Below are 72,089 nucleotides of genomic sequence, written 5' to 3'. Positions count from 1 at the left end.
GAGATCTAATCAAGAAGAAAATGCGGCGATTAGTGTACAACCTCTTTGGTGGCGCCGATTAGGCCGCAGCTTCATCCGAGGAAACGGTGATGATGATGCTCTTCCGGTGGTGCAGGTGAAGACGGTGGTGTGGGAATGGAGGTGGCGTGAATGACGAGGGGAACATCGGGGCAGCTCCTTGGAGGTGGAGGACGGGGTGGCTAACCGGCGGGACGATGAGATCAACGACGGATCCTCATCCGGTACGATGGATGAGGGACGTCGAGGTGTTGCTGTGGACGACGTCGTCGGGGAAGAGGCTCCGGCTGGGTGGCGGACGGAGCAGGGTGTGGGGTTTTGTCGCGGGTTTTCGCGACCTCGGTGTATGAATGGGTGGGCGGATGGGATGGCAGTGGGGAACCATGGCTTAGAGACGCGCTTGTCCGAAATGTGGGGTAAGTTACGAAAGTACCCCCACCAATTTGAGGCGGTTCTTTCGGTTCAGGGGTACCACGGGCATTTCGCGTGTCGGGATTTCACAGGAGATGGGAGTTTTCGCGCGCGTTGTAATTTCGGAATAGCAAGGCGCGGGTTGAGATGGAGGGAGTTGTTGGAGCACAACGAGACAAAGATATATCTTAAATATTTCGGGCTAACAAGGCGCGGGTTGAAATTTCCGGACAAGCCTAATGTGTACTGTACCAAATCAATGCGCACTACAAATGTCATTCAAAACTTTGAATTCATGTTATGTTCAATTAAAATATTTCGCTACGTCTATAATGCATGCACCCTACTACTCAAATGAACGTTTTAGTGCATTCCAAACGTATATACTACCGCTTCAATATGAACTAAATTTGAATTCGTTTCTCTATTTGAATAAGATCTACAGTAATGATTGTTGTGAAGTCAAAGCATTTGAATTCGTTTCTCTGTTTTAATAAGATCTACAATCATCATTATTGTCAAGTTAAACCATCGTTTGTGTATTATCTTCACAGCACACCACATGATTAGTCTCGAGTTACATATGAACTATGTGTACTATATGAACTCGAACTAGATTTTTTGAATCCACTTTATTTTGATTTCAAATCACATTACATTTCTAGCTCTAGCTAGATCTTCATAATCTAAACCATGTCTCATATGTATAATGTGTTTATCACATTATGTATGGTGCCCCGCCCCCTACGCCTACAAGTATTTAGATGTGAGTTGCAAACACCACACATTACCACAAATTCAAATAAAATGTGAGAATGTTCGATATATAGTATTGTTTAGATTGTTCGATATTTAGTTGTAAGCTGCAAACGCCACACATTATCACAAATTCAAATAAAATGTGAGATTGTTTGATGTATAGTATGGTTTAGATTGTTCGGCATTTAGCTGTGAGTTGCAAACGCCATGCATTATCACATTATGGTATAACATGTGCACAACACGTGTATCACCGCTATATTCATGCATGCAATGTTTAAAACACTATGATCTCCTATTCAAATATATGAATCCGCTTTCATATCAAATTATGATCTTTGTTAGTCTCTTACACCCACACAATCCTCTAACCTTTGTAGCTACCACTAACTTTCTCTCGTGCATGCACACGCCCTCCTCGCCCTCCCCCTCCCTCGGCATTCTATCCACCGGGCACATTCATTTTTTCTTTAGGTCGTTCTCCCAGAGTCTCCACAACTCCTTTCCGACACACACCGATCGATAAACCTCTCCAGCGATGCCTGCCTACAACATACACACACACCTTCAATCTCCTCCTTTATGTGTCCTTGCCTCGTGTCTCTCATACGGTCAGACACACGTGTAAACTCTCGCCCCTCTTTTCATCGATCTCACAACCGCACACTCCTCCCCCTATCTAGCTAGTAGTTGGGCCTCTCGCACCACCTCCTAGCTCCATTCTCTCTGTCTATCCGTCTCGCTGGGCCTTATTTGCCTCTAACAAATGGACGTACACCGACCGATCTCTTGCTATACATATAGCTAGCTAGGTCCTTATAACTCGTTTTTACCCACACGTCAATCGATCTACCTCATTAGTTGTGTCTCTCCCTTCCTCCGACAAACAACAATTGATCTACCGATCTAGTTAGGTTTGCTTACCAAACACATGGTTCCCCTTCATCATCCATGGATGCGTCCCGGCAGATCTATCATGCACAGGCACACACAGAAACACATCCCCACTCTTATTGATAACATTGCATTTCCACCCTCAGTTTGTCTAGTAGGCCTCTCCCACCATCTTCGAGAAGCAACTCCATCACCCATCTAGCACTCTACCCCTCTCCCTCCCTCTCTCTCCTCTCTCTCTCTGTCCCATCATATTTCCTGTCCTTCAGTTATGTATGGGTGTCGACCGATCTCCCTCAAGACATAGCTAGGTTTCTCCTTCTCAACACATATACGAGTCGTTCTACCTCTATAGTTAGGCCTCTGCCTACCCCTCCCCCCACCCCCTCCCCCCACACACCGATACATCGAGCGCTCTAGTCATGTCTCCCTGCCACAGACAAACTTGACATGTGCCCTCTAACGTTCCGGTAGGCCAGTCGCCCTATATCTTTGACTTGCACACACACACACACACACAATTTCGATGGCTCTCTTCATCGATCTCGCACCCACCCACTTGATCCTCTCTTCAACTCTATCAATAGCTATGACCCTCCCTCTCTTCTCGTGGATTGCCCGACCCTCTATGTATGATATGGATAGGCCTCCATTTCACACACATTGCATGCAAAATTTTGTTTGAGATGTCATCGACACATATTCCCACAAATAATTCACGAAATCAACCCCCACCCCACCCCCATCCCAAAACAAAAAACACTCATGAACGCGGTTTGTATCTCTCACACACACCCACGTAGGTGGGGGACGTGCACGAAGAGAAGAGGTGCATGCACGGCGCACGTACTCCCGTCTCTTTCCCAACCACACCCGCGCGGGTACACGGTGGAGCTCATTTCTGTACGAAAAAGGCAGCCCACGTGGTAATTTGGCACGTGTACTGGTTGTCCACTTGGTGGAGGGAGGATCGTCTACCACGGGTGAACAAACAAATTGCGACTTGACGTGTTATGTTAAAAAAAGAGGCAAACCATGTGGGGCCTACCTTAGAGGCAAGGCTCTATACACTGGAGTACTTTTGATGTGTCCTGTCAACTCGCAGAACGAGGAGAAGCTTGCTTAGTACGCCGTCTCCCCCGCCCACGGGCGCGGTGGCTCGCAGGATGAGGTGAAGCTTGCTCCGCCTTACGCCCGCTCCCTCGCCCATGCGCGCGGTGGCTCGCAGGACGAGGAGAAAAATTTACTACTCCCTCCGTTTACTCCTCGTCCCTACTACCTTGGTTATAGAGATTATATCATATTGTTTGGAATATATATGTCCTTTAGTAGATTTCAATATGAACTACTAGTACATACTCCAAACACTGATGTATATAGACGTATTTTAGAGTGTAGATTCACTCATTTTGCTCCGTATGTAGCACTCTCCCTCGCCCCTCGACCCTCGCCCACGTGGTGGACGTGCAGCAATTCATTCGGTCTCATATAGCCAGAACGATATATACTGCACTACCATTATTGCTCGACTTCCCGAAGAGGCGAAGAGCCAATCGCAAGGTTAATATTTTGGAGATGCCAAGCGCAAGGTTATAGGAGAACGAGTAGTAGGTGCCGCGTCATTTATAAATAAAGTTTTTTTCTTCAGTGGCACGTACGCAATATGATAGGTTCATATGGAGAGAAAAGGAAACCGCTCCACTATATACATAGTCAGGACGGGCCAGCCTACACGGTTGCTTGCTGGGGTTGCTCTCTTCACACTCTCTCGCACAAAACGACTGTGGCCACATCTCTAACATCCTAGCGGATCACGTCCGCTTGGGGAAGGGGTGGATGCTTAGTGTAGATGCGGTGGCCGTCGCCAACGGCGAAAACCCACTGTCGGCACGTCCCGATCAGGGGTCCCCGCCGTTCTCTCTCACAAAGCCGGTGAGGTTGCCTTCGTCCCTTGCTCACTGCCGCGACGTGGGCAGTTGCCGCCTCCCGCCGCCCTCCTCAAGGTTGAGCTACGTCCCTCAGGTACAACTCCCTTTACAGCCGGCTTGCACCACTGCTCCAGCTGCCCACATCACTCCCTGTGGATATTTCTCTACTTCTTTGCCCCGCACATACCTCTACTGGCTTCTACGTACTGTATTTGTGATGAGTTTATGTCTCATCAACTAGTCCCAGTAATCTTATTCTAATCACGCTTCTTCAATTTCTTTGCCACAGGGATGCTCATCTCGATTTTGGTTAAACTGCACAAAATGATCCGATGGTCAAATGATTGCAAACTTCATTTATTAGGAAGCTCGAACGTTGCCAGAAAATTGAAGCCTGATCAGGGTTCACGGTTCAAGGGCTAGGGACTGCATGGATCGTTTTTTCTTTAGCTGCCTCTGTTCCAAAATAAGTGTCAACTTTAGTAGTAGTACAACTTTGTACTAAAGTTTGCACAAAGTTGAGACACTTATTTTGGAACGGAGGGAGTACATATTTGCTATGATCTGTCAATCATTGAGATGCAATAGCATGCATGTTAGTCTCCTTTGTATTTGATGAAATGTTGCAACGGGCAACCTTGGACGCAAGATACATGTAACAGAAGCTGGAAGCTTCATAGCATTGTACAAATTTATCTCGCTGATAAATTACAGTACGTACTATACTAGTACTTCCTCCGTTCCTAAATATAAGTCTTTGTAGAGATTTCACCATGAACCACATGCGGATGTATATAGATGCATTTTAAGTGTAGATTCATTCATTTTGTTCCGTATGTAGTGGAATCTCTACAAAGACTTATCTACTAGTAATAGCTAGCCCCACTACTAGGAATTCTCTATCCTCTCCTTGAGCCACATCGTCAAAATTGATGTAGCCGTTAGATGAAGTAAATCAGTCCATAATAGTCGTCTAATCTAGACGTTGAGAGGCTCCGCACTAAGCCACATGCAAGCATGCAGAAATACCGTGGCACATGCATGTGAGTGGGTTTTAAATCACATCAACATGTCTGCATGCAAGCATGCACCGGTAGCATGCATGTAAGTGAGCTTTTAAGTCCCATTAACATGTCAAAAAGAAAAATATAATCCCATTATGCAGTAGGAGTTGGCTGATCTTTTTTCCTTACGTGGGATGATCTAAATGATGATGGGAGTTTATTTAGTTTGGCTACCACATTTGTCATGCGGTTATAGAGTTTTTTTAGTTCTATGAAATCGATAATTTTGCGCAGAGAGATATACCGCTGTTCCGCGGCAACGCACTGGGACTCATCTAGTAATATTTAGGAACGGAGGGAGTACTATGTAAAGAGTTAGGTGTCGCACGGTGATAGTGTGAGGTGGGCCATGTAATCACTGAGCCTGCGTGTTTTCACTGCTCTTGCACGGCTCTGCTGTAAGAATGGAGAAAATTGTAATCTAGTAGTAGTACCTCCTTTCGCCGAAAGCGTGGGACATCCAGCAGTCCTACCACCTCAGTAATAAAGACCAATGAGCCGTCAAATCACATAGACCCAGCAGTAAGTTGGCCGGACGAAGCAACCATCACTCTTGCGCCAGTGAGAGGTCGCGTCCGCTCTGCCCGGGCATGAATGCGGCACCGATTCTTTGGAGCGGCGCTGACCGTTTCGGGCGGGAAGCGCGCGCGGGCGATGGAGGGGCTTTGGGTGGGCCAGGCTGGTCAGGAGCGGGCATGGCAGCTGTCCGCATGTCCCTACCAGACACGCCCGGAAACGAGAGGATGCACCGACTCTCGCGGCTAAAATCGTACACTACACAACATCTCTCTGTAGGAGTAGGTCGATCTGTCGCTCTCTCTAACACACACATGCTGTTAAACACACACACACACACACGCACACGCACGCACCTTGGTACCGTTGCACCTTCTAACGTGACTTATTACACCTAGACGGAGGGAGTAGTAAGTATACGAGATACAGTGGCACACTGACTTAAGTCGAATACAAGTGCCCAAAATTTGTGTGCATGTTATAATAAGGATTCACTTAAAATAGTACGTGAGCGAACAGAGGGATCAATTGGACAGTGTTCCCGAGCAGTAGCGAGATGTGTGAGGTAAGATACACCGCTAACGCTTTTAATTTTTCTTATTAATTTGTTTGTTTCACCCTCTGACTAGTGGGACCCAACGTATTACGTGGAGAGAGGTAAGGTGACTAAGGCTGCATTATTTCTGCACCACTGTGGATAGTCTTACCACCAAAGCCACATGACACGATTATGATTGAAATCCCAATGACTCCCACACACAAAAAAAACACGGCATGCTTGTCACACGAATGCAGGAATGTATAAAAGGTTATTTCCCTCTCGTTGAACATAACGGGAGGGTTGTGTAGCTGGTTAGCCTGTTCGCTCATCAAACTTGAGGTCTCGGGTTCGATAACTACACTTGAGCATAATTTGTGCCAGGAGGATTCTTTGACTGGTCAAAATGTTTTCTAGGGTTTGCACGCTTCACACTCTCTCTCTCTCCAGTATATATATACACGCTGGAGCCTCAGCGCTTGTAGTTGCTCTCTTCACACTCTCTCGCCCTATCCCGCTGGAGCCTCAGCGCTTGTAGTTGCTCTCTCCACACTCTCTCGCCCTCTCCAGATCTAAACAAGACTTCGTTGGCCTCTCTCTCCCCTCACTGCTGCTCAAAGAGCCGGCACGATCCGTTCGCCGGGAAGGGAAGGAGGCTTAACGCTGTCGCCGTCGGCGAGGGACTACCGGCGCAGCTGTTCACTTTCCACCCAGCGGCGGCGCGGGAGGGCCTCCGACCCCTTCTTCTTCGCCGCCGTCCCGTCGCCCACCGGACCACGCCCCAAGAACCTTAAGGTATAATTTACTTACTCCACATGCATTGCTCTAGCTGCATGTATACCATGAATCTAGGACGTGGTTCAAAGAGGAAAGGAGTGGGGGAAAGTAGTGGGAAAAGTTGTATATAGCAAGAATCTAGGACGTGGTTCAAAGAGGAAATGAAGGGGGAAAGTTGTATAGCATGAATCTAGGACGTGGTTCAAAGAGGAAAGGAATGGGGGAAAGTAGTGGGGAAAGTTGTATCGCATAAATCTAGGACGTGGTTCAAAGAGGAAAGGAAGGGGCGAAAGTACTAGTTCAAAAAGGAAAGGAATGGACAAGGCTGTAGAGTTTGAGCAGGACTAGATTTGCTGCGCTCACATAGGGAAAGGTGTCTAAAGATAACAAAACTGGGACCAACACAAATATGCTCCTTGGTTGTTTGTTCTTTGTTGCTTCTTTTTGTTGGCTTCTATGTCATCCACCGTTATTGACCACTAATTGTTTCCTTTGCACCTCTGTGTAAACAGGGTTATCTACTTCACCTCGTTGCAATTGTGACCTTTTGTTGCACTTCACAAAACACTTTTGTTTTAAGAGTGTTTTGTGCAGTTCAACCAAAATGTCACACCAACAACGTTGCTTGATTGCTTGATCTTAGTGGAACTGCACAAGAGGAGATCTTACTTCCTATCCGTTAAGGCGAATTTGGTTCAGATCTTCTTCTTGTGAGTTGTTTGAATTCCGCATCATGAGAGGTCAGTACTAGCCTTCTTTCACATGATTCTGCAGTGTGCTTTCATATGTTGTGCTACTTGTACGATAATGTTGCTTGATTTTAGTGAACTGCACAAATGGAGACAAGACTTCCAATCTGTATGTGCACCGTAATATCCCATTGAGGTCAGATAAGGATATTTCAAAACTGTTGGCCTGTATTTTGCCACTTTCATCAGAAAATTAAGTTTAGTACTATACTTGTGCTCCCTAATTGACATGCCAAATCTTACATTGAAGGCGAAGCTTGTCTGTTATTGAACCAAGTGATGAAGGGGAAGAACAAGCGGAAGAAAAAAAATCAACTCCCGGTGCTGTAATGAAGCACTGGAACTGTGATGACACACGTAATGATATAGTTTTGCATCTTAATTTATTGCTATGGCTGGAACGAGCAATTGTTTTGCCACTGATTTGATGCCACTCTTAATGTAATATGTAATTATCTCTACTTGTGCAAACAGGGATCTTCTTTGAAGATACCATATATTTTAGTGGAACTGCACAAGAAGATGTTGGAAACATTAAACTAATCGAGGAGTATATAGTAAGCTTGGCCACCACCGTAGATAGCAACAGATGGTTCCGGATAAGTGCTTCATCTGTATGCTCTACACAATAAGCCTCCTGACAAAGGTTGGTACTCGCCCACTGATTTCATCCATATGATTGAGCTTTGTCATCTCTATTGGTGTTGTGCTACTGTTTAGATACTGTCATGAAAAAGTGGTATTGTCCTTGAGAAGTGCTTCATCTGTGCTGTTTTAAATATTTACTTTCCTTTTTTTTCGAGCAAACAGGGATGCTAGCATTTAGTAGTCCTCTTGTCTTTGCACAACAGGATCATCTTCCTCTGAAGAAGAATATGGAGTACGTGAAGTGACTAGTTCCGATTATGCCAGGATGAAGAAGCCCTGTCTATCTTCTCATCAGAAGGAGCAGTTGAAGGATGGTTACATTACTCCCCACAAGACCAAACTAACTTCAGCTCGGAAGGACTGACAAATCTCCATTTTTTTGCTGTGATGCGCGAGTACAATGTTGTTCTAGGATTCTTTCTGGTGAGTTCCATTTTTCTAAAAGTGTGCTCTACATGGACCATGTATGTGCCTGTTGAAACTGTCAATTCATAGTATAGTTTGCTTTATACTAATCACTTTTTTGTATTTGTGCAAACAGGGGTGCTCAGCTTGATTTCAATGGGAACTGCACAAAATGTTCATGAATACATCGAATCATTCATTTCCACCACAAGAAAGGAGGTGTCGATAAGTTCAAGGCGTTGCAACATATAAGGGCGAAATCATACAAGCTATGCGCGAATTTGGTTGATTTTGGTGGAACTACACAAAAAGAACAGTTGGTTTATTTAGCACGAGGTGCCATGTCAATGTCCGAACTGATGGCAAACCCTGCCCATTCCACAATCGTAGGCATTTGATATTTTGGAATGGGACAACCTTGTCAAATTTTGCTCATTGATTTTAGCAAGACATGCGTTTGATATTTTCGAATGGGACGCCCTTTGCTGTCAGCAGCGTCGATCAATTTTTTCTTTATTCTTTAGTTGTGAAGTAAATATTGCCTCTGACATGTGAGTAGCTGAGATGCATAATCATCGATTGTTTTGAATGTTCTCTATGAATTGCCAGGCCTGTGTGTTTGATTGCAATGTACAGAAACGTTAAAAAGCTGCTCAAACTCTTTGTACTCCTTTTGTTCCTTTTTACTTCGCACATTGTGAAAGTGCATACTTTTTTGTATAAGATTGGTCAAAGTAGAGATACTTTGACTGCAGACAAAACTTGTATGCAGACTAGAAAGGACCGGAGGGAGTACATGTGAAACTGCTGCAAACGAGGTGATCACCCTGGGAATAATGCTAGTACGTATTGTTTTGCATGTTCATCCAATGCCAGTGATACAGGAATTCAAACTACACGGTCGGATTTCATATAAACATGCTGGATTTCATTACATTTCATACATTCTTCAACTAAAAAGGGGTGTGCTGGAGGTATAATTAATTAACCGAAGCTACCCACCTATGTCCCGCTGAGTCGAACAGAAGCTTCAGTGACTTAACTGCAGGTGCAGTTGCGTAACTGACATGTGGCCTGTTGGGCCCACGTGTCAGTCAGCCAACTACACTAGCAGTTAAGTAGAAGCAGCGTTCTTCTCCAGCGCAGCTCTCCGACTCCACGTCGCCGCCAAGAAGCTAACCGGCCGTCAATGGTCAACCCGCCTAGCTTGGCTTCAACCGGAGGGTAGCAGCGGTGGCCTTACTTGGACCCGAGCGGCGGCGACCTACTGTGTTCTACTCTTCCTCGTTTTCTGTGTGGCGTTGCCTCGTTGGCAGCGGGGCGGGGCCTCGGCGGAGCCGGCGATGTCCTCTGTCTCGTTGCCGGCGGGCGGCGCCTCAGCGGAGCGGTGGAAATCCTCCCCCACGTTGCCGGTAGGGTGGGGCCTCGGCTGAGCCGGCGATGTCCTCTGCCTCGTTGTTGGCGGGGCGGGGCCTCGGCGGAGCCGGCGGTGTCCTCTGCCTCGTTGTTGGTGCCGCGGGGCCTCGGCGGAGCAGGGCCTCGTCGACGCCAGCGAAGCGGGGACTCGTCGGAGCCGGCATTGTCCTCTGCCTCGTCCTCGGTCTCGCCAAACAGCGCCTCGCCCGCTTCATCGCCGTCTTTGCTAGCCTCTTTGTAGGCGGCCGCAGCCTCCGCCACCCGCATGCGGTACCGCCAGCGCTCGAGGCGGCCCTTGCGGGCGGAGCGGTACGAGTCGAGCAGCGCCTCCTACTCCGCCCGCTCCGCGGCGATCTGCTCCTCCGCCTGCAGGTGCTCCTGGAGGAGATGGTGGTTGTAGGCGGCGTCGGCCTGCGCCTCTCAGAACTGCTCCTCACGCATCTGCCTCACCCTGTCCATATATTGGGCACGGGCCTCGCCGATGGTCATGGTGCAATGCACCGGCGAGGATGGCGCGGAGGAGGGGGTTGGCGCCGGATCGTCGACTACCATGTTCTCCATTGGGATGTCGTTGTCCTCCGGCTGCCTGCCGGCCAGCCGGTCGGCAGCAATGGCTGCCATCTCCTTGTGGTCCGTCGTCCGCCCGTCCCGAAGAGCGCTGGAGCGCGAGGAAGCCATGGTGGGCAGTAGTGGTGTGGACAGGAGAAAGGGAACTGATGCGGATGACTGTGGCTATGGCCGGCGCAGCAGTTTATATAGCAATGGTGGGCGGGCGGAGGGACGGACGTGTGGCACCGGAGTAGCCGCCTCGGCAACCGCGTATCATTAATGTGGGCAGCAGATGGACGGACGGACGGCACTTGTGTCCTTTGAAGGCGGAGCAATCGCCTGCATCGGGAAGCGGGGCGGGCGGCGCTGACTGTTTCAGGCGGTAAGCGCGCGCGGGCGAGGAGATGACTTTACTTGGAGAGGATGACAATGGGGACCCACCAGGTCCATAGCCTCATGTACGCAAGTGCCTCCTTATTTTTCTTCCTCCTGGTTTCCTGACATCACGGTCCCACACCATTGTCAACCTATGTAGTAGTCAATAAACGAGAGAATTGCACAAGAAGCGGCCGACAGCTGGGACCAAGCAGCTCGAGCAGTATTTGTGTTTTTGAGGTGTGAGCACTGCAGAGTTTTTCGATGTTTAGCCCAGATATTAATTTTTCTCCTCTGAACAACAACGAAAACATCGCTGCAGGTATTAACTGGGCGAGCTGTGGCCCGTCTAGCCCAGGCCAGATATCCAGCCTAGATATTAATTTTTCTCAAGCTGAAAATGGCTAGCCCAGCTATACTTTTTTTTAGGAATACCCAGGCAAGGTCAAGTTGTTATTCTCCGCCCCGCTGGGCTGCAAATCTTTCCTAGGAGGGATGCATTAGGCTTAACAAGAAAATGGGCTTTAAGAAATAATAAATGGGATGTAATTATAAAAACTGGGCAGTAACTATGAAAAATGCACCAAACACGTGATTACTTTATAAAATATTATTTTTGGATATTGACAATTTTAATTTCATTAATTGTTGCGAGCGCAATGTTTCGTTGGATTTTTACGTAATATAAATTTATATTGAAATTGTATTTAATCTGACTAGAAATTTCGGGATAAAAATATTTCGGATCCCATCAAAATGTGGGAAATTTTATTGAATTCTGTTTTGAACGGTTGGTTGAAATGGGCTGTACTTTTAACAAACTGTAAATGGGCTATAGTAAATTCCATTAGAATTCAAAAATGGGCTACACATTCTTACAAATCTCAAATGGGCTATAAGTTCTCTGCCACACACTTCTGGCCTTACTAAGTTGACGCGTCCCTAAAAAAACCAGAGTTGACGCGTATGCAAGGCTTTGTCAACTTATAGTCAACACACGGTTCTAGCAGCAGTGGCCGTTGGATGTCCATCCAACGGATGCCGTGCTTCTTCTTCAATCTTGGATATTCTAGCTTCACCCGCCCAAAAAATGATTCCTCCCCCTGACATCTGGGGCGCACCATTTCGGAAGCTGACCTGTGGGCCTACTAAGCTGGTCTGCATGCATTCAAAAAAAAGTTGACGTACCAAGGGCTTTGTCAACTTAGTCAATATAAATGATTCTAGCTGCAGTGACCGTACGATGTCCATCCAACGGCCGTCGTGCTTCTTCAACCTCTAGTCTTCTTGCTCCAGCCGCCCAAAGCAGCGCCAGTCGTGCAGCCTGCTCCTGCCTCCCGTGGCCGGTTGTGCTGCTGCGGAGGCCTCACCGCCCCCTACTACTCCCACCGTTGGCCAGGCCATCCCTCCACTCACCCACACCCCTGTTATTCTGCGGCGACGACAGCCTCACACCGCAGCCGAACCAGTGAATGCTCGTACTCCTCTCCGCGTGGGCATCCACTGCCGCGTCTTGCCCGGCTCCGCGTCGCCCCCTTCCTAGGCCTCGCCGTCGTCCACCGCCGTGGTGGTCTCGGCGCGGCGTGGTCAATGTAGTCAACGACCGACTTCCATCAGAAGAGTACTGTACGTGAAGAGGCGGACAGCTGGGTCCACGGCAGCCGCAAGGAAGTGCCTCCTTATTACGCGGAAAATAATTATTCCTCCACCTGACAGCGGGGACCCACCGGACGGGCCACCAGTATTTTGCGAAAAAAATCGTTTCCCCCTGACTGCTGGGACCCACCGGACGGGCCACCGTATTTCGTGAAAAAAACATTCCCCCCGCCGTCAGCTCGGACCCACCGGAAGTGCCTCCTTATTACGCACAAAAAAATGAATACTCCCCCGGCTAGCTGGGACCCACCTTGGTGGGAGGCTGACTTGTGGGCCTACTAAGTTGACGGGGACGAAGGGCTTTATCAACTTAGTCAATATGAACGATTCTAGCTCCAGTGACCGTACGATGTCCATCCAACGGCCGTAGTGCTACTTCAACCTCTGGTCTTCTTGCTCCAGCCGCCCAAAGCAGCGCCGGTCGTGCCGCATGCTCCTGCCTCCCGTGGCCGGCTGTGCTGCCGTAGAGGCCTCACCGCCCCCTACTATTCCCACCGCTGGCCAGGCCCTGCGGCGACGGCAGCCTCACACCGCAGCCGAACCAGTGAACCCTCGTACTCCTCTCCGCGCGGGCTTCCACTACCGCGTCTTCCCCGGCTCCGCGTCGTCCCCTTCCTAGGCCTCGCCGTCGTCCACCGCCGTGGTGCTCTCCGCGCGGCGTGGTCAACGTGGTCAAGGAACGACTTCCATCGGAAGAGTACTGTACGTGGAGAGGCTGACAGCTGGGTCCACGGCCACAACCCAGTTTTTTTGTGATTTGCCAAGTAAGTCGCTTTGTCAGGCTTGTTGGGCTGCAAATCTTTCAAGACGAGGAGAGCTTTCATTCGGCTGGCCAAGAAAATGGCCCATCAGTAATGAGAAATGGGCTGTACATTTTTAAAACACATCAAACCGGCAATTAGTTTCAAATATCTTTTTATTCATTTCAAGATTTTAAATTACATTAATTTTTATGCGTGGAGAATTTGCTGGATTTTATATTGACATACATTTATTTTTTAAATCAGTTTGAATGCGAGTCAAAATTTCGGGACTAAAAACAATTCGGACCGCACCGAAATATGCAAAATTTTGTATAATTTTTTAACCGTGGCCACAATATGGGCTGTAATGCTAACAAAAAGAATATGGGCTCCAAAAAAACCTTAAGAATTAACAAATGGGCTGTAAATTATTAGAAATAATGGCAGATGGGCTGTATGCTGTTTTCCACAGATTTGAGGCTTTCCTAAAAAAGGTTGACGCACAAGCACTGACTGTTGGATGTCCATCCAACGGCCGTCGTGCTTCTTCAATCTCTGCTCTTCCTGCTCCAGCCGCTCAAACAAGCACCGGCGGGACTGCCTGCTCCCTCCTCCCCGCGGTCGGCTGTGTTGCCGCGCAGGCCTCACCGCCCCACCGTACTCCCATCGCTGGCCTAGCCATCCCTCTACTCACCCACACCTGCTATTATTCTCCAGGGACGGCAGACGAACCAGTAAACCCTCGTACAGTCGTACTCCCCTCCGCGTGCGAAACAACTGCCGAGTCTTCCCTGCCTCCGTGTCATCCCCTTCCTAGGCCTCGCCGTCGTCCACCGCCGTGGTGCTCTCGGCGCGGCGTGGTCAATGTGGTCAACGACCGACTTCCATCGGAAGAGTACTGTGCGTGGAGATACTGACAGCTGGGTCCACGGCCGCAGCAAGGAAGTGCCTCCTTATTACGCGCAAAATAATTATTCCTCCACCTGACAGTGGGGACCCACCGGACGAGCCACCGTATTTCGTGAAAAAAAAACGTTTCCCCCCTGACAGCTGGGACCCACCAGCTACACCTTCGCACGCAAGGAAGCGCGTCCGGGCAAAAAAAAACAAAACGATTCGCCCCCCTGACTGCTGGGACCCACCAGCTACATCTTCGCAAGCAAGGAAGTGCCTGACAGTCGGGACCCACCTGGTCGAAGCGTACGTAGCGTTGTCATTCTGGTCGCGAACGTGTACGTACATATATACTGGTGGATGTAGAGGCGCGCACGTGTCGTAGTAGAGGCGCGCACGTAGCATGTACACGTACGTACAGCGGCCAGGGTGCAAGAAAGAAAATACGGCCACGTATGTGTACATACGGACGGGGTCTCGAACGCCTACTCGCGCATACGTACGGCGAGGGCTCATTGACATGGCTGGGTCGGAAAGTTGAAACAACGTCGTGTTCATGGGGAGGCAACGGAATGCGTCGTGTTCATGGGGAGGCAACGGAATGTGTCGTGTTCATCGGGAGGCAACAGAACGCGTGGGAGCCAACCGGCTGGGTCGGAACGGAATGCTTGGTCGTGTTCATCGGGAGGGCTTGGACGGAACAGGCGATGGAAACGAGGCCCGGCGTACCGCGAAACGGAGGAAACGGCCTTGTGTTCGACCGGCCACGTTCGAAACGGGATCCTGTTCATCGGGAGGGGTCTGGCGTACCGCAAAATGGACGAAACGGACCTCCTACGGTCGAAACGGGGGTCCTGTTGATCGGGAGGGGTGTGACGTACCGCAAAACGGACGAAACAGACCTCCTACGGTCGAAACGGGGGTCCTGTTGATCGGGAGGGGTGTGGCGTACCGCAAAACGGACGAAACGGACCTCCTACGGTCTAAACGGGGGTCCTGTTCATCGGGAGGGGTGTGGCGTACCGCAAAACGGGACTCCACGGGACACTGTTCATCTCCACCATCGACCTCCTCCAGCCTTCACGGGCTCCTGTTCATCCAGCCTCCACCGCGCGCTACTCCATCGGCTACTGTTCAACCACCCCTCCACGGGCACCCCTCCACCATTTACTGTTCATCCAGCCCTCCACACCACGGGGTCCTATTCAACCACCCCTCCACGGGCACCCCTCCACCGTTTACTGTTCATCCAGCCCTCCACACCACAGGGTCCTATTCATCCAGAGGCAACACCACCGCTCACTGTTCATCCAAACCCCCCCCCCCCCCCCCCCCCGCAAAGCTCATTGTTCATCCCAGAGGCAGCATCGATCGGCTTCAGTTAGCGCAGTAGCGAAGGATCGCTCGATCGGCTTCAGTTAACAGCCATCGATCGATCGCTCGGGTTCAGTAACGCGTAGCGTGCAGTGCAATCGCTCAGGTTCAGTTAGAGCCCAACGCCTCGCTCGGGTTCAGTTAGAGTCAACGCCTCGCACACACGCGCGTACGTGTACGAGAGAAACACGCATCGCTCGGCCCCCGACCTCCCACCTTAACCGGGAACTCCCCAAAATTTTCCTCGCCCTCGCTTCTACCACGGTTTTTTCCGTCATGGACGGCCCAAAGAATGTCATGCAGCTGCGTCTCCGGCCCGCCCAAGACGAAAAGCCCATTTTCTGTCATGATTTTTTGTCATAGAAGTAGGAGCCCACCATATCTATGATGATACCGGGTTTTGTCACAATTATCGTCATAGAAGTGTCATATGTATGACAGAATTTTTTTTCGTTCGGCCCAAAATGTCACGGATGTGTCTTTTTTTGTAGTGCCCTCTCGTTGCTATGCATCTCCTAGACAGATCTTGCATGATTGTAGGAATTTTTTTAAAATTGCATGCTACGTTCCCCAATAGAAACTTCCTCTCCTCTTTGTTTCTCCAAAAATAGGAATTTATAGTGCTGGAATTAGGGTCCACGGAGCCCCGAGGGCCCCACAACCCACCAAGGCGCGCCTGGAGGGGGTGGCGCGCCCTGGTGTCTTGTGGGCACCCAGGCCCCCTGCGGTGGTTCTTGGCTCCAGTATTTTTTATCTATTGTAATATAATTCTACAAAAAGTCCGGGTAGTTTCTTCCGAGAACTTCTATTTCTGCACAAAAACAACACCATGGTAGTTCTGCTGAAAACAACATCAGTCCGGGTAGTTTCATTCAAATCATGCAACTTAGAGTCCAAAACAAGAGCAAAAGCGTTAGGAAAAGTAGATACGACGGAGACATATCAATCCAATACCCGCCGGCGCCGTCCTTTGCAGGCCCCTCTTATGGGCGTATTTTTACCCCATAAGAAGGTTTTCTCCTATGCGTCCGGTGCAAGGGGAGGGGAGCTCCAGGACATTGGCGTCATCTTCGAGCCGGCGTAGGCCGAGGTGCACGGCCATGGCCCCGGGAATGGCCGGGTCCTCTTCATCAGCGCGGCGGCACCCCTCTTCCCGCCGGGGTTTTCACCACGGCCGGTGTACACTACACCGGCAACCCCCACTATAAGCTCTCAAATCCCCCTCTGCATCTTAGTTAGGGTTCTTAGGGTAGTTCATAGTGTGTTAGATTAGATTGTGGCCCGTACATTTGACCCGATTCGATCCGATTCTACTGGATTCTACTAGATTCGACCGAATTCGATGAGAATCCATTGTTTTGGGGATGAACAAGAGTGCATGCTTACTTTGTTCATCCCACATGCCTAGATTGTTCATAATGTAGTGGTAGTTTGCATTGTTTTAGTGCCACATTGTTACTTTCTACTGCCAAATTGTCAGTTTGTAGTGCCACATTGTTCGTTCTTGGTGCTATTACAAGTGTATACTAGATCATTGATGGCGCGCGTTGCCGCGCACATTCATTTTGGCAATTGAATGATAGGAAATTGTATAAAAGTAGACACAAAACATGCATGTTAGATGGATATATGCTTGCGAGATTACCAATTTTAACATGTGATAGAATAATACCCATAAGAATTTCATAAAACATGGATGCATAAGAAGCACCAGTTTTGGTTCTGCTCATCTTGAGGAAATAAGACAATAATGGAGATCACTATTAGCGGTAGCAACATCAGTTGAATTCAAATGGTCGATTTACATATAATTAAATTACTTTGTCATAGAGTGGAAAATCAGACAATACACAACAGAACACAAAACCTAAATCATACTCCACAAAAGGATGGAACAATGCCACAATAATGTCTCACTGCCCAGTTTACACATCTTCAACCATAACCTTACTAAAACTCCAAACAGGTTCTATGACCACATTGTGCTATTCATACTCTTTAAACCTAGAGTTGACGACCACCCACTCTTCTTTATGGCAACAATGTTTTAGAATACAACATCATCACTTTGGGAATCGCAAAAAAAATTTAAAACCTATATATCCGGATAATGTCACACCTAGTCAATTTCTACCATTTGTAGTGTTTGGTCGTTTTGGTAAGAGCGTCTTCTACTGTTGTGAGATTCTCCATCGTTGGATGTCAAAGAAGAGAAATTGGTTTCTTTGTTGGTTTTAATTCAGATATCAAAAAGCCTCCAACCAAGCAATAGAACAAAAGATGAGATAAAAGTGATTTAGTGCAACCAAAATAACACAAATATGTTACGTGCCAATGTACTAAACGTGTAACACCAACGCACAACTTACTCTTATTAATCATTGTAGCATTTATGAGCTTATCAAAAATCATGTGCATAATGGTAGATGATGATTGCACTTAGGTAAGCCTGCACACACAAAAACAATTTATAATTAAATACTTTTGGCATTTAAATCATGATGCTAACAAATAAGATCTTAATACATTTTCCATTTTTTCAATGAATATTTTATTAGAGGTAAGCTTCAAAGAAACAGATAGCATGCTATTATGTATTGAGAAAACATATTTGTTTTCACTGCATAGTCTTCCTACTTTGCATCGTAAGTACAAAATCTCCTAAGTAAGGGTATTTTAGTGTATATAAAATATTACCATGCATTGGTTGGTGATACATGGAACGCAACGGCATCCAAGTACCTGTCAGAGATAGCCGGAAATTGAATGAATGTAAGATGAGTAAATTGTGAAGCACTTTAATGGAGAAAAAAAATCTGGATATAGACGAAATCATTTATTAACCCCTCAGTTTTTGTCAAAAAGAAGTTTAAACAACCAACTCCTCCTGTACCATCAGCATCCCGCTTTTTTCCAACAGTTAGCTACAAGCAATATGAATGATGTATATATCACCTCCTGGATTGGCTCCCGTCAAGATCAATCTAACTATATAAATAAAGAAGAAATAATAAATATTAGATAGACTGGAGCCACACAAACAAAGAAACATCATGTATCCATCGAGAATGTAAACTCCATCCAATATAGCTACAATCGACTGGTGGAAACCACAAAAAAGTGTAATTAACTAAGAATTAGCTGTTAGGATCCACACGATTCAAACCAAGGACAAGGGTAGGGAGGAGGCGCACCATCACGGTCATGTAGAAATGAACGGAGCAGAAGAGATCAAGCGCATCATCCTCCCACGTATCCTCCTCGCATCTGAGTTCTTGCCTTGTTGAAGCTGGCTTTTATGCTATTACAGCTCACACGAAAAAATAAGAATCAAGTAGGGGGTGGAGAACATGTGGGCAGTTAGGATTCTTGCTGCGAGATAGAGGGAGATGCGGGCGAAGGAAGAAATAAATGGTGTGAACTCCTAATTTTGAAACTACATTAACGAAGGTCTAACAACATTTACATAACCAAACAAAGTATGTCATTCATGGGCTGCACAATTGTATAGAATTTAACAAAATGTCATACAACCTTGTCATACCAATGGCGAGAAAGTCCAACTTCTTCAAATCATCTGACCTATGCATGAGAAAATAACACATGGCAAAGGTATGCATACGTGAAGGCACATAAGCAAAAAGCCAAATTCAGAGTTGAACTTGCAAAATATCTGCATTTTTGCCTAATTTACTGTTGAGTTCATCATCAGTTTGACTTCAATATATTTCCAGAGAAATCACTGGTAAATTGATTAAGGGAGCTCCAGAAGAGAGGGCTTGAATCAGGTAGTGGTTGCCCCCATACATGCCAAGAAACTCGAGGGTGTAGCAAGTCTCATTGACTCAAAGCATCCTCATGCAGCTGCAAGGTTCCTCCCTCCCTCCTCAAACCTACAGACTTTCGCCCCACTTTAATATCTCTATAAGAATAGTATGCCCAAAGAAGAATTAGACAGTAAGTTCTATTTTTCTCCCTTTTTTATCCCATGATGGGAAGATTCAAAATCTTCAGCACATGCACAATCATGTTACTGGAAATTCCTTTGTAGATCGCCCATTGAGCATCGCTCATGCAGCAGCCCAAATGAAACAAGAATCCACATTAACATCCAAAGAGGACACTGACGGTAAACAAATGAATCAATCAATCAATAATAAACTTGAGTTGGGGTGTGGGAAAAGAAGACCAATAAGTCATTGTTGTTGTTGGGGTAGCCTGTGAAGCTAAGCATAAACAAATGAATCAATCAATCAATAATAAACTTGAGTTGGGGTGTGGGAAAAGAAGACCAATAAGTCATTGTTGTTGTTGGGGTAGCCTGTGAAGCTAAAGCACCTTGTCTCGGCGCAGCCATGTCGGTCGCGAACGCAGGCGAGACGATCGTCACGTCGTTGCCCGGGAGCTATAGGATTTGGCTGTCAAACAACAGAAGGTCGAAGGCGATACGAATGTGAGACGGATGATGGTGGGCATCATATATAAGGAAACGGCTGAAGATTAAGAGGCAAGTAACGCATCTGCACTTACCACCTACGGTTACGAGAAGAAGACCGTCGAACTTCATCGCCGTCATTACGGCGCCGCCGTCGGTTTCAAGTCGGACGGTACACAGCGACTGAAACGGAAGGGGCGCTTTGGCGCTGGGCTAGTAGCGGCCGTCGAGGAAGAAGGCCGAATCGCCTGGGAAAAGGTAAACATGACAGGCCTCTCATAGCGCTTTCTCCGATGTGGTCACGCGGCCGCGGCGGCGCATCTGGCAATTCGCCGTACGTCGCCACAGGAGAGTGATCGGGATCCGCCGCCACGAGAGGGACGTGACCTACTAATGTCCTATTCTTTTTTCTGGCTGCAGGGATCGCGATTGATACAAGCCCATTAGGCCCGAGTTAATATCAGACGTCCAAAAATGTCACTGGAGCAGCGGCCCAGCAAGGTTAGCGCTAGTTAGTAACGTATGCGTGATTCAGAGCTAATCTGACGGCCGAAAATGCTTAAAAATAAGGATCGAACGGCCGAGAATGCTGATGGCCTGAGAGGGCTGAAAAAGTGGTCGGTTATAATGTATCTAATGCTACTGTTGTTACACTAGTGGAAAAAGTGCTAGTCACAACTTACGTTGGTGGCGCGCCATTTACAACCAATGCTACCACTATTTTTTCCATAGTGGTGGCGTTGGCTTATTTGGTACGACATTAGTAGGAGCATAGTGGTCGTGTTGCTAAACAGGGTAGCGTCACAAGTATATATGGGATCAACAATTTGTACCAAGCGTAATATAGTGCTGTCGTGGAGGAGCATGGAACGCCAGTACTATTATATTTAGTTGTGGCGTGCTGTTGGTTTTGACACCAGTATTGTTATTTTGTCACATTCTTATATTATTTGTTTTGGCGTATTATTTTTTATAGTATATTATAGTTTACTTTTATTAAATTTCTATTATTTTAAACGGAAATAATGACATTTTTAAAAATATGTATTTTGGACTTTAATTTTTTTTCCTTTTTAGTTTAAGACTTGAAATATATAGTTTTGAGTCTTCAAATATGTAGTTTGACACTCCCAAATTTTTTATTTTTAGATTTTTATATGGTGATCGTCTTTATAGTATATTATAGTTTACTTTTATTAAATTTCTATTATTTTAAATATAAATAATGACATTTTTTATATATGTACTTTGAGACTTTAATTTTTTTCTTTTTAGTTTAAGACTTGAAATATATAGTTTTGAGTCTTCAAATATGTAGTTTGACACTTCCAAATTTTTTATTTTTAGTTTTTTATGTGGTGATATTTTTTATAGTATATTATAATTTACTTTTATTAATTTTCTATTATTTTAAATATAAATAATGACATTTTTTAATATTTGTACTTTGAGACTTTAAATTACTTTTTTCTTTTTAGTTTAAGCCCTGAAATATATAGTTTGAGTCTTCAAATATGTAGTTTGACACTTCCAAATTTTTTATTTTTAGTTTTTCATGTGGTGATCTTTTTTATAATACATTATAGTTTACTTTTATTAAATTTCTATTATTTTAAATATAAATAATGACATTTTTTAATATATGTACTTTGAGACTTTAAGTTACTTTTTTGTTTTTAGTTTAAGACTTGAAATATATAGTTTAGAGTCTTCAAATATGTAGTTTAGCACTTCCAATTTTTTTATTTTTAGTTTTTTATGTGGTGATTTTTTATAGTATATTATAGTTTACTTTTATTACATTTCTATTATTTTAAATATAAATAATGACATTTTTAATATATGTACGTTGAGTCTTTATTTTTTTCTTTTTAGATTAAGATTTGAAATATATAGTTTTGAGCCTTCAAATATGTAGTTTTTTATGTGGTGATCTATTTTTTAGTATATTATAGTTTACTTTTATTAAATTTCTATTATTTTGATTATAAATAATGACCTTTCTTTCTTATTGGGCTAGCCCAAATAGGCTTAGGATGTCGTGGGGGTCAAAACCAACGGGGGCAACGGCCCCCTCGACCCACGTACTCCCTCTCTCTGCCCCACTCTGTTTCCGTTCCCCTTTCTCTCCCTCTCTCTCGCCGCCCGTCGCCGCCGCTTCGATTAAGGCCGATTCCAGCGATTGCCGTTGTTCTCCGGTCCTGAGGTACACATCTGAGCCTGTACACATCTGAGCCTCCCACTCTCATCTGGTCCATTTGGATTTTTGTTAATGAGAGGTGTGTTTCGCATTCCCTATGCTAGGGTTTTGGCGACAGCAGCAGGCGACGACGACCGCAGCAGGCGACGACGAAGGAGTAGACTGTAGGCCACTGCCACTGTGAATCACATTAAGGTGTTTGAGTTGCTAGTTGTAGAAATTGGAAGTGCAATCTGTCAATCAAATTAAGGTGTTCGAGTTGCTGTCGCTGTTGTCAATTGGAAATTGGAAAGTGCAATCTGTCATTTTTTAAGTCATCATCTTTGGAAGCATCTAAATTCTGAAACAAAGTGTTTGAGTTGCTGTTGTAATCCATAACAAAGTGTTTGAGTTGCTGCTGTGTACTACTTTTGCACCATCTCACATATATCACTAGGCAAATATAGGGTCTGTTTGGTTGGAGCTAGTGTGGCCAAGCCAAAGTGTGGCCAGCCACACAAGTATGGCAAGCCACACAAGTGTGGCTGAGAAATTGGATGCCAAACTTTGGCAAAAGTTGGCAAAAAAATTGTCTCTATGACAAGTGGACCATAGGGGCAATAAAGTGTGGCAAGCCAAAGTGTGGCAAAAACAAAACACATACCAACTAAACTGTGGCTGCCAAATTTTGGCTTAGCAAACTGTGGCTGGGAACCAAACAACCCCATAGTGTCCAAAGAAAATTTCCACTTAATGCTCCTAGTTAGGTGTGGCAAAATAGTTGAGTGTCCAAAGAAAATTTCCACTTCAGAGTAATGCTCCAAGTTAGGTGTGGAAAATGTAGTCACAATCCAAACAAGGCCTTAGGGGTTGTTTGGTTGCAAGCCACAACTTGCCACACTTTGCCACACTTTGTCACAACTCAACTTAGGCAAGTTTGACCAAGTTAGGTGTGTGTTTGGTTCTTGCCCACATGTTATAGATACAAACTGGCATATATATACTACACTTCATCCATATAATTATGTGAAGATATCGATAGTGCTATATTGTTGTTGTCCAAAGCTAGTTATGCGTGTTGGGGAATGTTGCATGGAAAATAAAAAATATCTACGCACACACAAGATCTATCCATGGAGATGCATAGAAATGAGAGGGGGAGAGTGTGTCTACGCACCCTCGTAGATCGTAAGCGGAAGCGTTTAGTAACACAGTTGATGTAGTCGAACTTCTTCGCGCTCCAACCGATCAAGTACCGAACGTACGACACCTCCGCGTTCAGCACACGTTCAGCTCGGTGACGTCCTCTGCCTTCTTGATCCAGCAAGACGGCGAGGTAGTGGATGAGTTCCGGTAGCACGACGGCGTGGTGATGGTGACGGTGATGCTATTTCCGCAGGGCTTCGTCTAAGCACTACGAAAATATGACCGGGGGTGTATACGGTGGAGGGGGGCGCAGCACACGGCTAAGACAATGTTGTAGTTGTGCTAGGCGCCCCCTCCCACATATATATAGGTGGGGGTGGAGGGAGCAGCCAGGAGGCGCCCCCAAGTAGGCTGAATCCTACTTGGGGTCCTCCCCCAAGTGGCGCCCCTTCCTTATTTGGAGTGCGGGAGGAAGGAAGGAGGAGGTGGCACCGCCTTCCTTTCTCTCCTGAGGAGGGAAAGGCAGGAGGGGCCACCCTCCCCTTTCCTTCCCTTAGGACAGGCCAGCCAAGGGAAGGGGCGCACTAGCCACCTTGTGGGCTGGTCTGTCCCCCCTTTGGCCCATAAGGCCCATACACTTGCCGGGGGTGCCCAGAACCCCTTCCAGTGACCCGATGAGTACCCGGTGCACTCCGAAACTATTCCGGTGTCCGAATACCATCGTCCTATATATCAATCTTTACCTCTCGGCCATTTCGAGACTCCTCATCATGTCCATGATCTTATCATGGACTCCGAACAACATTCAGTCACCAAATCATATAACTCATATAATACTATATCGTTAACGAACGTTAAGCGCGCGGACCCTACGGGTTCGATAAATATGTAGACATGACCGAGACACCTCTCCGGTCAATAACCAATAGCGGAACCTGGATGCCCATATTGGCTCCTACATATTCTACGAAGATCTTTATCGGTCGAACCGTTATGACAACACACGTAATTCCCTTTGTCTGTTGGTATGTTACTTGCCCGAGATTCGATCGTCGGTATCTTCATACCTAGTTCAATCTCATTACCGGCAAGTCTCTTTACTCGTTCCGTGATACATCATCTCGTAACTAACTCATTAGTCATTTGCTTGCAAGGCTTCTTATGATGTCTATTACTAAGAGGGCCCAGAGATACCTCTCCTATACTCGGAGTGACAAATCCTAATCTCGATCTATGCCAACTCAACAAACACCTTCGGAGATACCTGTAGAGCATCTTTATGATCACCCAGTTATGTTGTGATGTTTGATAGCACACAAGGTATTCCTCCGGTATTCAGGAGTTGCATAATCTCATAGTCGAAGGAATATGTATTTGACATTAAGAAAGCAATAGCAATAAACTGAACGATCATTATGCTAAGCTAACAGATGGGTCTTGTCCATCACATTGTTCTCCTAATGATGTGCTCCCATTTATCAAATGACAACACATGTCTATGGTTAGGAAACCTTAACCATCTTTGATCAACGAGCTAGTCTAGTAGAGGCTTACTAGGGACACATTATTTGTTTAAGTATTCACACATGTATTTAAGTTTCCGATCAATACAATTCTAGCATGAATAATAAACCTTTATCATGAATAAGGAAATATAAAATAACAACTTTATTATTGCCTCTAGGACATATTTCCTTCAGTCTCCCACTTACACTAGAGTCAATAATCTAGTTCACATCACCATGTGATTTAACACCCATAGTTCACATCGCCATGTGACCAACACCCAAAGAGTTTACTAGAGTCAATAATCTAGTTCACATAGCCATGTGATTAACACCCAAAGAGTACTAAGGTGTGATCTTGCTTTGCTTGTGAGAGAAGTTTATTCAACGGGTCTGTCACATTCAGATCCGTATGTAGTTTGCAAATTTCTATATCTACATGCTCTACATGGTGCTACTCTAACTAATTGCTCCAACTTTCAATACGTATTCAGATTGAGACTCAGAGTCATCCGAATTGGTGTCAAAGCTTGTAACCTTTTACGACGAACTCTTTATCACCTCCATAACCGAGAAACATTTCCTTAGTCTTCTTAGGTAACTAAGGATTATTTTGACCGCTATCCAGTGATCCACTCCTGGATCACTATTGTACCCCCTTGCCAAACTCATGGCAAAGCACACAATAGGTCTGGTACACAGCATGCCATACTTTATAGAACCTATGGCTGAGTTATACGTCTCCAACATATCTACTTTTTCTCACGTTTTCCCTCTTGTTTTGGACTCTAATTTGCATGATTTGAATGAAACTAACCCCGGACTGACGCTGTTTTCAGTAGAACTACCTTGGTGTTGTTTTTGTGCAGAAATAAAAGTTCTCGGAATGGAACGAAACTTTGCGAGGATTTTTTATATCAATAATAAGAATTTCTAGAGCCAAGACCTGCCGGAGAGGGGCACCTGGGCGAGCACAACCCACCAGGGCGCGCCCAGGTGGGTTGTACCCACCTGATGGCCCCGCAGACGACCCCCTGATACTATAAAATCACATATTTCCAGAAAAAAATCAGGTAAAAAGAATTATCATGATCCACGAGACGGAGCCACCGCCAAGCCGTGTTCTTCCTCGGGAGGGCAGATCTGGAGTCCGTTTGGGGCTCCGGAGAGGGGGGGATCTTCGTTCTTCGTCGTCACCAACCCATCTCCATCGCCAATTCCATGATGCTCCCATCGGGAGTGAGTAATTCCTTCGTAGGCTCGCTGGTCGGTGAGGAGTTGGATGAGATTCATCATGTAATCGAGTTAGTTTTGTTAGGGCCTGATCCCTAGTATCCACTATGTTCTTAGATTGATGTTGCTATGACTTTGCTATGCTTAATGCTTGTCACTTTGGGCCCAGGTGCCATGAACTTAGATCTGAACCACTTATGAATTCATCATTATATCCATGTTTTAGATCCGATCTTGCAAGTTATAGTCACCTACTACGGTTATGATCCGACAACCCCGGAGTGACAACAACCGGGCCCACTCTCGGTGATGATCGTAGTTTGAGGAGTTCATGTATGCACTATGTGTTAATGCTTTGTTCCGGCTCTCTATTAAAAGGAGGCCTTAATATCCCTTAGTTTCCAATATGGACCCCGCTGCCACGGGAGGGTAGGACAAAAGATGGCATGCAAGTTCTTTTAATAAAGCACGTATGACTATTTACGGAATACATGCCTACATTATATCGATGAACTGGAGCTAGTGTCGTATCGCCCTAGGTTATAACTGTCACATGATGAATATTATCCAACAAGTCACTGATCCAATGCCTACGAATTTGTCCTATATTGATCTTGCTAAGTTACTACTGCTGCTGCTACTGTTACACTTGCTACAAAATTACTGCTATCACTGTTACTTTTACTATTGCTGCTGTCACTACTATCAAAACTAACAAACTACTTTGCTACTAATCACTTTGCTGCAGATAATTAATCTCCAGGTGTGGTTGAATTGACAACTCAGCTGCTAATACCTTCAAATATTCTTTGGCTCCCCTTGTGTCGAATCTATAAATTTGGGTCGAATACTCTACCCTCGAAAACTGTTGCGATCCCATATACTTGTGGGTTATCACTGAGGCATAGGGAATGACTTTCATTCTCTCTCTGTCTTCTGCCGTGTTCGGGTTTTGAGTCTTACTCAACTTCACACCTTGTAACACAGGCAAGAACCCTTTCTTTGACTGATCCATTTTGAACTTCTTCAAAACTTTGTCAAGTTATGTGCTTTGTGAAAGTCCTATTAAGCGTCTTGATCTATCCCTATAGATCTTGATGCCCAATATGTAAGCAGCTTCACCGAGGTCTTTCATTGAAAAATTCTTATTGAAGTATCCTTTTATGCTATCCAGAAATTCTATATCATTTCCAATCAACAATATGTCATCCACATATAATATGAGAAATGCTACAGAGCTCCCACTCACTTTCTTGTAAGTACAGGATTCACCGTAAGTCTGTATAAAACCATATGCTTTGATCACCTCATCAAAGCGTATATTCCAACTCCGAGATGCTTGCGCCAGTCTATAGATGGATCGCTGGAGCTTGCACACTTTGGTAGCACCTTTAGGATCGACAAAGCCTTCTGGTGGCATCATATACAACTCTTCTTTAAGAAATCCATTAAGGAATGATGTTTTGATGTCCATTTGCCAGATTTCATAATCATAAAATGCGGCAATTGCTAACATGATTCGGACGGACTTAAGCATCGCTACGTGTGAGAAAGTCTCATCGTAGTCAACCCCTTGAACTTGTCGAAAACCTTTTGCGACAAGTCGAGCTTTGTAGACAGTAACATTACCATCAGCGTCAGACTTCTTCTTGAAGATCCATTTATTCTCTATGGCTTGCCGATCATCGAGCAAATCCACCAAGTCCACACTTTGTTCTCATACATGGATCCTATCTCAGATTTCATGGCCTCAAGTCATCTGTCAGAATTTGGGCTCATCATAGCTTCTTCATAGTTCATAGGCTCGCCTTGGTCTAGTAACATGACTTCCAGAATAGGATTACTGTACCACTCTGGTGCGGATCGTGCTCTGGTTGACCTACGAAGTTCAGTAGCAATTTGATCTGAAGTTTCATGATCATCATCATTAGCTTCCTCTTTAGTTGGTGTAGGCATCACGGGAACAATTTTCTGTGATGTGCTACTTTCTAATTCGAGAGAAGGTACAATTACCTCACCAAGTTCTACTTTCCTCCCACTCATTTCTTTCGAGAGAAACTCCTTCTCTAGAAAGGACCCATTCTTAGCAACAAAGATCTTGCCTTCGGATCTGTGGTAGAAGGTGTACCCAATAGTTTCCTTAGGGTATCCTATGAAGACGCACTTCTCCGCTTTAGGTTCGAGCTTATCAGGCTGAAGCCTTTTGACATAAGCGTCGCATCCCCAAACTTTAAGAAACAACAACTTAGGTTTCTTGCCAAACCACAGTTCATACGGTGTCATCTCAACGGATTTAGATGGTTCCCTATTTAACGTGAATGCGGCTATCTCTAATGCATAACCCCAAAAACGATAGTGGCAAATTGGTAAGAGACATGATAGAACGCACCATATCTAACAAAGTACGGTGGCGATGTTCGGACACACCATTACGTTGTGGTGTTCCAGGTGGCGTGAGTTGTGAAACTATTCCACATTGTTTTTAATGAAGGCTAAAGTTGTAACTCAACTATTCACCTCCGCGATCAGATCGTAGCTACTTTATTTTCTTGTTATGATGATTCTCCACTTCACTCTAAAATTCTTTGAACTTCTCAAACATTTCAGACTTGTGTTTCATCAAGTAGGTATACCCATACCTACTCAAATCTTCTGTGAAGGTGAGAAAATAACGATACCCGCCGCGTGCTTCTACACTCATCAGACCGCATACATTGGTATGTTTTATTTCCAATAAGTTATTAGCTCGCTCCATTGTTCCGAAGAACGGAGTTTTAGTCATCTTGCCCATGAGGCATGGTTCGCAAGTATCAAATGATTCATAATCAAGTGATTCCAAAAGTCCATCTGCATGGAGTTTCTTCATGTGCTTTACACCAATATGACATAAACGGCAGTGCCACAGGTATGTTGCACTATCAATGTCAACTTTGCATCTTTTTGGCATCAATATTATGAATATGTGTATCACTATGATCGAGATTCAATAAACCATTCACATTGGGTGTATGACCATAGAAGGTTTCATTCATGTAAACAGAAACAATTATTCTTGACTTAAATGAATAACCGTATTGCAACAAACATGATCAATCATATTCATGCTCAACGCAAACACCGAATAACATTTATTTAGGTTCAACACTAATCCCGAAGGTAGAGGGAGTGTGCGATGGTGATCGTATCAACTTTGGAATTAATTCCAGCACACATCGTCACCTCGCCCTTAACTAGTCTCTCTTTATTCTACAACTCTTGTTTCGAGTTACTAATCTTAGCAGCTGAACCGATATCAAATACCCAAGGGCTAATATGAACACTAGTAAGGTACACATCAATAACATGTATATCAAATATACCTTAGTTCAATTTGCCATCCTTCTTATCCGCCAAGCATTTGGGGTAGTTCCGCTTCCAGTGACCATTTCGTTTAAAGTAGAAGCACTCAATTTCAGGCTCAGGTCCAGCTTTGGGCTTCTTCACGGGAGTGGCAACTTGCTTGCCATTCTTCTTGAAGCTCCCTTTCTTTCCATTTGCCCTTTTTCTTGAAACTAGTGGTCTTGTTAACCATCAACACTTGATGCTCTTTCTTGATTTCTACCTTTGCCGATTTCATCATCACGAAGAGCTCGGGAATCATTTTCGTCATCCCTTGCATATTATAGTATATCACGAAGTTCTAGTAGCTTGGCGATGGTGACTAGAGAACTCTGTCAATCACTATCTTATCTGGAAGATTAACTCCCACTTGATTCAAGCGATTGTAGTACCCAGACATTCTGAGCACATGCTCACTGGCTGAGCTATTCTCCTCCATCTTGTAGGCAAAGTACTTGTCAGAGGTCTCATACCTCTCGACACGGGCATGAGCCTGAAATACCAATTTCAGCTCTTGGAACATCTCATATGCTCCGTGGTGTTCAAAACGTTTTTGAAGTCCCGGTTCTAAGCCGTAAAGCATGGCGCACTAAACTATTAAGTAGTCATCATATGGAGCTTGCCAAATGTTCATAACGTCTGCATCTGCTCTTGCAATAAGTCTGTCACCTAGCGGTGCATCAAGGACATAATTCTTCTATGCAGCAATGAGGATAATTCTCAGATCACGGACCCCGTCCGCATCATTGCTACTATCATCTTTCAACTTATTTTTCTCTAGGAAAATATCAAAAAATAGGGGAGCTACATTGCAAGCTATTCATCTACAACATAAATATGCAAAACTATTAAGACTAAGTTCATGATAAATTAAGTTCAATTAATCAAATTACTAATGAACGCCCACTTAAATCAACATCCCTCAAATTGTCTAAGTGATACATGATCCATATCAACTAAACCAAGTCCGGTCATCACGTGAGATGGAGTAGTCTTCAATGGTGAACATCTTCATGTTGATCATATCTACTATATGACTAATATTCGACCTCTCGGTCTCCAGTGTTCCGAGACCATGTCTGTACATGCTAGGCTTGTCAAGTTTAACCCAAGTATTCCGCGTGTGTAAATCTGGCTTACACCTGTTGTATGTGAACGTAGAGTCTATCACACCCGATCATCACGAGGTGCTTCGAAACGACGAACTTTAGCAACGGTGCATACTCGGGGAGAACACTTTTTACCTTGAAATTTAGTGAAGGGATCGTCTTATAATGCCACCGCCGTTCTAAGCAAAATAAGATGCATAAAGGATAAACATCGCATGCAATCAAAATATGTGACATGATATGGCCATCATCATCTTGTGCTTTTGATCTCCATCTCCAAAGCATCGTCATGATCTCCATTGTCACCGGCTCGACACCTTGATCTCCATCGTTGCGTTGGGGTCGTCTCGCCAACTATTGCTTCTACAACTATTGCTAATGAAGAGCGATAAAGTAAAGCAATTACATGGCGATTGCATTTCATACAATAATGAGACAACCATAAGGCTCCTGCCGGTTGATGATAAATTACAAAACATGATCATCCCATACAATAACGTATATCACATCATGTCTTGACCATATCACATCACAACATGCCCTGCAAAAACAAGTTAGACGTCCTCTACTTTGTTGTTGCAAGTTTTACGTGGCTGCTACAGGCTTCTAGCAAGAACCGTTCTTACCTACGGCAAAAAACACAACGGTGATTCATCAAGTTTGCTGTTTTAACCTTCTTCAAGTACCGGCTGCAGTCAAATTTGATTAAACTAAAGTAGGAGAAACAGACAGGCCGCTTAATCCCACAATACCGTTGAATCAAAAAAAGACGTTGGTAGTAAGTAGTATGACTATCACCGCCCACAACTCTTTGTGTTCTACTCGTGCATATCATCTACGCATAGACCTGGCTCATGATGGCACTGTTGGGGAACATTACATGGAAAACAAAAAAATTCTACGCACACGCAAGATCTATCCATGGAGATGCATAGCAACGAGAGGGGGAGAGTGTGTCTACGTACCCTCATAGACCGTAAGCGGAAGCATTTAGCAACGCGGTTGATGTAGTCGAACTTCTTCGCGCTCCAACCGATCAATTACCGAACGTACGACACCTCCGCGTTCAGCACGCGCTCAACTCAGTGACGTCCTCCGCCTTCTTAATCCAGCAAGATGGCGAGGTAGTGGATGAGTTCCGGCAGCACGACGACATGGTGACGGTGACGGGTGATGCTATTTCCACAGGGCTTCGCTTAAGCACTACGAAAATATGACTGGGGGTGTAAACGGTGGAGGGGGCGTCACACATGGCTAAGACAATGTTGTAGTTATGCTAGGGGCCCCCTCCCACATATATATAGGTGGGGGTGGAGGGAGCAGCCAGGAGGCGCCCCCAAGTAGGCGGAATCCTACTTGGGGTCCTCCCCCAAGTGACGCCCCCTTCCTTACTTGGAATGCGGGAGGAAGGAAGGAGGAGGTGCCCCCCTTTCCTTTCTCTCCCGAGGAGGGAAAGGAAGGAGGGGCCACCCCTCCCCTTTCCTTCCCCTAGGGCTGGCCAGCCAAGGGAAGGGGCGCACCAGCCCCCTTGTGGGTTGGTCTATCCCCCCTTTGGCCCATAAGGCCCATACACTTGCTGGGGGTTCCCGGAACCCCTTCCGGTAACCCGATGAGTACCCAATGCACTCCGAAACTATTCCGGTGTCCGAATACCATCGTCCTATATATCAATGTTTACCTCTCGACCAATTTGAGACTCCTCGTCATGTCTGTGATCTTATCCGGGACTCCGAACAACATTCGGTCACCAAATCATATAACTCATATAATACTATATCGTCAACGAACCTTAAGCGTGCGGACCCTACGGGTTCGAGAACTATGTAGACATGATCGAGACACCTATCTGGTCAATAACCAATAGCGGAACCTGGATGCCCATATTGGCTCCTACATATTCTACGAAGATCTTTATCGGTCGAACCGTTGTGACAACATACGTAATTCACTTTGTCCGTCGGTATGTTACTTGCCCGAGATTCGATCGTCGGTATCTTCATACCTAGTTCAATCTCGTTACCGGCAAGTCTCTTTACTCGTTCCGTAATACACCATCTCGTAACTAACTCATTAGTCATTTGCCTGCAAGGCTTTTTATGATGTGTATTACCGAGAGGGCCCACAGATACCTCTCCGATACTCAGAGTGAGAAATCCTAATCTTGATCTATGCCAACTCAACAAAAACCTTCGGAGATACCTGTAGAGCATCTTTATGATCACCTAGTTACGTTGTGACGTTTGATAGCACACAAGGTATTCCTCCGGTATTCGGGAGTTGCATAATCTCATAGTCGAAGGAATATGTATTTGACATTAAGAAATCAATAACAATAAACTGAACGATCATTATGCTAAGCTAACAGATGGGTCATTCTAACGTGATCCCGTTATCAAATGACAACACATGTCTATGGTTAGGAAACCTTAACCATCTTTGATCAACGAGCTAGTCTAGTAGAGGCTTACTAGGGACACGGTATTTGTTTATGTATTCACACATGTATTTAAGTTTCCGATCAATACAATTCCAGCATGAATAATAAACCTTTATCATGAATAAGTAAATATAAAATAACAACTTTATTATTTCCACTAGGGCATATTTCCTTCAATGCACATGCTATAATATATTGTTGCTATTTTACCCTTGATGAAATCTGCCAAGTCTGAAACTGGCAGAATTAAAACTTGCTAGGTAGCATATTCCATCCACATGCTATATGATATATTGTTGTTGTTTTACCCTTGATGAATATAACAGTGGCTTTGCTAATGTAGCATACTCCATGATGTTATGGACAGATTTGCATTGTATACTTTAACATGTGTATTTGGTTCTTGTCATAATAATTAACCTATATACTTGTTACTATTTTGAAGTTCCAGCCATGACTAGCTGGAACAGCCACTACTAGTCCTCGTGCAACTTCACGGCCTACGAAGTTGACAAAGGCGAAACAAGCACCAACCAGGTAAGATTACAAAAACATCCATGAGCATTGCAAAACACATGCATATATACATATATCATCTAACCATTCTTTATTGATCATTTCAAATATTTGACTTGCCAGGCATATGTACGAGACCCATCTCCAGGACCGGTCCAGCAGCAGCTACCGGTACGCAACGTGGACATGCTCAGTCGTGAGCTTGTCGCGTCAAAGGAGAGTACAATGAAGGCACTTCAGGAGTTGAATGACTCCCTGAATAAAGAGAAGGACGAGATCATCGACGATAACTCTGATCTCGTCGATAAGAAATTGAAGCTCATCGACCAGAAGCAGCTACTGGTCACCGAGATCGAGTCTATGCAGAAGGAGATACGACTCCTGAAGGCCGAGAGGGAGGAGCTGAAGACCCACAAAGCCTATTCCAGAAAGGAGGGACAGAGCAACATGAACAAGTTGCGTGAGATGAGGATCATTCTTCATCGTAGCTAGTTAGCGGATAACAAGTTGCGTGAGATCGATGATGATACTTTTGCTTGTATAGAGCTAGCTACAGGATAATTAACTTTTGCTTGTAGGTAGTAGCAAGCTAGTTACTGAAAATTGTACTAATAGTTGGGTATATTTTGTGGATTTGAGACTTACCACTAGAAGTTTAAATGGCTGCAATCGTTGGGTATATTTTTTTATTGCTAAAAATACAAATTGCTGGCGTTGCCTCACAATAAATGCCATAGATAACACAATATATTGCTGGCGTTAGCCAGGTGGCACGCCATCAGTACTAAAATACTGCTGACGTGTCTGCCAACGCCACCACTAAACTGTTTTCACTGGCGCCATATTAGTGGCATTGGGTCTCTACGCCAGCAAGGCACTTTTTGCCATGCCATAGCTAGGCTTTTTTCCACTAGTGTTAGTTCTTACTGCTGTTGTTCATGCTACTCTTCTTGTTGCTGTTGTTAGTGCTACTCTTCTTGCTGCTGTTGTTATGTTGCTCTTGTTGCTAGGGTATGTGAGTGCATGTGGCATGCATGTAGGACATACTTGAATGCCAAAAATAGTAGGTGCAAGTAGGACATGTGAGCGGTGGCTTCATCTGATCAGTGTTAACACTGATAACTGTAACCACTGATAACTGCAACCACTTATCAGAGTAGCACTGATCATGTGTTAGTACTTAGTAGTGATCATTGTAAGCTGTGTTCAATGAGCATACATGATGTCCTACTTGTTAGCTTTGATAATGCATGTGTCATGTGTGTTGCTAACTGATGTCCATCTTGCTGACAAGATAATGAAGATGGAGTGGGACACAGCCGGCGGTGGTGCGCAGGTCGTCGCTGGCGCAGAGGTGGCGAAGGACCTCATCCCCACCAACCGGTGGCTGAAGAGGGTGGTGCTCCCTGGCAGGGTGGAGTTCATGAGGATGCCGCTGGGCGCTGGCAGGAGGCCGAGGACCAGGCACGAAGAGGGTGCACGGGAACCTATCAGGTTCTACGTGCAGATCGCTGACCAGGAGGACATCACCATGCTCATCATCCCGCGTAAATTCAGGCCCGTGATGAAGCAATGGCTGGTCAGCGGTCCTCCTCGCGTCGTCAGCCTCTCCGCCAACAAGTGGTGCGAGTTTTGGGTCCAGGTGCAGATGTTCAAGGGGCACATGGTGCTGGGGCACGGTTGGGAGTACTTCTGCGGCCGACACAAGATCGTCCTCGGCGACCTTGTAGTCTTCAAGATCTCTGGCCTGGGGCTCAAGGTGCAGATCTACAACGCCAACAGCTCCAACATCTGCACCGTCAGGTGCACGAAGCATAGCTGCGTCGGCGACATCACTCAGGCCCTCTAGTTCACCTGTCTAGTCTGAAACTCTGAACCATGCGTAGTACTCTGAAATGAAGTAGTGTAGGTTTGAACTGAAGCCCGATCTTCTCTTTTGTTGTCAACATGTCCATATTTTGCTAAGGGAGCAGCACCCTGGGGTCCAGCAGGGGCATGGGATGCTCTGCTGTTTTAAACTTATGCCTAGTAGCTTATGATCTGCTTGTTCTTTGCTCGTTCTTGTAGTTTTTGTGCTGCTGTTAATCATAGTGTGTTGTGTGCTGTCAAATGGGTGGTAACTCCGTCACATTTGAAAGGGTGAGCAAATCAAGTACTTGCACACAACCAAACAGTTGTGCTTTGCATCTGCTCACACCTGAAGCACAAATACAGGCAACCAAACAAAGTTGCAGCCATCTGAGCCTTAATGCAATGCAGGCAATCAATCAACATGCAGATGCTGGTTTTTTGCCTGCATATGCTTAGCCAGGCCCAGTTGGAACAAGTATGCAAAGTGCCAAAAACAATGCAGGTAACCAAACGCGCCCTTGAGTGCTGTTGCTACCGCCGCCCAGGCTAACCAGAAGTGGCAGAGTGGCTACTGATTCAGCACCTTGTCAACTGTCCTGATTAGAGGAGCTGGTAGCTACTGTGAAATTTTAAGAGAGGCCCGTGATATGTGTTCCAGCATATCGTAGTATTTCTTAGGACCTCGGCTGTAGCTCAACTTTTTTATTTTCATTTTCAGATTTAAAGGTTTATCGTTTGTCTGTCTGTTCTTTTTTTTTCCTGCCGTTTACATAGTGTAACAATAAACCAGAAGATATATCATATATCTAACAAAGCACTGCAGTCTGTCGTGAGAATGCGGCTGCAACTGATGTTGCTACGTAGTCGATCCATTACATGCACAACGTACTCGATCATCCATTGCATCCATACGTACAGGAACAACCACGCAATCCATTGCACAACATGCATACATAACGGCTACTCGATCCATCGCTTTAGCATCTGATTAATTCGCCTTACGTGCATGCATGCATGCATCATGTACTACTAGTACTAGGGAAGACCAGATTACGGACACCATACCTACAAATTAGCTTAGCTAATTAACCAACTGACACCATACCTACATACGGACGGCTCGGAATTTGCGTGCCAGCGACCGGCGGCGGGGTAGAAATCACTCGTCGGCGGTGAAATAATCCTCCTGGCTGTCCAACGAGCTAGCTGCTGCGGTGAGGTACCCCTCCGACCCCGATCCCGCGCTGCTGTTGGGGCTGACGTTGAAGAGCGCGTCATCCTCCTCGTCCAGGAAGTGCTCGACTTCGTACGGGATGAAAAGCACGCCTTGGTCCATCCCGTCGACGTTCCCATTTGCGAGAGTAAATGGCATAAAACTACTAGTTTATAAGCTATGGTTTCAAAAAACTACCACTTTTTAATTTCCCTCAGAAACCTACCAGTCGCGCGGTTCGCTGTTTCAGAAAACCCAAAATCTTCGTTGTTAAAAAATTAAACAGGTTTATGACAGGTCGGGCCCGCACCTAAACAATCCGTGAGTTGACCGTTTTGTTTGACCGTTAACTGACATGTGGGTCTCACATGGCAGTGTCTGTAAACTTTTCAAAAATGCCATCAGGTCCCTGCAAAACTTTTCAAAACGCAATCGGGTCCCTGCAAACTTAAAAAAAAGCAATCGGGTCCCTCCCCGTGGCCGTGCGCCAGCAGCCGGCGTGAGGCGGCGGTGGTGCTCGCCAGTCAGTAGGTGGCCGGTGACGTCCTGGTCCTGGCGCACCCGACGACGTCCTGCTGCTGCTGGCTCCCTCCCGGCTTGTCATCGACCTCCCGTGCGAGGTGGTGTTGGTGGCGGCGCACGGGGTGAAGTCGCACGGCAGCTTGGTCCGGCCGGCAGCCCCCCCACCGCCGGTGTTGGCGCGGCGGAAGCAGGCGCCCTCGATGAGCACGCGCTGGGCGGAGCTGAGGAGCGCGCCGTTGAGGTGGTCAAGGACGCTGGCGGTGGTGGGGTACAGGAAGGGCGACCCCGGCGCGTTGTAGTAGGCGTTGAGCAGCGCCGCCGTGGCCTCCCGGAGCAGCGTCCGGTAGGGGTCGCCGCGGCCGTCGTCCATGTCCACAGGGAGGCGGCTCGAGGCGCTCGTCCATGGAGCAGGGAGAGAAGGAGAGAGGAGGGCTGGAGGTGTGGGTGCCCCCCGGGATGCCGCGGCAGATCACGCCGGACTCGGGCGCGACCACAATAAGTTAACGGTCAAACAAAACGGTCAACTAACGGATTGTTTAGGTGCGGGCCTGACCTGTCATAAACATGTTTAATTTTTTAACAACGAAGATTTTGGGTTTTTTGAAACAGCGGACCGCGCGACTGGTAGGTTTTTGAGAAAAAATAAAAAGTGATAGTTTTTTGGACCATAGCCTGTAAACTAGTAGTTTTATGCTATTTACTCCATTTGCGAGCGCGCCGTGGCCATGGTCGACGCCCCCGTTCGGGAGTGCGCCGTGGACACCAATCCCGTTCGGGAGGGCGCCGTGGCCATGGTCGACGCCCCCGTTCGGGAGTGCGCCGTGGACACCAATCCCGTTCGGGAGCGCGCCGTGGCCATGGTCGACGGCCCCGTTCGGGAGTGCGCCGTGGTCACCAATCCCGTTCGGGAGCGCGCCGTGGTCGACGATCCCGTTCGGGAGCTCGCCGTGGTCGCCGATCCCGTTAGGGACGGCGCCGTGGTCGACGACCTCGCCGTCCCCGTTGGGAATCCCGCCGTTGTTTTCGCCGGCCTCGTCCGAGTCTTCATCCACTCCATTGTTCGCGCCGGCCTCGTCCGCGACGGAGAGCGCGTCTTCATCGACTCCACTGTTCGCGCCGGCCTCGTCCGCGACGGAGAGCGCGTCTTCATCAACTCCATTGTTGGCGCCGGCCTCGTCCGGTACGGAGAGCACCTCTTCATCGACTCCGCTGTTGGCGCCGGCCACGACCGGGACGGAGAGCGCCTCTTCATCGGCTCCGTTGTTGGCGCCGGCCTCATCCGGGACCGGGACGGAGAGCGCCTCTTCATCGATCCCATTGTTCGCGCCGTCCACATGGCGTTCGCCGCCGCCGATGTCGAGGCAGCGGAAGTAGGGAGGCGCAGACAGGGCGCGTCGATGACCGAGGTCAGGCGCGCGGCCGCGAACGGGAGGAGGCGGAGGGAGGTAGCCCGGCGCGTCGGGTTGGCGAGGTGGCGGCTGGCGCTCGCGGCCGCGAACGGAAGGAGGCGGAGGGAGGTAGCCCGGCGCATCGGGTTGGCGAGGTGGCGGCTGGCGCTCGCGGCCGCGAACGGAAGGAGGCGGAGGGAGGTAGCCCGGCGCGTCGGGTTGGCGAGGTGGCGGCTGGCGCTCGCGGCCGCTAACGGAAGGAAGCGATCTGCGTGGACTGGCGAGCTTGACGTCGCCCGGCGCGTCGCCAGTGGGGCGACGGCGGCGGCGAATCACGCAGCACGTGATGCCGATCAGGGCCAGGAGCGCGAGCACCGCGCCAGCGCCGATGAGGACGCCAGCACGGGGCGACGGCTTCCACATGGAGGAGGGTGAGAGGAGATCTTGCAGCAGAGCTTGGTCAAGACTCAAGAGGAGGAAGGAAGAGCTTGCAGGCAGAGCTTTCAGGATGGAGCACGAGGGTAAAGGAGCTTGTAGGCTGCGTGGTAAGCCCCACACAGAGGTTGCAGGAAGGATGGCGCGGCCATGCTTAGATTGGAAGGTCTCCGGAGGTGTGGTGCAAAACGAGCTTGCCCATTTCCGGCAGGGCCTGGGAGGGCTCATTACTGATGAGCTGTGGACTGTGCTGCATGCGAGGCCAGCTGAGTAAGGTCGTTTGCGTACCCGAGGAGATCCCCCGGCTCGTTAGCGTCCCAAGCTCGGGTCTAATCGGCCCGCCCATCTCCGATCCATCTCCTGCCACTCTGACCTTCTCAGCCTTCGTAATACTAGACCTTTGTAATGCTTGCAACAAGAGAAAACGACGCGACGCTGAAGTTTCTCATGGAGATATATTTGGTGGTGCGTGTGGCCTTCACGACGGGACATGGAAGCTGTAAATACACATAGGAGTACAAATCATGGCGCTGAAGGGAAAATTATCTACCAAAAAAATAGAAACCCGTGGGAAATTTATTCAATCATGCATGATCTTAATTCGATGAAAAAGAAACGCAGTTACACAGTTACACCTACACACCGAAAAAGATGCACGCATCAAGCAATGTGACTAACCGGTGCAACGTACGTACTTTATATGCTCAATCAACCACCTGTTTTACTTCCACAGAAGATACATGTCCCGAGCATCAAAATCGATGTTAAACAAGGAACTATACATTTGCTTTGCCCTAAACAATACCCAGCTATCATACATCCATACGTCCACGCGCAGTCGCCGATCATGGTGCCCGAGCCCGACACGACACACACGGATGCCCAGCCAGCTTGCCCGGAGCCCTCCGTCTCTTCCATGCATGTGATCGTGATGCGCCAGTCAGTTTTGGTCAAACAGCTCCGCGCGGTCTGCAGCCTGCCTCGACGACATTCCTGCCCGGAACCGTTGCTACGGGCGACGGTGATGGCGAGGAGGCCGCGTAACGTGCGCCTAATAGCTGGAGTACGGCAAGCTAGGCATGCAGGCACGCAGGGACTACGTCTAGACAAGTCCCCGAAGCGGCATGCAGCCAGTGCATGTGTCTTTTTTTTTTCTTCCTGTGTTTGCATGTCTTCTTTCTTTCATTTTCCTGCGGGGATTTTCTTTCTTTCTTCGTGTGTCTTCCTCCGCGTATGTTTCTTTGTGTGTGTGTGTGTGTGTGTGTGTGTGTGTGTGTGTGTGTGTGTTTACAAGTTCTTCCTAATCAAGTTGAAGCAGCACAATCAGGAATTCCATGATAAAATGAGGTTCGGCGCGTACATGTTGTAGCATCACCAGGAATGCAAAACTTGCATGCATCCACATATTATTAATGAAATCTTGCATGCATCTACATGCATGCATGGTGGGTCAATGCCAGCAAGAGATAGACCCATCAGGGCATCTCCAAGGCGGACCCTCAAACCGCCTGCATACGTCCGGACCGCGCGGTTCGGATGGGGTTTGCCATACAACGCGGGCCTGTATCAGTCCGCCGAGCGGTCCAGATGTACTTGTTCCGGCAAACCCGAGACAAACATGGGGTCTTTGCGGGAGTCCGGACATCAGACACTATATTGTCACTATATTGTCAATGGGGTCTTTGCGGGACTCGGATACCTCCTTGCCACTATATTGTCAATGGCCATCAGTATAACCATAGGAACAAAGTTCCTTTGGAAACTTCAAAACTCTTGGAACCCTGAAGCAGAGCGGATGAAAACAGATTACAGTGAGCAAATGAAAACCAACGAAAGAACTAAGACATGCATCGAAAGGAATCACATGACTGAAACATATCATACAACACAGAGCGAATATAAAATAAGTGGGGACAGAGTAGTTGTCCCATCCTGACTCGCAATTCGTATGGTAGGTTTGTGTGGTTGTCGTAGTTGCAAGTACACCCTCGATTCACAGCTAGGTCCGTAGTTTGTTTCATCCCAATTGCAAGCCCATCCTTGACTCACAACTCGACGTGTGTTCTGTTTTTCATCCCAACTGTGGGTTCACCATTGACTCGCAACCGGGGCCATAATTTGTTGCATCCTAGTTGCAAGTCGACACTGGACTCGCAACTGAGCTCGTAGTTTAGTAGTTGTCCCAGTTGCAAGTCCACCCTCGACTCGCAACTGGTCTCGTAGTTGTCTAAGTTGTAAGTCCACCCTCGACTTGTAACTAAAGCGTGTGTTTTGTTTTTTATCCCTGTTGCAAGTCTACCCTTGACTCACAATTGGACCCATAGATTGTTTCATTCCAATTGCAAGTAGACCCTTGACTCACAACCGGGCTCGTAGTTCTGTAGTTTTCCCAATTGTAAGTCCACCCTGGGACTCGCAAATGGGCTCATAGTTGTTCCAGTTGCAAGTCCACCCTCAACTCGAAACTGGCATGTGTTTTGTTTTTCATCCTGCTTGCAAGTCTACGCTCGAGTCGCAATTGGGCTCGTAGTCCTAGTTGTATATCCACCCTTGACTCGCAAATAGTATCGTAGTTTTGTGTACTTGTCCCGGTTACAAGTCCGCCCTTGACTTGCAACTGGGCCCATAGTTTGTTTCATCCTAGTTGCAAGTTCACCCTTGAATCACAACTAGGCTCGTAATATTGTGGTTGTCGCAGTTACAAGTCTGTCCTCGACTCATAAATGGGTCTATATATTTGTTTTTGTCCCAGTTGCGAGCCAACCGTCAACCCGTGACTGATACTGTAATTTTGTGTAGTGTCCCAGTTAGAAGTCCACCATCGACTCGCAACTAGACCCATAGTTTGTTTTTCATCTCAGCTGCAAGTCCACCCTCGACTCGCAACTGGGGATGTAGTTTGTTTCTCATCCTAGTTGCAAGTCCATCCTCAACTCACAACTAGAACCCGTAGTTGCCCCAGTTGTAGGTCCACCCTCTACTCGCAACTGGTCTTGTAGTTTTGTGTAATTGTCCTAGTTGCAAGTCTACTCTCGACTCGCAACTAGGCCCATAGTTTGTTTTTCATCCCAGTTGCAAGTCCACCCTTGACTCACAACTGGGAATGTAGTTTATTTTTCATCCAGTTGCAAGTCCACCCTCAACTCACAACTAGGCTTTTCATTCTCCTAGTTGCAAGTCCACCATCAACTCGCAACTGGGCTCAAACTAGGCATGACCTGTTATTTCTGTCTTAGTTGCTAGTCCACCCTCGACTCACAACTACTAGTGTTTCCACCAACTGCAAATGGAAGCCTTCAAAACTACTGCAACTAAGGGTGGATGGGTGATAACCCACAAGTGTAGGGGGTCAGTTGTAGCCTCTTTCGATAAGTAAGAGTGTCGAACCCAATGAGGAGCTAAAGGTAGAACAAATATTCCCTCAAGTTCTATCGACCACCAATACAAATCTACGCACGCTTAACGTTCGCTTTACCTAGAACAAGTATGAAACTAGAAGTTGTGACGCCCCTGATTCAATCGTACACTAATCATACACGCAAATGTGTATGATCAATATCAGGGACTCACGGGAAGATATCACAACATAACTCTAGACACAAATTAAAATAATACAAGCTTTCTATTACAAGCCAGGGGCCTCGAGGACTCGAATACATAAGCTCGAATACACAAAAGTCAGTGGAAGCAACAATATCTGAGTACAGACAGAAGTTAAACAAGTTTGCCTTAAGAAGGCTAGCACAAAAGCAACATCGATAAAAAAAAGGCAAGGCCTCCTGCCTGGGAGCCTCCTAACTACTCCTTGTCGTTGACGGTCTCCACATAGAAGTAGGCTCCATTGGGGTAGTAGTAGTCGTCGGCGGTAGCATCTGGCTCCTGGGCTCCACCATCTGGTTGCATCATCCTAGAAGAATGGAAAGAGGGGGAAAAAGGGGAGCAAAGCAACCGTGAGTACTCATCCAAAGTACTCGCAAGCAAGGATCTACACTACATATGCATCAGTATCAATGAAAAGGGTAGTATCTGTGGACTGAACTGCGGAATGCCAGAAGAGAAGGGGAAAGCCTAGCCTATCGAAGACTAGCGTCTTCAAGCAGCTCCAAGCATCTTGTAGCATTCAGAAGAGTATAGAAGTAGCATATTATAATATTAGTAAGAATGTTGTAACATCTCCCAGAGATCACTTCCTCGACTCCCTGCGAGAAAACAATCCCGGAGCCATCATTTCCATTACATGCCTCAGCATCAAGTTCTAGTTGTATCGATCGGGATACAACTCCGAGCGTCCGTTACCGTAGGACAGGCTATCGATAGCTATTTTCTTCCCTACAGGGGTGCACCAACTTACCCACCACGCTCGCTTAACTCCGGCCGGACACACTTTACTGGGTTATGCCCGGCCTTGGCCAAACGATACGCCGCAACCCGACCTAGGCTTAATAGAGAGGTCAGCACGCCGGACTAAACCTACGCCCCAGGGGTCTTGGGCCATCGCCCCAGGAACTCCTGCACGTTGCGTGGGCGGCCGGTGAGCGGACCTAGCTACCTCCTTAAAAAGGCAGGTGCTTACCAGTCCAACCCGGCGCGTGCCGCTCAGTCGCACGACGTCTATTAAGCTTCGGCTGATGCGTACGACGCAGAACACCAATACTATGCCTACGTGATGGTTAGTGCTATCAGGCCAGAGGCCCCTCGGATCAAATATCCAAACCGTTAGTGTGTTGTTAGTGCGGTCACGAGCAGAGACTCACGAAAGATGTGACCCCGTCGCCCCGTCTCGAGGACTTGCGGCAAGGGCTAAGAATGCCCGACCATGCCTTGTATTCAACTCTCGGGTACCCTCCAGGTCAACCCGTCTCCACATCACTCGCGGGTACCCCTCAGGGTCGACCCGCCTTTCCAAGTAACACTTGTAAGAGCATCTCCAGCCGCGCCCCCAACAGGCCCCCAGGCCACTTTTTCGGCGCCGGGGCCCAAAAAACGCCCCAGTCGCGCCCCCAGGGAGCCGAAAAGCGCCGGTTCGGCCCGTTTTTTGGGCCCGGCGATCGCAGGTCGAACCCGGCGCACTGGGGGCGATCGGGGGCTCCGGCGCAAGGGAAAAGCGCGGCTGGCCCACGCCGTCAGGTGAAAAGTCAAGTTTTTCTTCCCCGACTCGCCTCCCACCCCCCGCGCCCTCGGCCACCACTAGCGGTATCCCGGCGCCGCCTGCCGCCCTTCACCGCTAGATAGCCAATCCCCGCCGAAAAAATAGCAGAGGTTCGCCGAGGCAGCCCCTCCACCAGCAGCTGGGCGTTTCCGGCCACGGAGGGGCAGTTTAGCGGCGGGTACACGCCCACGGGCGCAAGGTGTTTGGCGATTTGCCTGCCTCAGCGATGGACTCGGATGACGAGGAAGCGCTCGCCGCGTTGCTGGAGGAGGAAGCCAAGGCCGACGTCCAGGAAGAAGAGCATCTCATGGTGCTCGCCGCCCTCTCCCAGCTGCTGGCGAGCAATGAAAAGCCGCGGCGAGGTGGCTCGGCGCCGGGGCGGGTGAAAGCGAAGAACCGGCATCGTCTCGAAGGCTAAAGCATGCTCTACTCCGACTACTTCGCAGATGTTCCACTTCACGGCGACAAAACATTTCGGCGCCGTTATCGGATGAGCCGAAAGCTCTTCCTCCGATTGTGAATTCCATCTGGGAGTTCGACAACTACTTCAAGTGCAAGATGGATTGCACCGTCAAACTTGGATTCACCTCGATCCAGAAGTGCACGACTGCGATGAGGATGCTTGCATACGGAGCTCCCGGTGATTCACTCGACGACAATGGGCGCATGGCCGAGTCCACCAGCATAGAGTGTTTCTACAAGTTCTGTTGGGCAGTGCTGGCAGTGTTTGGACCGCAATACTTGAGAACACCCAATGCGGAAGACACTGCTCGGATCCTAGCACAGAATGCAGCAAGAGGATTTCCTGGGATGCTTGGAAGCATTGACTGCATGCATTGGAAATGGAAGAACTGCCCATTTGCTTGGCAGGGGATGTACAAAGGCGCCAAAGGCGGTTGTAGTGTGGTACTTGAGGCGGTGGCCACACAGGACCTCTGGATTTGGCACTCCTTCTTTGGTATGCCAGGAACTCACAATGACATCAACGTGCTGCAGTGCTCCCCTGTCTTTGCCAAGCTTGTTGAAGGTCATTCTCCTCCGGTGAACTTCGAGGTCAATGGGCGGCACTACAACAAGGGGCACTACCTAGCTGATGGCATCTATCTGATATGGTCTACATTTGTGAAGACTATCTCAAACGTTGTGCCAGGAGGCAAGAAGTCCCACTTTGCCAACGTGCACGAGGCTTGCCGGAAGGATGTCCAGCGGGCATTTGGTGTACTCCAATCTCGATTTGCTATTGTCCGGTACCCTGCTCAGACCTGCTCGAAAGATCAAATGTGGGAGATCATGACTTGCTGTGTCATCTTGCACAACATGATCATCGAGAGCGAGCAAGAAGACCCAGTGTTTGACACTGAACCATACTACAGGCAGGGACCTCTAGCCGAAGTTGATCACCAGCTACCGACAACCTGGACTGCCTACCTCAGTATGCGTCAGGAGATCCGAGACCCACAGGTGCATCATCAGCTGCAGCAGGATCTAGTGGAGCACCTATGGAGGCTCAAGGGCGACGCCGAGCGCGACGTGTGATGAAATATGAGTTTTTATTTGTTGAACTATATAATTTGTATTGAACTATTTGTTGTTGCACTATTTTGTTGAACTATTTGATTTTCTGTGATGAACTATGTGATAAAAAATATTTAGGTTGATAATTCAACGCCGAGCCACGGCGAACCACGCCGAATATGGGCCTATTCTCGCCCATATGGGCCCTTTATTCGCCAAAAGTGGGTCGAAAAGTGGGCCAATATCGGTGCCTGGGGGCGACGGCTGGACGCAAAACCGCCCCCAGCGCCGATTGTATCGCCGGCTCGCCCCCAAGGGGTGATTTTTATGCGTCCTGGGGGGCCAACGGTTGGAGATGCTCTAAAGTCCAAGTATCCGTGTGTCCAAACACCAGGGGGAACCCCGAGGAATCACCCTCAGTGGATTCCACTCGATGTAATCATCAAGGTGAACGTAAGAGGAACCACCCTCAAGGTTCACACTTGAGGGGTTGCACGACAGAGTCGTATTAGGAGTGGTAAAGGAGGAATCACCCTCGATGACCACGACCGAATCGCTACACTACAGAGTCATCACCAGGAGTGCGTTATGAGATATCACCCTCGGCACTCGATAGTAGGTCTGTAGAGTCGAGCAACAAAAGGAGTGTGATGTGATGTGAGGTGTCGGGCTCTGGTCGTCGATCACATTGATCGAGTCATCGATGATGAAGCAGGGGCAACAAGGACAAGATGGGGGTCACTGATGGATCACTAACCAACCTATACTAAGCAGTTTAGGATAAGCAGGTAGGTAACAATAGCAGGTACAGAAGCAGGCTATGCATCAGAATAGGAGCAATCAATTACAGTAGCAAAATCTAATGCAAGCATGAGAGAATGGAATGAGCGATGTCGGGATGATCAAAGGGGGGGGGGGCTTGCCTGGAAGCTCCGCTGAAAGGGAAGAAGGGTCGTCGTCGACGTAGTCGATCACAGTGGCATCGGCAGCGGTCTCGAGGTCTACCAGAGAGAAGAGGGGGAAGAAACAGTAAATACAAGCAAACTGATGCATGACAAGACAATAAGCAGCGCTACGGGTGTTCTACCGTGGTGCTACACGATACCGGCGAAGGGGGAAAACATCCGGGAATGTTTCCCCAGTGCTAGGCATTTTCAGACAAATGAAATGAATGGGAAAGGTTGCACGTTCGCTATGCTAGGGGCACGTTATGGATGAAAGGAGTGTGTATTCAGATTCGTCTCGCTTTTCTGAGCAACTTTCATGTATAACACTTTTTCATCCGAGTTATGGATTATTTTATATTAATTTTCAAAGCTTTAGACATTATCTGGAATCTCTGAAAATTGGCTAAGTTCTCAGTTTTGAACAATACTTAGTTGTTTTGCAAAGGCTATAGCTAGTGTTCAATTCATCCTATGGGTTAGGGCCTGTTCGGTAGCTACCTAGCTTCCCAATCCAACAAATCCATAGTGGATCTGCGCCGAACAGTCCGGCTCCTGGAAGCTGGCTTCCCGGATATGATAAGGTTCTACGTGTAAAAAACTGGAGCGGCGTATTGGGTGATCCCAGGAAAAACGAGATCTGGAGTTAGCCTAATTTACGAACGAATGCCACCGCCAAGTGACTCCAGGGGCGCGTACCGGTTCGCTACATTCTCTCTTCCCTCTCCCGATATGTTGAGCATGATTGGTTTGATTGCAAAAATTGGCATGCCAACATTTGGCAAATGCCAAATATTGGCTAGTGCTTGGTTGGTTACCAATTTTACTTGCCAACCTCATAAGAAGTTGTCAATTTTTCGAAAATCCATTTCTGCACCCGAGCTCATCTGCAACCGTGCCGACGAAAAAAATCAAAACAAATACTATAAAAATTCAAAAAATTCCAAATCAAATTTGTGTGGTAGACAATTTGATGCGTGAGGCCCGCTCCAAATTTCAAGTCATTTGGACATATGAGTAGCTCTCAGCAAAAAAGACAAATTGGGGGTATGTAAAAATGTTTACTGTTCATGTAATGTTTTGGCCCGATTTGTCTTTTTTGCTGAGAGCTGCTCATATGTCCAAATGACTTGAAATTTGGAGCGGGCCTCATGCATCAAATTGTCTACCACAAATTTTATTTAGAATTTTTTGAATTTGTTTTGAATTTTTTATGAATTTTTTTCTAACCGGGTGCAGATGAGCCTGGGCACCAAAGCGCCCTACTCTTTTTTTCAATTTTTGGCAACTTTTGATATTACCAATTGTTGGCTTGCCAAGTATTGGCAATGCCAAATGTTGGCATCAAACCAATTAGCCTAGTTATCTCTCGTGAATGGGCCACCTTACCTCGTTAGTGGGCTAACTTCGCTCTTTCCTAGGTTGGCGGCCCGTATAAAAAGTTAGAAGTTGGATCGATGGCACCGAACGATTTTCTCGGCGATGATTCGGCCGATAGAAGCAGGAAGCTGGCATGCGGAGCCGGAGCTGAAGATTTTGCGAAGCTGGGCAACTACCGAACAGGCCCTTAGTGTCTTATACCAATCTTGATCAAATTTCTGTGATCTACAAGATGGTATCAATTGCATCGCTGTTAGATCCCTGTAACTTGTTTATTTTTTGCTCTAAAGTAGCTACCACAATAACTCTGTTTTCAATCTTTTCTATTAACAGAACATAGACTTTTGTCATTTTCATAGGAATTAATCCAGGCGACTTTTGGATTTGGTCCAATGGAAAGAATCGAACCATGTCAAGTGTACTACATGCCCATATAATTTTCATCTCTGTTCGAGCTTGTTTTGCTGCTGTTTAAGTGTTGTCTAGAGGGCTAGTCAGTGTAAAAGCAGTAAAGCTATGTACTGCTACAGTAACTGAATGTTACTGCAGCAGCAGACAGAGGAACATCGGCGGTAACAGCTTCAGCGGAGAGCAGCAGTAGTAATCAGCAGCAGAGCACCAGCGTGGCAGAGGAGCAGCAGCAGTGCAGCGGCACGGCGATGCTGGAGGTGGGCGTGGCCGGGCAGAGGCGGGCTCGACCACCCACTCAACACACACACACTACACGCACGCACACACCACACACACACACACAGCACGCACGCACGCACACGGGCGCGCCAGCGGTCACGGCGCTGGCTAGGGGGCGCAGCGCGCGAGTGGCAGAGGCGGCGCGCGGGCAGCGCAGCCAGGGGGGGCGCACAGGCGAGCGCGGCGGGAGCCATTTTGGCGCGGGCGCGGGAGCAGCTAAGGTCGCTACGGGCGCGTGCAGACGAGTTCGGCATCGGCGTCTACCGACGACGGCTAAGCGGCGGCAGCGGCAGTGCTCTACGGATACGGGGCACGGTAAGGAACAAGGGGAGGTTGAGGAGGAGACAAGGCTCACAGCGAAGCAGCAGGGCAGGCTAGCAGGCTCGATGGAGCGCCGGAGACGACGTATTGAAGGCGTCAATCTCGTCTACCTGAGGAAGAAGACGAGGAAGATGGCGACGTTGTAGTGGCTCCCAACGGCAACACGATGCACTAGTAGAGGAAGGGTCGAGGCGGTCCTTCTGGCGCAGGCAGGGGTCGGGGGGAGCTCGGTGGCCACGAAGATGGCGAAGGCCATGGCATTGACGGTTGCGTACAGGGCCTCTCCAGATTGGGGAGGAGAGCGAGGGGGAGGGGAAAAACTTGGGATAGAGGGTTCGTGGAGGGAGAGAGGGGCGTCGAGGGAGGGCTCTTATCCAGCTCCTCGACCGCGGGATGGGCGGCAGCGCGACATCCGCGTGTTGGACGGCGCACGGGCGTCCACTTGAACAAGGTGAACAGGAGGTAGGAGGAGGCGCGATTGGGCTGGTCCGAAAGCACTGTGGTCATCAAAGGCCCAGTTGCACAGCAGTTAGTTAGGCCATTTTCTATTATCCCTTTTATGTATTTAAGTTAGCTACTGTTTCGTATTAATTTGAGTGAAAAAATGAATTTAGTCAATCTTGAAATCTGGCACACAATTCAAGAACAATATTGTGGTGTTGCATAAAAAGTTTTAGAGCCAATGGAATTGTTCAAGCATTTTTAGAAATTAAATAGGTCAACTAATATGATGTTGGACCACTTTATATTTTCCTAGGGATTAAATGGTGAGCCAATCGATGTTGATTTCTACATGATAATTAGCTAGAGAATATTTGGAACCCAACGAACATTTTTGTCTTTTAGTTTTTGAAGAAAATAATTTGACATGCAATTTGAATTTGAGTTTGATTTTGGACAAGTGGCAGATTGACTGAGTGATCATGGTAACATGGCCACTATTAGAGAGAGATCACTTTAGTGTGATAGTGGGGATGTTACAGAAGTACTTTGCTAGTGTTGTAGGATAGGTTTGCAAGATAATAAAGAGCACGTAAATAAAAACTAGGGGTTGTTTAGATAAAGAAACAATTAAGTTAGTTTAACGAGTGTGGAAAAGTGGTGGAAGGATTTTCGAAATTGTCCCTAAGAAATTTACTACATTACTAGACCGATAGGAAGTTTTATGTGGGAGAGGCCACTGCTAGCATGTCATCCCTTACTTGGAATTTTATGCACGTATGATTGGAACTATTAGCAAGCATCCGCAACTAATAACGTTCATTAAGATAAACCCAACCATAGCATTAAGATATATTGGTCCCCTTTTAATTCCGTATGCATCAATTTCTATGCTAGACTGAAGCTGATGTCACCGTTGCGTCCAATACATAGTCCTATTAACATACAATTAACCCTATGGTGTGATCCACACGCGCGCTTGTATGATGGGCACCAAAGGACAACAACATAACCACAAGCAAATTAAACCAATAATAGCAATTCACCAATCACCGTTAGGATAACAACAATCTACTCAAGCATCATACGATGGCAACACATCATTGGATAATAATATGAACATAAAGCACCATGTTCAAGTAGAGGGTACAAAAGGTTGCGGGAGAGTGGACCGCTGAATATAGATGGGGGAAGGTGATGAAGATGTTGGGGAAGATGACGAAGGTGTTGGTGTAGATCGCCGTCACATGATGATTGCCCCGCCGACGTTCCGGCGCCACCGGGAGAGAGGGGGAGAGAGCCCCCTCCTTCTTATTCTCCCTTGACCTCCCCCCTAGATGGGAGGAGGGTTTCCCCTCTGGTCCTTGGCCTCCATGGCGGCGGAGGGGCAGGAGCCCCTCCGAGATTGGATCTCTCTCTCTCTCTCTCTCTCTCTCTCTCTCTCTCTCTCTCTCTCTCTCTCTCTCTCTCTCTCTCTCTCTCTGTTTCCTTCTGTTTACGCGTTCCCAGAGTCTGGCCTTTCACCGTTTCTTAAATTCCCGGAGATCCGTAACTCCGATTGGGCTGAAATTTTAACACAATTTTTATCCGGATATAAGCTTCCATGCGGCCGAAGGACACCTGCACCGACCTACGGGGTGGCCACAAGCCTGTCAGGCGTGTCCTGGGTAGGGGGCACCCCCTAGGGCTTGTGGGTCCCTCGGGCATCATCTCGCATTGATTCCGCTTCCCAAATATCACATATTCCAAAAACAATCTCCATAAATTTGTATCACGTTTGCACTTTGTTTGATATGGATTTTCTGCGAAACAAAAAACATGCAACAAACAGGAATTGGCACTGGGCACTGGATCAATATGTTAGTCCCAAAAATAATATAAATAGTTGCCAAAAGTATATGAAAGTTGTAGAATATTGGCATGAAACAATCAAAAATTATAGATACGACGGAGACGTATCAGCATCCCCAAGATTAATTCCTGCTCGTCCTCGAGTAGATAAATGATAAAAAAATAACTTTTGATGTGGAATGCTACCTAGCATAATCTTGATCATGTAATCTAATCAGAACATGGATATTAAGACAAGAGTGATTCAAAGAAATAGTCTATAATTTGACATAAAGACAATAATACTTCAAGCATACTAATAAAGCAATCATGTCTTCTCAAAATATCATGGCTAAAAGAAAGTTATCCCTACAAAATCATATAGTCTGGCTATGCTCCATCTTCACAACACAAAGTATTTCATCATGCACACCCCCGATGAGAAGCCAAGCAATTGTTTCATACTTTTAATGTTCTTAAGCTTTCTAAAATTTCATGCAATACATGAGCGTGAGCCATGGATATAGCACTATAGGTGGACTAGAAGGTGGTTATGAGGAGAAGACAAAAAGGACAAAGTCTCACATCAACTAGGCAAATTAATGGGCTATGGAGATGCCCATCAATCGATATCGATGCAAATGAGTAGGGATTGCCATGCAACGGATGCACTAGAGCTATAAGTGTATTAGAGCTCAAACTGAAAACTAAGTGGGTGTGCATCCAACTTGCTTGCTCATGAAGACCTCGGGCATTTGAGGAAGCCCTTCATCGGAATATACAAGCCAAGTTCTATAATGAAAAATTCTCACTAGTATATGAAAGTGATAACTCAAGAGCCTTTCTATATGAAGCATGGTGCTACTTTCAAGCACAAGTGTGGAAAAGGATGGTAACATTGTCCCTTCTCTCTTTTTCTCTCATTTATTTTAATTTATTTTTTCTTTTTGGGCTCTTTGGTCTCTTTTTTTATTTTTTTCATTTTTTCATTTTTTGTTTTGGGCTCTTTGGCCTCTTTTTTTTATGTCCGGAGTCTCATCCCGACTTGTGGGGGAATCATAGTCCCCATCATCCTTTCCTCTCTTGGGACAATGCTCATGATCATCATCACACTTTTATTTACTTACAACTCGATATTACAACTCGATACTAGAACAACATATGACTCTATATGAATGCCTCTGGCTGTGTACCGGGATGTGCAATGATCTAGCGTAGCAAAGATATCAAAAAACGGACAAGCCATGAAAATATCATGCTAGCTATCTTACGATCATGCAAAGCAATATGACAATGAATGCTCAAGTCATGTATATGATGATGATAGAGGTTGCATGTCAATATATCTCAGAATGGCTATGGAAATGCCATAATAGGTAGGTATGGTGGCTGTTTTGATGAAGATATAATGAGCCTTATGTGTGATAGAGCGTATCGTATCACTGGGTTTGGATGCACCGACGAAGTTTGCACCAACTCTCGAGGTGAGAAAGGGCAATGCACGGCACCGAAGAGGGTAGCAATGATGGAAGGGTGAGAGTGCGTATAATCCATGGACTCAACATTAGTCATAAAGAACTCACATACTTATTGCAAAAATTTATTAGCCATCGAAGCAAAGTACTAATACACATGCCTTTAGGGGGATAGATTGGTAGGAAAAGACCATCGCTCGTCCCCGACTGCCACTCATAAGGAAGACAATCAAAACATAAATCATGCTCCGAGTTCATCACATAACGGTTCACCATACGTGCATTCTTCGGGAACCACAAACCTTAACACAAGTATTTCTACCAATCCACAATTACTCACTAGCATGACTCTAATATCACCATCTTTATATCACAAAACTATTGCAAGGAATCAAACATATCATATTCAGTGCTCTACAAGTTTTATGTAGGATTTTATGACTAACCGTGTGAATGACCAACTCCTGATGACTCTCTAAATAGATATAAGTGAAGCAAGAGAGTTCAATTCTTTCTACAAAATATTTTCCCACGCTCTAACAAATATAAGTGAAGCAAAAGAACATTCTACAAATGGCGGTTTTCTATGTGAAGAGAAACAGGCAATCCAAACTTCAAATGACATAAGTGAAGCAAATGAAGCATTCTATAAAGCCGTACTCAAAAGATATAAGTGAAGTGCAAAGAGCATTCTATAAATCAACCAAGGACTATCTCATACCAGCATAGTGCATTACCAAAGGAAAAATAAAAATCACACGACACTCCAAGAATTTACGCATATCATGTGACGAATAAAAATATAGCTCCAAGTAAAATTACCGATGGTCGTTAGAAGAAAGAGGGGATGCCTTCCGAGGCATCCCCAAGCTTAGTTTCTTAGGAGTCCTTGAATATTACCTTGGGGTGCCTCGGGCATCCCCAAGCTTAGGCTCTTGCCACTCCTTATTCCTTCATCCATCGTGATCTCACCCAAAACTTGAAAACTTCAGTCACACAAAACTTAACAAAACCCTCGTGAAATCCATTAGTATAATAAAGAAAATCACCACTTTAAGTACTGTTGTAAACCCATTCATATTTTATTTTTTGAATTATAACTACTGTACTCTAACTTCTCCATGGCTTATACAATGATAAAATGCACAGTTCCATCAAAATACGCAAAACAATGCATCAAAAACAGAATCTGTCAAAAACAGAACAACCTGTAGCAATCTGAACATTCACCATACTTATGTAACTCTCCAAATTCTGAAAAATTAGTACAAAATAAAAAAATTGGATAGCAGTACTGTGTAGAAATTTCAGAAGCATTCGACGTTCCAGTAAAAAATGAAAAATCACGCACTACAACCAAAGTTTCTGTTTTTGCACTGCACAAACCAAACAAGCCATCTAATCATCCTAAAGGTAAATCTTGGCACATTATTTTTATAATACAATGGATTTGTACAAGGGGATGATTATTTCTGTTGAAAAGTTTCTGTAATTCAAGAGTTGCAAAGTTTCCATGGGCATGAACAAAGTTCAAGGAGCTCCCCCACTTCAATGGTGCTCGTCCTTCTTACTTTCACTTTTCTTTTTGAAAAGTTTTAGGTTCCCCACTTTATTTTTTTGTTTTTTGAACTTTTTAAAAGCACTCAACAGAAATAAATGACTCTCTAAAACTTCCGGATTGTCTCTCTGGCAGCGCTTTCTTTAAAGCCATTAAGCTAGGCATATAGTGCTCAAGTAATGGATCCACCCGAATCCCAAGGTATATCAAAGCCAATTTTAATTAACAATGATTTGTGATTTAGTAGTGAGCACAAAGTAACATATATCATGCAACAACGAAGTCTAACTCTCTTTCTATGCATCGGCATGTCATAAAAGAACAATTCATGCACACATAGTAAAGGCCGATACATAGCATAAACAGTTTCTTGCAATTTTATCGTATTGGAAACATAGAGGCGGAGATGTAGTTCCTCTCTAATAATAATGGCAAGTAGGAGTAGCAAGCACATGCATATTATATTTATCAAAATCATCATGTGCAATATTAGAACCCAACCCATCAATATAGTCCATAATAAGCACAAACTTCTCCGATATAGTGTAGTTGGGAGAATTTCAAAAGATAATAGGACTATCATGCGTGGGTGTAATAATAACAATTTCATTTTTAACATAAGGAACTACAGCAAGTTCATCTCCATAAGCATAATTCATATTGGCCTCATGGCCACAAGCATAGCAAGCATCAAGTTCATCAAAAAGGGATATTTCAAACGAATCAAAGGGATCATAGCAATTATCATAGCATTCATCCTTCGGTATGCACGAAGGGAAATTAAACAATTTATGGGATGAAGAGTTACTCTCATTAGAAGGTGGGCACGGGTGATCAATCCGCTCTTCCTCCTTTTGTTCTTCGCTCTCCTCCTCATCTTTTTCATCTAATGAGCACACAGTGTCATCAATTTCTTCTTCCATAGATTTGTGCAAAATATTAGTCTCTTCTTGGACAACGGAGACTTTCTCAATAAACTCATTAATATCGGCATTATATTCATAATTCTCATAGAAATATTTAAGTATAGCATAATTTTCAGGTCTGTAAACAGCATCATCAAGATTTTCACACTTTTCAAACAAAGCTTCAATTTCATAAGCACCCTTAAAAGCAACGAATTCTTCTATTCGTTCCACATCATAGTAATCATATATACCATTAGCATAAGAAGCCAAGGTTTCATTATCATTAAATTTACATGAAAAGGGAAGGTGTGGAGCCTCATTCTAGAGCAACAAGTATAATCATATCTCCAGCATAAATTCCAAGCATACCAATACAACATATGAATTTGATCCCATAATAGTTTCCCTTTTAGATTCCAGCAATAATCCCTAAAGTATTCATGTTGATCCAACGTGTCTCCCATTATCAAGTTGAACGGGGTTTTCCCAGGATTATCAAAGTAGTGTTTAATATTTTCCACAGAGCAATCATCAAGGGTTTCAGGAGGTTCCCCATCTCCATAAGTAGAAAGTACACCTATTTTTTTTGGTATTCATGTTCCATATCCATAACTAAAGATAGAGAAAAACTTAGAACAACAAATAAAATCTACTTAGTGATAAAGCAAACGAGCACACACAGGAATACTCACCCCTCGCTATTGCTCCCCGGCAACGATGCTAGAAAAAGGTCTTGATAACCCACAAGTGTAGGGGATCAGTTGTAGCCTCTTTCGATAAGTAAGAGTGTCGAACCCAACGAGGAGCTAAAGGTAGAACAAATATTCCCTCATGTTCCATCAACCACCGATACAACTCTACGCACGTGCTAACTCTTGAGCATGCGTTGGTTTTCCCTTGAAGAGGAAAGGGTGATGCAACAAAGTAGCGTAAGTATTTCCCTCAGTTTTTGAGAACCAAGGTATCAATCCAGTAGGAGATAACACGCAAGTCACCTAGTACCTACACAAACAATCAAGAACCTTGCAACCAACGCGATAAAGGGTTGTCAATCCCTTCATGGTCACTCGCAAAAGTGAGATCTGATAAAGATAATAAGATAAATATTTTTGGTATTTTTGTTGTATAGATTGGAAAGTAAAGATTGCAAAATAAAATAAATAGGAAAATAGAATTGTAGATCGGACACTTATATGATGTAAAATAGAATATTATATAATGGAAAATAGACCCGGGGGCCATAGGTTTCACTAGTGGCTTCTCTCAAGATAGCATGTATTACGGTGGGTGAACAAATTACTACCGAGCAATTGATAGAAAAGCGCATAGTTATGAGAATATCAAGCCAATGATCATGAATATAGGCATCACGTCCGTGTCAAGTAGACCAAAACGATTCTGCATCTACTACTATTACTCCACACATCGACCGCCATCCAGCATGCATCTAGAGTATTAAGTTCATAAGAACAGAGTAACGCATTAAGCAAGATGACATGATGTAGAGGGATAAACTCAACCAATATGATATAAAACCCATCTTTCTATCCTCGATGGCAACAATACAATACGTGCCTTGCTGCCCCTACTGTCACTGGGAAAGGACACCGCATGTGACGCCCTCGATTCAATCATACACTAATCATACACGCAAATGTGTACGATCAAGATCAAGGACTCACGGGAAGATATCACAACACAACTCTAGACACAAATTAAAATAATACAAGCTTTATATTACAAGCCAGGGGCCTCGAGGGCTCGAATACATAAGCTCGAATACACAAGAGTCAGCGGAAGTAACAATATCTGAGTACAGACATAAGTTAGACAAGTTTGCCTTAAGAAGGCTAGCACAAAAGCAACATCGATCGAAAAGGCAAGGCCTCCTGCCTGGGAGCCTCCTAACTACTCCTGGTCGTCGGCGGTCTCCACGTAGTAGTAGGCATCAATGGTGGCATCTGACTCCTGGGCTCCGACATCTGGTTGCATCAACCAGAAAGAAGAAGAAAGTGCGAAAAGGGGAGCAAAGCAACCGTCATTACTCATCCAAAGTACTCGCAAGCAAGGATCGACACTACATATGCATCAGTATAGATGAAATGGGCTGTATATGTGGACTGAACCGCAGAATGCCAGAAGAGAAGGGGAAAGCCTAGCCTATTGAAGACTAGCATCTTCAAGCAGCTCCAAGCATCTTGCAGCATCAGAAGAGATAAGAGTAGCATAAAGTAAAGTAGTAGTAGTGTTCTCAACCTCGGCCAGAGATCCTTTCTCGACTCCCTGCGAGAAAGCAATCCCAGAGCCATACTATCCAATTCTCATAACAAGTATCCAGTTCTAGTTGTATCGATCGGGATACAACTCCAAGTGTCCGTTACCGTAGGATAGGCTATCGATAGATGTTTTCTTCCCTGCAGGGGTGTGCACCAACTTACCCACCACGCTCGATTAACTCCGGCCAGACACACTTTCCTGGGTCATGCCCGGCCTCGGCCAAACAATATGCCGCAACCCGACCTAGGCTTAATAGAGAGGTCAAGCACGCCGGACTAAACCTATGCCCCCAGGGGTCATGGGCCATCGCCCCGAGAACTCCTGCATGTTGCGAACGCGGTCGGTGAGCAGACCTAGCTACCTCCTTCAAAAAGGCAGGTGCTTACGCAGTCCAACGCGGCGCGCGCCGCTCAGTCGCTGACGTCTATTAAGCTTCGGCTGATGTATACGACGCAGAACGCCCATACTATGCCCACATGATGGTTAGTACTATCAGGCCAGAGGCCCCTCGGATCAAATATCCAAATCGTAGTGGATTAGGAACGCGCGGTAACAAGCAGAGACTCACGAGATGTGACCCCGTCGCCCCGTCTCGAGGGCTTGCGGCAAGTGCTAAGAATGCTCGGCCACGCCTCGTAATTATCTCGCAGGCACCCTCCAGGTCAACCCGTCTCCACATCACTCGCGGGTACCCCTCAGGGTCGACCCGCCTTTCCAAGTAACAGTTGTAAAGTCCAAGTAACCATAGTAACCGTGTGTCTAACACCAAGGGGAAAACTTGAGGAATCACCCTTGACGGATTCCACTCGATGTAATCATCAAGGTGAACGTAAGAGGATCCACCCTCGAGGTTCACACTTGAGGGGTTGCACGACAGAGTCGTATCAGAAGTGGTTAAGGCTGAATCACCCTGGATGGCCACGACCGAATAGCTACACTACAGGGTTAACATCAGAAGTGCCTATGAGGTCTCACCCTCGGCACTCGATAGTAACCCAGTAGTGTCGAGCAACTAAGGGGAAAGTGATGTGCGGTGCCGGAGCCTGGTCTTCGATCCCGTTGATCGGGTCTTCGATGATGAAGCAGGGGCAACAAGGACAAGGTGGGGGTCACTGATGGATAACTAACCAACCTATACTAAGCAGTTTAGGATAAGCAGGTAGATAACAATAAGCAGGTTCCAAGAGCAGGCTATGCATCAGAATAGGAGCAAACAATTACAGTAGCAAAATCTAATGCAAGCATGAGAGAAGGGAAATGGGCGATATCAGGATGATCAAAGGGGGGGCTTGCCTGGAAGCTCCGCTGAAAGGGAAGAAGGGTCGTCGTCGATGTAGTCGATCACAGGGGCAGCATCAGTCTCGGGGTCTACCAGAGAGAAGAGGGGGAAGAAAGACTAAATACAGAGCAAACAAGGCATCACAAGGCATAACATGGTAATACACAGCGCTAGGAGTGTTCTAACATAGTGCTGCACGATACAGGTGAAGGGAGAATTCAACCGGGAAGGTATTCCCGGTTCCGGACCTGTGTCAGACAAACGACCGAAGGGGGAATGTTCAATGTTCAGATAGTTAGAGGCATCTGACAGGTAAACGGACCGCATATTTGGATTCGTCTCGTCGTTCTGAGCAACTTTCATGTAGAAAACATTTTCATCTGAGCTACGGTTTATTATCCACGAATTTTCAAAGTTTTAAACATTTTCTGAAATTATTTAAATTGACGGAAATGGAATTATGACGTCAGCATGACATCAGCAGGTCAACCGACTCGCTGACTGGTCAAACTGACCAATGGGTCCCACCTGTCATAGACAGAGGCCTTAACATAGTTTTAAAGTTAAACTAATTGTCTATTTAACTAACAGGGGCCCACAGTCAGTGTCTACTTAGCTTAACTAATCATATAAATTTATTTTTAAACTGTTTTAATTTTGCTTAAGGGGATGGACCCTGCATGTCAGCGACTGGGCGCTGCCCTGTCAGCGGTAACCGCAGTCAACAGGTGAAGGAGGCCCCTGGGGCCCACCAAGCAGTGACCCTGCGGGTGGCCTAGAGCGGCCACGTCGGCGGGCGGTTGTGCGCCGGCGGCGACCAAACTAGCGGCGGCGACACGCCGGGACCGGCCGGAAAACGGCCTCAGGGCTCCGTTTCGGCCGCTGTTTGAACATATGGCACAGCAGGGCTCGCGCGCATCCGACTGCGGTGGTGGCTTGGCCGGAGCGCGTCTGCAGCGACAGCGGCGAGCGGCGAGGGCGGTGGTTGGAGAACGGGTTCAGCGGAACGGCGACAGGGGGCACTAGCGGAGGCGTAGGCGGTCGCGTCGGACTCCTGGGAGACCCAGGAGCACGTCGTTGTGCTCGGGTGAGCATGACGATGCCCACAATGACGGCAACGACCTCGTCGGCGGCGACGTGTTCAGGCGCAAGCAGAGCGGCGGCTACGGGAGCTCAAGAGGCCAGGGGAGTGAGGGGAGAGGATGAGGGGCTCACCGCGCGGTGCAAGAAAGGCCCGTGGGAGGTTTAGGAGCTGCTGTGCAGTGGATCGACGCCGGCGAGCTCCTGTGATCCGAAGTGGAAGACGAGGCCGGGGCAGCATTCGGGGGCGCCCGGCGTCCTGCGGCTCGTCGGGGAGGCATAGTCGAGGGAGGCGGAGCGGTTGGACACGATCAGCTCGCGAGGAAGACAAGGTGGTCGTGTGAACGACGCAGAACGGCGGCGACCGCGTTGGTCTCCTCTCCAGAACGAAGGAGAGGGAGAGAGGAGAGGTGGATCTGGGGGAGGAGAGTGTCGTCGTTCTGGAAACGGGGGTCCCCAGACTTGCCTGCCTGCGGCCCGCGGCGTGGCTTTGCTAGCAGGCCTGTACGGCCCATCTTCATCAACAAGGTATTCAAGACCCTCGCGAGGGGCCAAGCCTCGTGAGGCGGGCGACGCAAGACCTCCTCAGGAGCGGCCTCTCCAGGCAGGCTCACGAGGAGCGGAGATATCAAGGCGGGGCAAACCTCGCGAGGTTCTCGTGACGTGAGCCATGACGATCGACACCAGGCGGGTGCCAGCGTGCGCAGCGTCCTTGTTTCCTCTTTGGTGCTGAGGGGGCAAGCGCAGGCGCGGAGTACGAAGGCATCAGGCAAAGGTTTCCATATCAGTGCAACGAGACCAAGACCAGCAAGCCAGCAGGAAGGAGGTCACCGTGGAGCCCAAGACGGCGTCATCACCAGAGCCCTTTCGCAGGCGAAGACCGCTTTTGTCAGGATAAGCTGTACTAGGTGTCCCCTTTCAAATTGGCCGTCGTTGTTGGCTCCCTTCCCACTCAATATTTGGGGAGAGGACCAGGGCCTATATAACTAGAACTAGCCATCACACTAGAGGCATATGGTAGAGAGCTCACAAGCAAGCGAGCCTTGAGCCAATCCTTAACCACACACCGAATACAAGAACACCTCAACCTCAGGAGGTCGTTCTTCCCTTTGTACTGTTCATCATCAGCCCAAGAGGCAATCCACCACCACACACTAGAGTAGGGCATTACACCACAACGGTGTCCCGAACCAGTATAAATCTTGTGTCTTTGTGTTGCGAGTCCGTCGAGTTCGTCCGCGAGATCTTAGCAAGCTTGGGCGTAGATCGGTAGGGAGGAAATCTCCGCGCGCACCCCAGTGTTCGAACCTTGAGGGTTTTGCCGGAACCCGTGATCCGACATTTCCCGCGCCAAGTAGGGGTGCGCCGTAGCTTCCCTTCTGTCGATCGGCGCTCCGTCGCTCCGTCGTCTCCATGGCGGACGCTCGCCGCGCTCGAGCTGAGCGCCGGGCTGCCCTCACCGCCCGCGTTGCTCAGACGGCTCCCGTCGGCGGGCCACCTCGTCGTTCCCCGTCGCCTGCCGCCACCGGCCCGGCAGGGAAAGAGCAGCAAGCGTCCTCGCTGCACCCGTCGGTGCGGCCGGACGATCGCACCGCCACTCCATCGCTGACCCCGGCCGGTTCCTCGTCCCACGCACGTCGCGCTCCCATGGACGCGCAGGCCATGCTCCTCATGGCGAACGAGCTCCTGCGCTACCGCCTGGTCGACGACCTCTACGAGGACTAGCTCGACCGCGTCGCCGAGCTCGTCCACGCCGCAGGGGGCTCCCCGGCGCCGTCCCGCTCTCTGCCTCGTCCTCCGCCAGCCACGGGTGACGTGGCTCATGGAGCGCCTCCACCACCTCTGCCCCAAGACGGTGCCTTGGCGCCAAGGCGCGCGGCCCCACGGCGCGACCCACCACGCCTAGTGCCCGCGCGCGAAGAGAGAAGCTGCCAAGAAATTCCTCGGCCGCGAGAAGCTGCACCTGCGCTCCCCGCGCCGCCTCGCCAAGACCGCGCGCTACCTGCGGTGGCGGCGCGCGGGCCTCATCAAGACCAAGCTCCACCTCCGAGACAGGCCCCGACAACCATGGTCGGCTGCCGCGCCTTCACCCCCGAGCTGCGTAGCGTCGCCTGGCCGGGCAAGTTCAAGCCCGATCTGCCTCCTCGCTACGGCGGCACCCTCGACCCTGCGGAGTTCTTGCAGCTCTACGAGCTGAGCATCGAGGCGGTCAACGGCGATGAAAAAGTCATGGCGAACTGGTTCCCTATGGCACTCAAAGACGGCGCCCGTTCGTGGCTCCTGAACCTGCCTCAAGGCTCGATCTCCTCCTGGGACGAGATGCGTGACCGCTTCGTCGCCAACTTCCAGGGCACTCGCGACCGCCCGCCGGCCGCGGGTGACCTGCGCCGCATCAAACAACAACCAGGAGAGACCCTCCAGAAGTACATCCAGCGCTTGAACAACACTCGCCTCAAGATCCAAGGTGACGGACGAGGCCATCATCTCCGCGTTCTCCGACGGCGTCTGCGACATCAAGATGAAGGAGGAGCTGGCTATCCATGAGGAATTGTGCACATCTCAGGAGCTGTTCAACCTGGCGACCAAGTGCGCAAGAGCCGAGGAGGGGCGCCTCTCCCTCCTCGAGCAGCCAGCTATGGGCGCAGAGGAGAAGAAGGCCAAGGCCAAGGACGTGAAGCGCAAGGAAGCAGCCGTGGTCGCAGTGGAGCCGAACACCAAGCAAGGCAGGGACCAGCCCGAGTCATCCAAGAGCAGCCGACCGTTCTGCGCCTTCCACAACCTGAACACCCACAACACCAGCGACTGTCAAGAAATCAGAGCCATTCACGAAGGATGCTTTGGTCGACACCCCAAGCAGCGACAGGGGCTACGGCCGAGGAGGAGGACGTGGAGGCAGACGCTGGGACGACCGTGGCCCGCGCTAAGAGTGGTGCGACAGGCCTCGTGAGGACCGCTGGCAGGATCATCCTCGCGAGGGCGCCTGGAGGGACCAGCCTCGTGAGGATCGTCCTTAGGGCAACGCCGGTCTTCCCCCGCTGCCGCCACCACCAAGAAGGAATGATGACCACCATCAAGACGAGGGGGCTGGGGGCTTCCAGGAGCCGCGTGCAATCGCCTGCATCTTGGGCGGAGCTCAGGCCCCAGCCTTGCAGCGTATCTTCAAACAGTTTGCTCGTGAAGTGAACGCAGTCCTCCCCAAGCTCGAGGCCACGCGCCCGCTCAGGTGGTCCCAGTGTGCCATCACCTTCAACTCGGAGATCAGGTCAAGTGCGCAGCCACCGCTGGCGCTCTCCCAATGCTTTGTTCACCAGTCATCAGCAACGTGCAAGTTACCAAGACCCTCATCAACGGCGGCGCAGGGCTCAACGTCCTGTCCGTCGTCACGTTCGACAACCTCCAAGTGCCATATGACCAGCTTCAGCCTACCAAGCCTTTCTCAGGAGTGACCGACGGCTCCACCACACCAATAGGGCATGTCCGCCTCCCTGTCACCTTAGGAGAACGCAAGAACTACCGCACTGAGCACATCGACTTCGACGTCGCGCAAATCCGTCTGCCATACAATGCCATCCTCGGGTATCTAGCCCGGGCCAAGTTCATGGCGGTGACACACCACGGCTACAATGTCCTCGAGATGCCAGGAAGCGGTGGAATCATCACGGTCCCGTGCGAAGAAAGAGACGCGGTGTGCTCCCTCGAGCGCGCTTTTCAAGCTGCAGCAATCGACGACCCCGACAGCAAGGGCGAGGGCCCTCCTGAGGCCCTCCCCAAGAAGAAGAAGCAGCTGCGCCGTGCAGGATCTCAGGAGGATGGCGTCGTAACTGGAACCTCGTTAGGATCAGCGCCCGCTCCAGGGGTGCCTCCCTCCGTCGCGTAGGAAGGCGCGCCCAGCGCCCTCCTCGGGCAGGGCTCGGGGCACTCTCCTAGAGGGCCTCAGACCTTGCCAACATCACGAGGGAGGCGCTCGGGCACCACTTGGAGGCATGCTTCACGACACGTTTTCCTCAGGAGAACACAGGGCAAGGAGCGCCCACCGCTCAGGAGTTCATCACCAAGACCACTCAGGAACTGCAAGACGCACGGGCCATGCGCGGCGACTGCCGCTCACGAGGCACAGCTCCCCATCCAGGCGAGGATGCGGGGTTGTGCGTCTGCGTCGACGTAACAGGGCTAAACAGGGCCGCTTCTCAGGAGCTTTTCTGGCCTTCGTGCGTGGGCCAATGCGAGGGTCCACCGCACAGCTAACTTCGCATGCCTTTTGGCTTGCCGAGCGTGTCGTTCGTCTACCAGCGCAACTTGCGGCGCGCCCTGGCAGCTCAGGAGGCCAGGCACCGCGCCGTCCTGGCGGAGATGGATACGGTCCTCAAGGAACCGCCTGAGCCCCCAGAGCTTCCCGAGGCTCAGGGCCTGGTGGCTCGTAAGGAACGACCCCTTCGTCGCATGCCTTCAGCTGCCCGACATCTCTTCATCAACATGACCAGGTGACATTTTCCAAGTTCATTCAGGTGGGAGCGCCCCTCGGGCTGCATCATTCCCAGGCCGCGTGGGTCCGTCCCTGTGGCATGTATCCCTGTTGCTTATGTCTTTAGCTTACCTCACTGGGGGCGCCCCTCGGGCTGCATCATCCCCAAGCCGCTCGGGCCTGACCCAGTGGCATGTATCTTTCTGCATTTACCCAAGCTGATTTGCCTTCCATGCTTAATCTGGCTATGATTGTCACCTGCCCGATTACCACCTGCTCGATCGTCGCCTCCCACGGGGCTTCCTCACACTGGCATGGCGCAGGTGCATGGGTCCGTCCCTGCCACGTCGACAAACCTGAGCGGTCGACCTCTGGCTCGCGGCACGCCCCGCGCACGTCACCTCATCAGGCCCTCAGTGCCTTCATCTCCTCACGGAGCAACCAGTGGCAGACTAGCAACCATAACGGCAAAACCGTGTTTCTCCTTGTGCTGGCTCGCAGGAATATCATGAAGATAGCACCAGGCGGAACCGCGAGCTCCCACCTCTTCCAAGTAATCCGCTTGCACGTTAAAAGGGGGCTCTTGAGCATCACGACTCAGGAGCTCTTACTGGGTCTCTAGCCCTCACCCCCTGGCCTTGTCCACGGTATCGCGACCTCGCATACCAGCGGCGGCTGAGAGAGCTAAAAAGGGACATGAGGACGTAGAGCACGAAGGAAAGCATTGGAAGGGGGAGGACCCGTACGGGCCTAAACTAGCTACGCTGCGGATGATTGCGCACAGGTCTGGTGCAGCGTAGAGAATCGACCCCGAACTGCCAAGATAAGACACAAGCTCGGAACAACTAAGTTGTTGGAACCTAGGTGTTACGCTCGCTGCATCCATGTTGCGGCCACGTCGCATCCCTTTCTTGCCTTACCATAGCTGCTTGAGCGCTAAGGGGGACCTCCTGAGCATTGCGTCTCAGGGGCTCTTACTGGACCTCGGGCCGCTCACCTCTTGGCCTTGACCACGGCACGCGACCTGGCATACCAGCGACGGCTGCAGCCTGCCTGGGGACCGGGACCCGTCAGCGTAGAGCAACAAGCTATTGCGAGGTTGGAACGGGGAGACCGAGCCTGAACAGGAAATGCGTTCGCAAATTTTCATAACAGGGAATATATACGCAAAAGACATTACAGATCCTTTACACACACCCACTGGGTACATCATGATTCTTCGCAGGGAATAAAAAACAAGAACTAAGAGGAATCCTATCTACACCCTCCCGTGGCGGACGCCATCATCAACAGTGGGCCACGGGAAGCCGGCGCCGACCCCATCTAGATCAGCGGCGGCGGCTGGACGCCGCGGCCCTGCTCCGAGCCCGGTGAGAGCTCGGGGGCACGTAGCTATCGTCGCTCGTCTCTGGAATCTCGTAAAGCTCAGGAGAATCGCTAGACTCCCAGGGGCTGCTGCTGCTGGAGTAGCCACGAGCGGAGCGCGCGTCAGCCCGACGCTCCCCTCCAGGGCAACAATCCAGGCGGCGGCCCTCCGCATCGAAGACCTTGAAGAAGAGCGTGGTGGCGCCGTCGTACTCAAAGTGGATCGCGAGGGCGCCTTCCGCACGGCAAACCCGCGCGACCTCGCCCCAGCCGCGGGTCATGAAGATCTTGCCGGTGGGGAGCGCTTCTATCTCTGCTCCGGTCACCGGAAGGTTGCAATCGGCATGCTGCTGCCGGAGCTCGAGAGGCCCCCTCGGCGGCATCACGTCGGAGAAGAACCGCGGGAAGCGGATCCTAGAGCTTGGGGGCATCCGCGCCCATAGCACGAGCTCGCACGAGGAATCCGAGGCGTGGATTCCAGGGGCGACGGCGCGTGTCGCCATGACGCGGCGACCACGGGCGCGGCGCGGACGGCGCCGCTCGTCGCTCCGCCCTCCTGAGCCCTCGGCTCGGGCGTACAAGGGTAGCAGATACCCTGGAGGAGGCCGCTCGCACCAAGGCCTCGTCACCACCTGCATCGCCACTTCGTCGTGACGGTGGACCGACCTCTTCTTCGGCGGAAGCGGCCCCGGATCATCGCGGGGGGCCTTTCCTTTCTCGCCAGCAGAAAACCTTCGGATGGGCGCCATTGCTACTAGCGGTGGAGCAAGGAGGAAGAAGGGAGTGAACCGAGAAGGGATGGGCGACGGGGGCTCGGCCCCCTCCCCATTTATAGCGGAAGAAGGCCAACCGGCGCCTCCCACGATCACAGGTAATGATGATTCTCCTTGCATGTCGCAGGGACTTGTCAAGTCGAGCAGGTGCCGAGGCCGCGTGGGGAAGCGGAGACGCCCACGTCCAATCAACCGCCACGCGTCAACCGAGGCCACAGACTTTTGGGGCCCGCGGCGCTCCGCGCTTGACCTTTGGCTTCGCCTCGAAGCCAAGCCCTAGCGCGCCTTGGGCCCGGGGGCTACTGTCGGCGTTCTAGGAACGGGGGTCCCAGACTTGCCTGCCTGCGGCCCACGGCGTGGCTTTGCTAGCAGGCCTGTACGGCCCATTTTCATCAACAAGGCATTCAAGACCCTCGTGAGGGGCCAAGCCTCGCAAGGCGGGTGACACAAGACCTCCTCAGGAGCGGCCTCTCCAGGCAGGCTCACGAGGAGCAGAGATAACAAGGCGGGGCAAACCTCGCGAGGTTCTCGTGACGTGAGCCATGACGATCGACACCAGGCGGGCGCCAGCGTGCACAACGTCCTTGTTTCCTCTTTGGTGCTGAGGGGGAAAGCGCAGGCGCGGAGTACCGAGGCATCAGGCAAAGGTTTCCATATTAGTGCAACGAGACCAAGACCAGCAGGCCAACAGGTCGGAGGTCACCGTGGAGCCCAAGACGGCGTCATCACCAGAGCCCTTTCACAGGCGAATACCGCTTTTGTCAGGATCAGCTATACTAGCTGTCCCCTTTCAAATTGGCCGCCGTTGTTGGCTCCCTTCCCGCTCAATATTTGGGGAGAGGACCAGGGCCTATATAAGCAGAACTAGCCATCACACTAGAGGCATCTGGTAGAGAGCTCACAAGCAAGCGAGCCTTGAGCCAATCCTTAACCACACACCGAACACAAGAACACCTCAACCTCAGGAGGTCATTCTTCCCTTTGTATTGTTCTTCATCAGCCCAAGAGGCAATCCACCACTACACACTGGAGTAGGGTATTACACCACAACGGTGGCCCGAACCAGTATAAATCTTGTGTATTTGTGTTGCGAGTTCGTCGAGTTCGTCCGCGAGATCTTAGCGAGCTTGGGGGTAGATCGGTAGGGAGGAAATCTCCGCGCGCACCCCAGTGTTCGAACATTGAGGGTTTTTCCGGAACCTGTGATCCGACAGAGAGACGCAAGTGGGGGTGGGAGAGAGGATCGAGGCAACGGAGAGGGAGGGGATCCGTATCCCCTCGTCGGCGAGGCGCGAGGCGACGAGCGGGTTCGACGGCGACCACTCGCGCGGGTCGGTCGAATAGGAGTAAGGGGAAGACGACAGGGGAGGGGAGTGGGCCGGCTAGGGTGGGCCGACGGCCAGCTGGGCCTTTTGGCCCAATGGGGCAGGGGCTTTCTCCCTCTCCCCTCTGCTATTCTTTTCTTTTTCTCTTTTCCTTTTACAGAAAAAAGCATGGTAATATTTGAGCTGCCAAAAGGATTTTGTAAAATGTGGGACTTGGCCACATAATTACATTGCAATAGTTGGCACTGCCACAAAAAGATTGTGAGGCTTTTGAAATAGTTTGCAATTTTTATAAATTAAAAAGCCATTTAATCTATTGTTTTAGCCACTGCTGTAATTGGTTTAGGCCATTTAAACACCTTGCAAAAATGTTGGTTTACCACCAATATTAAAAAATGATTATTTGCCACATGATGAACATTTTAGTTTTCATGTCTGACAAATATGAATTTTTGACTTCAGATTGGATTTGGATTTGAATTGTGAATTGGATCAAGTGAAGATTAGCAACAGTAATGTGATGATATTGCATCATTAACATGGGATTACTGTAGCATGACACTGGGGGGTTTACAAATCTCCTCCACTACAAGAAATCTCGTCCCGAGATTTAAGTGCGGAAGTAAACAGTAACTTCGGGAGAACTGACCCTTGTAGGGTTATTTATCTGGTGAACAATTCAGGGAATGTGGCAGAAGTATATCTCGAGTTGAAACTTAAGAAAACATCGAGAGCAAAATATGAAGGTACAATAGGAAGTTTCAAGCGAATGGACAAACGATCGATACCTGAACAGAGTGTGAGAAGGGGGTTCAGAGCACCAGGAATAGATCATCTATCGGACGGTGGCTCATGAGAACACACAAAGCCAAGAGCAAATGATACTTTGGAATAAAGGATATACAGGAGAGTCAGGTTCCGAGCCTGTGGAACTGTGGGTTATGATCCCACCATGTGGGTTAAAAGTAGAAAGGGGGCCGATAGCAAGGTATGTCAGATGATAGACTGTCAGTTATGTTGTCAACAACGTTGGTACCAAGGGCGAGGGACAGAGAACTATTTTCCTGCTCGTTGAACGAGGTGGACCAATAGGCAAAGTTCTCGTCTATCGGTGGTTACCGGAATGTCAACAACAATAATAACAAGGTCTTACTGACAAATTGTACACCGAGGTGTTTTCATAAGCAGGGAACTATTACTGCTTAGATCATATAGATCACAAGTAAGTTTAAACAAAACAATGGAAAGGAAAATGTGGTTATTAGTTTAACCAGACCAATGGAAAGGAAAAGGTGCTTATACAAAAGTATTAGAGTATATGCTTCCCAAGAACAAACAGAGCATGCATGACAGGACATCAAGTACTCATCCATTTAGTTAATGGGGCAAGGAGAATCATGATGTTTACCCATACAGCGGTGTTTGGATAATTGATCAAGAAACATTTAGCATTGCGCCTCCAATGTTCTTAATGATGTTTGTAGTAACACAGTCATGATTCGGGGTAGCATCGACATGGTCAGCAGGTAAAAGTTAGACTTCGGAAACACAAGGGATCCCGCGGGAACTGCTAGAATAGTTCGTACAATTTCATCATTGAAAGATGAGGTTGTGGCCGATGGGTTCAGCAGCAATCCATCGACATGTCAAAAGGATGTAATGCCAAAATGATATGAACAAAATTGTGTTAGGGGGAAGCAAGAATGTTGTCGATGATAACCCAAATCATCGAGGGGCACGGATGGTATTTCTAGCCATGAATTCAATTGACATCTTGAAGAAGCCAAAGTGTAGACGGTGATCACGACAGATTTTGTCGAGAGACTCTATGAAGATGCCATTGAGCAGAAAAGGAAGGATGAAGTGAAAGGCTATGAGAACCACAGATTCGACACAAGCTCGGAGTCAAGCTTGTTGTTCGAGGTGAAATGATAAGATGAGGAAGGTCGACGTAAGCTTAGCTCATCGTCGAAAGTTGCTCCGGACATAAGGACCAGGTAGCACAGTTAAAAGTTGACATGATAAACATATAGCCGGTTAGGCTAGGAATGATGTGATGGGGTATAAAACTTCCCAATATCATATACTAGGTGTAATGCCGGAAGGTAAATCGGAGTATAGGTTGGACGGGGGAATGATTTGCAGAGGATAAGTATTTTAACTTATCCGGTAAATGAAATCAAGGAGGAAATATGGTCGGAACCACAATTGCAAAGGATCAATTCATAGATACAAGATGAGCTTGTACCAAAGAAATAATTATTATTTTACGAGCAGCTTCCATGATAAGTTCTACATCGGGTCCATGGGCATGAACACAAAGGTTCAAGGTCGACTCCCACTCCTTCAATGCATAACCTTTTATTCACTCCTCGTTTTCGAAGAAATTGTAGTGCAGAAGATTTATCTGGCGAAGTACCAGAAGAGTAAGACTCGTGAGAACTCTCGGGTTCACACGGATTATGGAAGGCATAAGTTCAACCCATCGGGGCATTTTTACGAATCTACAGAACCATCAACCAAGCAAAAGATACGAGTTCGAAAGCAGAGTATCGAAGTCAAAGCAGATGATACAATTTACCGAAGGTATTATGTATCAGGGAAAAACTCACAAGATTTTGGATGTGAAGGACACTGTCGGATAACAACCCAGTAATGGATCTGGCGATTCACGACGGAGTTGATGTGAGTATCAGTATTCAACCAAAAGAAGAAGAAATGCAAAGGCATCGGCTTATAGAAATGTCTGAATGATTCGATGCTTGGGTACAAAGGAATTATGATTTCAAGACGAAGGATCAGAAGCAGAGGCTCTTATCAAAAGATGAGTAAGTTGACTAGACTTAGAGGTGTACCCGATCAATTCTGGATTGGGCAAGAACCATCTCATATCTGGAAGGATGTCTGAGCCAGAAAGAAAACTTCCAAGGATTAATTGATGATTGCGAGTATTCGCTCACACGTTGAATCCATAGGAACAGAATGACAATCACAAAGAATTTTAAAGAATATTGCTAGACATATGGAATTAATCCTACTGCAAGCAGGCAAGGAGAATCAAGAGCAATAGGCTGTAGAGGATTTTCGGAAGATCAGATAGTATTTCCAAGTATTTTGGAAAGCATATGAACAACTGGGGATGAACAGACCCCGGTTAAGTGAATTATCCGCAGTGCAAAAAGAAGCCGCAAAGCAGAAGGCACAAAGGATTCTCGAAAGAACGGGGAGTACATCTTGTAATAACAGGAGCAACTGGGTATGAAGGTACAAGCGGCAAGGATGTTATTCACGGGGATTATCAGTGGTCAGGAACTGCAAGACAGTGGACACAGGGTCTTGAGAAACATCGAGGAGTATCTGCAGAATCTTCTGGCCAAGCAAGCAATCATCGAAAATGGCGGGGCTCTTCGGAAGGAAGTGGGTACGAGAACCTAATGTCAGAGTTAGTAAAATGTGTAACCCGAATAGACGAGAGATCAGAGTCCCAGAGTATAGACGAGGAATAAAAGATCATAATGCCACCCAATTGGCGACATGGGCCCGTAAGCCACACAACCAAGTTAGTAAAAGTTTTTCATTGAATAGACTCGACTTCGGCCAAGGAGTTGGAAAGGGGGCTACCTACAGGCAGTCGGCTCTGATACCAACTTGTGACGCCCTCGATTAAATCGTACACTAATCATACACGCAAATGTGTATGATCAAGATCAAGGACTCACGGGAAGATATCACAACACAACTCTAGACACAAATTAAAATAATACAAGCTTTATATTACAAGCCAGGGGCCTCGAGGGCTCGAATACATAAGCTCGAATACACAAGAGTCAGCGGAAGCAACAATATCTGAGTACAGACATAAGTTAGACAAGTTTGCCTTAAGAAGGCTAGCACAAAAGCAACATCGATCGAAAAGGCAAGGCCTCCTGCCTGGGAGCCTCCTAACTACTCCTGGTCATCGGCGGTCTCCACGTAGTAGTAGGCATCGACGGTGGCATCTGACTCTTGGGCTCCGACATCTGGTTGCATCAACCGGAAAGAAGAAGAAAGTGGGAAAAGGGGAGCAAAGCAACCGTGATTACTCATCCAAAGTACTCGCAAGCAAGGATCGACACTACATATGCATCAGTATAGATGAAATGGGCTGTATATGTGGACTGAACCGCAGAATGCCAGAAGAGAAGGGGAAATCCTAGCCTATTGAAGACTAGCATCTTCAAGCAGCTCCAAGCATCTTGCAGCATCAGAAGAGATAA

At 47.9% G+C, this 72,089-nt stretch overlaps 1 long non-coding RNA gene across 1 annotated transcript; it reads right to left on the bottom strand.

The window, feature by feature from the left end:
• Positions 1 to 17,517: 17,517 nt before the first annotated feature.
• Positions 17,518 to 20,530, bottom strand: LOC123169548 (uncharacterized). The gene is made up of 3 exons (XR_006484878.1): positions 20,245 to 20,530; positions 18,412 to 20,132; positions 17,518 to 18,163 (listed from the first exon to the last, which is right to left on the bottom strand). It is a non-coding gene; the product is annotated as an uncharacterized lncRNA (long non-coding RNA).
• Between the last annotated feature and the right edge of the window lie 51,559 nt (positions 20,531 to 72,089).

Source organism: Triticum aestivum, chromosome 7D (assembly GCF_018294505.1).
Source record: "Triticum aestivum cultivar Chinese Spring chromosome 7D, IWGSC CS RefSeq v2.1, whole genome shotgun sequence".
NCBI lineage: Eukaryota > Viridiplantae > Streptophyta > Magnoliopsida > Poales > Poaceae > Triticum > Triticum aestivum.
This window is presented reverse-complemented; position numbering and strand designations above follow the sequence as displayed.